The sequence below is a fragment of the Bufo gargarizans genome, chromosome 10, assembly GCF_014858855.1.
Source record: "Bufo gargarizans isolate SCDJY-AF-19 chromosome 10, ASM1485885v1, whole genome shotgun sequence".
Taxonomy (NCBI): domain Eukaryota; kingdom Metazoa; phylum Chordata; class Amphibia; order Anura; family Bufonidae; genus Bufo; species Bufo gargarizans.
Genome location: NC_058089.1, coordinates 88,164,646 through 88,236,734, shown reverse-complemented (window position 1 = coordinate 88,236,734; position 72,089 = coordinate 88,164,646). Strand labels below are relative to the sequence as shown.

The 72,089-nt window shown below is 44.9% G+C and overlaps 1 protein-coding gene across 2 annotated transcripts; it reads left to right on the top strand.

The window, feature by feature from the left end:
* Positions 1-24,680: 24,680 nt before the first annotated feature.
* On the top strand, positions 24,681-60,214 carry AMFR (autocrine motility factor receptor). 2 transcript variants are annotated; one of them, XM_044269965.1, is made up of 14 exons: positions 24,681-25,182; positions 35,633-35,725; positions 37,483-37,647; positions 37,728-37,880; positions 45,840-45,880; positions 49,188-49,320; positions 49,409-49,542; positions 52,900-53,010; positions 55,262-55,452; positions 55,562-55,665; positions 55,866-55,946; positions 56,060-56,131; positions 56,238-56,422; positions 57,850-60,214. In XM_044269965.1, the coding sequence occupies exons 1-14, from the start codon at positions 24,946-24,948 to the stop codon at positions 57,989-57,991; spliced, it is 1,842 nt and encodes a 613-aa protein (XP_044125900.1). In that variant the 5' UTR covers positions 24,681-24,945; the 3' UTR covers positions 57,992-60,214. The 2 variants fall into 2 exon arrangements, with proteins under 2 accessions (XP_044125900.1, XP_044125899.1); XM_044269964.1 differs by having other exon boundaries at positions 24,682-25,182; positions 55,812-55,946.
* The last annotated feature ends 11,875 nt before the right edge of the window (positions 60,215-72,089 follow it).

Here is a 72,089-nt window from a genome sequence, read left to right as displayed (position 1 = left end):
TGTTAGTAACGTTCCTTTAGGCTGAGAATTAAATTTCAAGTTGAACGTGTACCTCTTACAATATCCCTTACTGTGTGTTGATTGGTGACCTGTTTTAATAGTCCTAGGATTATGTAGCTGGCTTCGGATTTCAGATCCAACTTGGCATATTTCACCCGGGCTATATTGTTCACCTGTATCGGAATCAATAAATTGTCATTGACCTTTTCAATCCGTACCATGGATTGAGTATACTTGGCCAGGTCCGCGACTTTGTGACTTCCCCCTTCAAGGGAGATAGTCAATACATCCTCATCCAAGGTTACCTTCTCAATTCTGTCCTTCTGGATGGTAATGATATGAGCTGCACCGTTGACAGCTTCCTCGGGCTTACCATTTTTCAGGATCGTGACACCCGGCGTTTGACTGTTCCTAAAATGAACTTCAACAGAGTTAGGCCTTGTAACAGATCACCTGGCACCCCGACTGAGTACCTCCGTTGCTAGATGCTCCTAGTGCTTTCCGAGGACTCCAAGCACTCCACTTGACACCGTACGCACTGCAGACCCCACGAACCGCCGTAGCTTGGTTGAGGTCTCACCGTTTCCTACCCACCCTGGACCTACGACAAGGCTCCAGTGGGTGAACCTCTCCTAAAACCAAAGAGCAGGAACAGCTCTTACAAGAGCTAGTAGTTATGCCAGGGGAGTATAGCAAATCTTCAGCATATAGCAATCCCCCAGTTTTGATCAGTTATCCAAACACCAGTCTCAAGATGATGAAGGATAAAACAGGAACACTTTATTGAGGGCTACTCGCCCGTATTTATGCAGGTCCCCATCTGGTGGCCACGCCATTAGGGGACCAGAAGGGAGACTGTGACACAGGACAGATATGCAGCAATTCAGGATACACAGACACAACACATCCCCACAATGCATCATGGTTTCCTCCTCTCTGCCCTGGCGACACCCGAGGTCAATCCAATTATGTCTCAGGACAAAGGGAAATCGCCAATACACATGTGGAGACAACAGGACAGGAATCACCACCCAAACATACAATGTCGCACCCCCACAGCAAACACAGACATTTAACATATCCCCAGATAGCTCAAGTCTGAGTGCATATCATTAGGTGAATGGCACTCAGAATACACGAATACAATACTAATCGCTATCTGGGTACCCTCACATAACATACAATTTAACCGAACGCATAATAACATAAAATACAATTCCAAAGACAGATTTAAGCTGTGCGGTCGGTCTGTTTTCTCCTTTAAAGTTAGTATGGGCCATAATCCTGAGGCAAGAGGCTGGCAAACAGCCCCCTCCAAAACACCGTGGCGAGGTTGGGTTCGCCACACATCTCCCAGGGAAGACTAACCAGATACCTGACCTCACAGTCAGTACCTGAGTAAGTCTGGCAGTCCAACCACAACCCAATACTGGACCTGTTGAATCTTGGGGCCTGGCTCTGTTCTGTATGTCCCCAGCTGTTGAGTGGGCATCTGCGACTCCTTGCTTCCTTGTTGCTCTCTAGCTTGGAGCTGTAGGTACTTGGTGGGCAGAGGCCGACTGCGCTCTGCCCTGATGCCAGCTCTTCCGCTGGGGTAGCCTGTGGGAAGTCCGGCTCTGGAGAAGAGGATAGGGGAGGGCAGAGGCTGACTGCGCTCTGCCCAGATGCCAGCACTTCCGCTGGGGTAGCCTGTGGAAAGTCAGCCTGTGGAGAAGAGGATAGAGGAGGGCAGAGGCCGACTGCGCTCTGCCCTGATGCCAGCTCTTCTGCTGGGGTGAGGGGGGTACAAGCCAGTTTGTAACAAGGGGATCGGTGGAGCAGAGGCTAGCGGCTCTCTGCCCTGATGCCAGCTCTTCCGCTGGGAAGGGATCAGTGGGTAGCGCAGGCTCATCCCCTGCCCCCAGAACTCTGTTGGGAAGTAGCTGGGAAGGGGAGGGCTCGCTTACCTCCTCCTCCTGGTATCCCTGCGGAGATGGATGGGGATCTGGACCGACTGTCCAGCATCCCTGTAGGACTGGCACCGAGCCCGCGGTCTCATCTGCGCCCATGCAGAGGGGCTTGTGTTCCCCTTTTCCCTGTATCTCCGGCTGCTGGTGGAAGGTGAGGCCGGTTGCCTCTCCTTCCCAGGACTCTGGTTGCTGTAGGGCAGAGGGACCCCGCATCTCCTCCCCCTGGAACTCAGGTTGCCGCTGGGGAGAGAGACCGGTTGTCTCCTCTCCCTGTGATATGCACTGCCGCTGGAGATCTGGGCAGGCGGCCCAGCATCCTTGTAGGGCCGGTAGAGAGACCTCGGTCCCATCTCCACCTGCCATCTGTGGGTCCTCCCAGGACCAGTCTGTGAGGTCCCTCAACATTTCCGAGTAAGGACCACCTGCGTCCACACCTGGCAACTCCGGCTGCTGCTGAGGCTCTGGGCCAGCTGCCCAGCATCCCGGTGGAGAGCCCTCGGTCCCGTCTCCACCTGCCTGTTGTGGTTCCTCACAGGACCAGTCTATGAGGACCCCTACCTCTGTAGCTGGTACTGAAGCAGGGGATACTTCAGTCGGGTCTTCCCAGCTGTAGGGTTGTAGGTCTGGGACTGCCACCCAGCTCTCTGGCAGTGTATATTGGGACCGAATTGAGCTGAAGAAGTATTGGTAGTCCTGCTCCAGCTCCCACTCCTTTGTCACTAGAGATGCCAGGTCTTGTCTCACCTCTCTCGCTGTAGCCCAATCATGCATAGCCTCTCTGTGGTCATATATATCCCAGAACCGGGACCCTCCAGCATCTCCGAACTCCGGTTCTGCGAAGGCCTCAAACAACAGGCCAGGGCCATCATAATCCTCACCCTCGGGTCTGTCGTGCTCAGCCATCCCGGGGGAGTGCCGAATCACATACCACCAGAGTGCCTGGTAGGCGTCATCTAGCCAAAGCTCCTTCCATACCAGGCTCTCCAGTTCTGTCACCCACTCATTCAGGGGCTTCTCTCCCAGAAGGGGCATTCGCAGGGCCACTCACATCCGCAACTGCTGCTCCTCACTGGGAAGACACTCGCCCCGCCGACGCTGTACATCTTCCAGGGCCTCGTGCCAGACGCCTTTCCGGACTGCATCTCTCCAGTCCGGGTCATCATGCTCCTCGTAGTGGAACGCTGTTCGAAGACTAGCCGATTCCATCCTGCTGTAGCCAGGGGCGCTGTACGGATACTAGCGTTGCCCTCAATATACTCCACGAACGGTGGAGTTTGATTTGGGTTGGCATTGCATCATAGAACAGCTGCTTAAACCCAATATATGCTAACCCATAGGCATTTTTAAGGACAGAGAGGAATTCACGGGGACTTTGATTGGGCCTACATGTAAGCTTATATATCTCACGATTTTTGGCAGTAATGGTTCGGTATGGTCCGAATTCCAGTTTAATTTCATGCAAAACATCTTGCCAATCTTGAATTCCTCTATCCCTAAAGGAAATAAAATAGTGACGGTACCCATCATCAAATGCCCATGGTAGGAATCTGATCCTATCAACATCAGAGTACAACTTTAAACAATCCATAGTGGACTCATACAGTTCTAAGTGGTTGTCACCGCCAGACATCTGAGAAGCTCTGACAGATGTTCTTCAGAACCTCCTGCCTGAGGTTCTTTTGTTTTGCTTTTGTTTTGTCATCTCGTTTCCCTCTCTCAGCTGTCATCTAGTTGCACTGATTGCATCCCTTTAAATCCCCTCCCATACTGCATCACTTTGTGGTTTATACAACTTCCTGGAGTGTGCTGATGCTAGAAGCTGTTACTGCTGCATCCACAAGATAAGTCTGTTTTCTTTATTTCTGTTTGCCTGTGGTCTTGATCCTAGGTGACCCTGACTTCCTCCGTATTAAGTGTAGGGAGCCGGTGGTCGTGTCTCCTCACTATTATAGGGTGTTCAGGTGTCATACAGTCGAGGAACGAGGGTATGCAATTTTCTACCATTGAGATTTTTGCATAGGCTGAGCAGTAAGGGAGCTAGGGCTCTTACAGGGCTTACCCTATTGTTCCTTAGTTTTGGATCAAGTCAGTCCGATCTTCATTTGTGTCTTCTAGTTTTCTGTAACACCATCTGTGACATTATAAACTGCCAAAACCATCTCAAGCATGGATCCGGTTTCACTTTTGACTGAACGCATGCAGGGTCTTTCATTGGAGGTAGCAGATCTCCGTAAAACAGTAGATCAGTTTCAGGTGACCGGTTCAGCTTGCGTTCATGGAGTTTGTCCTGAGCCTAAGATCTCGCTCCCGGATACGTTCTCCGAGGGTAGTGAGAATTTTGTTCGTTTTAGAGAGGCTTGCAAACTCCATTTTCGTCTACTTCCCCATTCCTCTGGTGATGAGGAGCAGAGGGTGGGGATCATCATCTCGCTGCTCAGGGATAAAGCTCAGTCTTGGGCCTTTTTGCTGCCGGTGGGGGCACGGCCCCTCCGTTGAGTGGATGAATTTTTTTTAGCCCTGGGTCAGATATATGATGATCCGGATCGTATTGTTCTGGCTGAGTCTAGACTACGTCTTTTATGCCAGGGTAAACAGTCCACAGAGATATACTGTTCAGAATTTCAGAGATGGGCAGCTGATACTGGTTGGAATGATGCTGCACTCCGAAGTCAATTTTGCCATGCTCTTTCAGAGGGATTGAAAGATCCATTTGCCTTTCATGAGAGACCTATCTCTATGGAGTCTGCCATGTCTCGGGCCGTTCGTATTGACAGACGTCTTAGAGAGAGAGGAGAGATCACTCCTTCCTGTCATACTCAGTCCAAGGACAGTGCGGCGGTCTCATTCAGTGCGCAGGGGTCTCAGTCTCTCTCAATCCCTTCTGAGCAGGAGCCCATGCAGCTGGGTTTGCTTGCCTGTGACAATAGAAGATTCAGCTCTCAGAGGAGGGTTTGTTTTTGTTGTGGAGTTATAAATCATTTGGCAAATGTTTGTCCCTGTAGGAGATTCAGGCAGTTTTTTGAAAGTAATAAAGAAACAAAAAGAAAAAAAATCCTCTAAAAACAATCCATCTGTTACTATTGGCAAGGTTGATGCGGAAATTGAAGGTTTTCCGTTTGCTTGTGGATTCCTGTGTTGTCCGCGGTTCTCTCCAGTACCTCGTTCATTGGGAGGGTTATGGTCCTGAGGAGAGGATGTGGGTCCCAGTGACGGACATTAAGGCCACTCGTCTCATCAGGGCTTTCCATAGGTCCCATCCTGAGAAGGTGGGCTCTGAGTGTCCGGAGTCCACTCATAGAAGGAGACATCTGCCTGAGGTTCTTTTGTTTTGTCATCTCGTTTCCCTCTCTCAGCTGTCATCTAGTTGCACTGATTGCATCCCTTTAAATCCCCTCCCATACTGCATCACTTTGCGGTTTATACAACTTCCTGGAGTGTGCTGATGCTAGAAGCTGTTACTGCGCTGCATCCACAAGATAAGTCTGTTTTCTTTATTTCTGTTTGCCTGTGGTCTTGATCCTAGGTGACCCTGACTTCCTCCGTATTAAGTGTAGGGAGCCGGTGGTCGTGTCCCCTCACTATTATAGGGTGTTCAGGTGTCATACAGTCGAGGAACGAGGGTATGCAATTTTCTACCATTGAGATTTTTGCATAGGCTGAGCAGTAAGGGAGAGAGCTAGAGCTCTTACAGGGCTTACCCTATTGTTCCTTAGTTTTGGATCAAGTCAGTCCGATCTTCATTTGTGTCTTCTAGTTTTCTGTAACACCATCCGTGACAGTGGTTTGCTATTTGAGAAGAACCTTTCTTAGAGAACTTGGGCAAAGTGGCATTCAGAAACTTAATGATGCTTGAGGAACTCTGATCCTTTTCTGAATACTGAGGATTTTTCCTCCTAGAGACCACTTCAGCATATGTTGGTCACCTGGGACCATGATCTTTCTTATGGGCAAACTTCTGCCTGCGTGGTAGGGAATAAGACACACATTTTCCTGTATCACTGTCAGAATCACATGCACTTTGATCACTTCCATAAGACACATATGGCTCAGGGGCTTTAACCCTTACATCTCTCTCCAGGGGAATATGTGGAGAGACACTTCTAAGGGCTTCTGTATTGCTGGCACCAAGTAAGGTGGTTACAGTTTGGAATGCCCGACTTAATTAGGTCAATGCCTCCTGTGGAATCATGCCATCACTTCTGGGTGGCTTATGGTCTGGGATGGAGTCTGCTTTAAGAGCATGTGATGACATGTCTAGATGTTGGGGCGTAAGATTTGGGGGGTCTAGAAATCCCACAGTATTAGACAGATCTTGATCAATATCAATTATAGTATGGCTTGATTTGCCTGTCTGCTGAATTTTGGAATATCGGAGATGTAACTCCTCTAAGTAACTTTTTGCCCTTTGGTATGCATCATGGCTGTGATCAAGGTTGTATTTTAAGTCCTTAATCTTGGCCTCTATGACTCTGAGATCTGCTTCTAGCTGGGCTACATAGATCTCCATTATCACCAATTATCACCAATAATGCATACAAAACAGGTGACAATGTGCATAAAAGGTGTTGGTCCTTTTTGTTTTTATCTTGTAACACATCAGTATATGTCAGGTATCTTTCAACCATGCCACCTAACTGCCATATATCCCCACGTTCTTCCTTGGCTTTTTCCTGCAGCTCATTAATCTATTCATTTATCTTTATCAATTTTACTCCGTGAGTGTACAGGGAGTGCAGAATTATTAGGCAAGTTGTATTTTTGAGGATTAATTTTATTATTGAACAACAACCATGTTCTCAATGAACCCAAAAAACTAATTAATATCAAAGCTGAATATTTTTGGAAGTAGTTTTTAGTTTGTTTTTAGTTTTAGCTATTTTAGGGGGATATCTGTGTGTGCAGGTGACTATTACTGTACATAATTATTAGGCAACTTAACAAAAAACAAATATATACCCATTTCAATTTTTTATTTTTACCAGTGAAACCAATATAACATCTCAACATTCACAAATATACATTCCTGACATTCAAAAACAAAACAAAAACAAATCAGTGACCAATATAGCCACCTTTCTTTGCAAGGACACTCAAAAGCCTGCCATCCATGGATTCTGTCAGTGTTTTGATCTGTTCACCATCAACATTGCGTGCAGCAGCAACCACAGCCTCCCAGACACTGTTCAGAGAGGTGTACTGTTTTCCCTCCTTGTAAATCTCACATTTGATGATGGACCACAGGTTCTTAATGGGGTTCAGATCAGGTGAACAAGGAGGCCATGTCATTAGATTTTCTTCTTTTATACCCTTTCTTGCCAGCCACGTTGTGGAGTACTTGGACGCGTGTGATGGAGCATTGTCCTGCATGAAAATCATGTTTTTCTTACCTTGCAGACTTCTTCCTGTACCACTGCTTGAAGAAGGTGTCTTCCAGAAACTGGCAGTAGGACTGGGAGTTGAGCTTGACTCCATCCTCAACCCAAAAAGGCCCCACAAGCTCATCTTTGATGATACCAGCCCAAACCAGTACTCCACCTCCACCTTGCTGGCGTCTGAGTCGGACTGGAGCTCTCTGCCCTTTACTAATCCAGCCATCTGGCCCATCAAGACTCACTCTCATTTCATCAGTCCATAAAACCTTAGAAAAATCAGTCTTGAGATATTTCTTGGCCCAGTCTTGACGTTTCAGCTTGTGTGTCTTGTTCAGTGGTGGTCGTCTTTCAGCCTTTCTTACCTTGGCCATGTCTCTGAGTATTGCACACCTTGTGCTTTTGGGCACTCCAGTGATGTTGCAGCTCTGAAATATGGCCAAACTGGTGGCAAGTGGCATCTTGGCAGCTGCACGCTTGACTTTTCTCAGTTCATGGGCAGTTATTTTGCGCCTTGGTTTTTCCACACGCTTCTTGCGACCCTGTTGACTATTTTGAATGAAACGCTTGATTGTTCGATGATCACGCTTCAGAAGCTTTGCAATTTTAAGAGTGCTGCATCCCTCTGCAAGATATCTCACTATTTTTTACTTTTCTGAGCCTGTCAAGTCCTTCTTTTGACCCATTTTGCCAAAGGAAAGGAAGTTGCCTAATAATTATGCACACCTGATATAGGGTGTTGATGTCATTAGACCACACCCCTTCTCATTACAGAGATGCACATCACCTAATATGCTTAATTGGTAGTAGGCTTTCGAGCCTATAAAGCTTGGAGTAAGACAACATGCATAAAGAGGATGATGTGGTCAAAATACTCATTTGCCTAATAATTCTGCACGTAGTGTATATATTCAACAACGTTATGGATCAGCTGCATCGGGCTAGATGGAATACCTGCTGTAGCATGGCCACTACCCGGTTCACTGCCTGTTGCACTCATCTTTCTGATCAATAATCAATACGCAGATGTAACACCACACTGGCTAGCCAAGAAGAAATATAGAACCTTTCATCATTTGCACAATCAATTAAAGAATTAACTCGATCTCAGCAGTGCCTTTACTTCGAGGCGTTTATGTCCGCCTGAAGGATCATATAATGGATTGCCACTGTGAATACTGTATTTTTCAGACTATAAGATGCAAGTTTTCCCCCCAAAAGTGGGGGAAAGTGGCAGTACGTCTTATCTTATATTCCATATGCTAATGACCGCTTCCATTGTGGAAGCGGTGATCAGCATGCATGAGGCACAGGGATGTGTTCCACTCATCGCCTCTTCTTCAATTGATCCTATAACTTTTTCGGATCACGCCATGCTACATGTTTCCTTGAAATCCCCTCTTCCGTCTCCCAAATCTTGGCAGTGGCGCCTTAATTAGTCTCTGTTACAGGATTTGGAAGTTTCTCAAGAAATTAACTTAGCTCTTTCTCACTATTTTGAGGAAAATCAAATTAACAATGTCTCGCTCCTTACGGTGTGGGCTGCACACAAATGTGTGATAAGAGGGGAGTTCATCAGACATGGAGCTCGGCGTAAGAAAGAGAGGGCATTGGAAATTTCCCAGATTCTAAAGGAAGTTGCTGAACTGGAGCCGGTTCATAAACGTTCTCATGCGCAATCGGTTCGTTCAGCTCTTTTACTGGCCATTTGTAAGCTTAAAGACAAACTAGATATTCAACGAAACTTATCCTTTCAAGGGGTAGAAGACATTTTTTTCAATATGGCAATTAGTGTGGTAGATTGTTGGCCAGATCATTACGCGAACAAAGAGCTAGAAATGACGTCCCCCGCATTGCGCCTCCATGGGGCCATGTTCTGAATAACCCTGATTCCTATAACAGAGGCTTTCGCTCACTTTTATCAGAACCTTTACAATCTCCCACAGTCTAACCAAACTAGTTTATCCCTAGATTTAGCCATGAGTATATAACTGACCAGATCAGGTCTACCCAAACTTCCGAGAGGGGCCCTTGAGGGTTTGAGTGGCCCGGTTACCACTGAAGAAATAGGAGAGGCACTGAAATCAATGCAGCCTAATAAAGCACCGGGCCCAGATGGCCTTCCAGCCTCATATTACAAGAGATATCTCCCCCTTCTCCAAATCCCTCTCACCAACGCCTTGAATAAAATAGGCACAGGCAACCCCATCCCTAAGGATATGTCACATGCACATATTACGGTAATCCATAAGGAGGGTAAGGACCCAACTGTCTGCGCTAGTTACCGCCCCATATCGTTACTTAATGTTGACATTAAGTTATTTGCAAAGGTATTGGCTACACGTTTAACACCTTTCCTGTCAGATCTTATACATACAGATCAGGTGGGTTTTATTCCTTCAAGGGAGGCGAGAGACAATACCACGAAAGTGTTGAACTTGATTCATCACGCAGAGATACAACGCTCTTCCCTCTGTCTTTTATCCACCAACGCCAAAAAGGCATTTGACAGAGTGGGATGGCCTTGGTTACTTGCAGTACTAAACCATGTGGGCATTGAGGGTCCACTGTTATCATGGATCCGTTCTCTCTATTCCTCACCCTCGGCGTCTACAAAGGTTAATGGTGTGCTCTCGCCCCCCTTTGATATCAGGAATGGTACTTGCCAAGGCTGCCCTTTATCACCCTTAATTTTCATCCTTACCCTAGAACCTCTTTTGAGGACAATTAGGAAAAACCCTGACATCTCGGGTTTGGTAGTGGGCGATCAGGAATTTAAGATAGCAGCCTATGCGGATGATCTGATGTTTATGATTACCAAACCTGGGATCACCTTCCCCAACCTAATTGCTGAATTTAAGACGTTTCATAAATTATCCAATTTGAAAATGAATTTACAAAAATCTGAGGCTCTTAATATATCCATACCAAACTCCCTTGAGACTGAACTAGCAGGTTCCTTACCGTTCAGATGGACGACGGGTGCCATTAGATACTTGGGCACGATGATCCCTAAGGATCTAAGGGAGCTGTTTTCCAGAAACTACACCCCTCTCTTGAGTCGGATTAGGGAGGACCTTAAGAGATGGTATACATGGTTTGGTAGGTGTGCCATCTTTAAAATGAATGTTCTCCCGCATCTGTTATATCTATTCCAAACTCTTCCCATCCACATACCAGCTAGTTTCTTTAATACTGCACACCGTGACCTTTTTAAATTCATCTGGGCAGGAAGGAACCCGAGACTAACTAGATCTCTGCTACATATTCCGAGAGATAGGGGAGGGCTGGGGATACCCACGGAAATATCACGCTGCTTCCATGTTTCAGCGGGTGGTAGACTGGTGCCGACATGCTCCATTCAAACAATGGATCTCCATCGAACAACTCCCATCCCAGACCCCACTGGCTCTACTGCCATGGACTGATAGGAAAATTCCATCTACAATTTCCTCTCACCCTATCATTGGCCCTACTCTACTTCAATTCCACAAATACCAACACATTCCCATGATCCCCTTAACACCATCCCCAATGTTCCCTGTCCTGGGACATCCTGACTTCCCGGCGAGTGGTTGGGAGGCCCTTTCTTTAGAACCTCCGGACGGTGGTTCACATACGCTGAACTCTTGGGACTGTCTGACCCCTGTACTCTCGGACCGTGGAGAGCTAGGCAATTACATCACTTCCTTTCCTCTACTCCATCTTCCCCGGGCTTTGATAGAGCTCTCACGCATTTTGAAAAAACGTGCATAGGCTTAGGAGTATACCGCCATTCTCTCTCAGAACTCTATAGTAGTAACGCCCGAAGCAGATTTTCACCCCCCCCCCCCCACATTGACAAGTGGACTCGAGATTTGCAAGTTGATTTCTCCTCCGACCAATGGTTCAAAATATTCCGATTAGCTCACAAATCCTCCATTGCCAGTAAGTATCAGGAGGCCAGTTATAAAATACTATCAAGATGGTATTATGTCCCGACCCATCTTTAGAGAATGTTCCCGACAACGTCCCCTTTGTACTGGTGTTGCGAAACATCTCAGGGCTCGTTGCTTCATATTTTCTGGCAATGTGACAAAGTCAAGCATTTCTGGGACTCAATTCACAAGACCTTGGCATCTATTTTCTCGTTTCCCATACCAAACACGCCAGGGTTTTTCTTATTATTTCTCTCGGATTTATCCCTGAGCTTACTTCGTCGGTCCTGCCTGCGCCACTTGGTCATTGCGGCTAGGTCCTGCATCCCAGTGAAATGGAAGTCTCCTACTCCACCATCCACTGAGCTGTGAATACAAAAAGTGGAAGAGATCCGGAGAATGGAGGAACTAACGGCGTCCTTAAAGAATAATCATAAAACTTTTGTTACTGCTTGGACCCCTTGGTTTGTCTTCCAAGATTCAATGGAGTACCAATCCTTACTGGCTTGAAAGGGGTCATCTCTATCATTTCCATCTGCTTAACCTTTTTCTTTCGCTTTCTTTTACCTTATGTGACCTACCCTTCCCTACGTGGCTTTGTCCTGTTATCTCCCCAGCTTTGTTCATTCTTATTATCATTATGATTCTTTCCCCCTTTTTCTTTTGGTCTTTGTTTTTCTTTATCAAAATTTCTGATTAAGCTCTAATGTTATGTACCACTCATGGAGTGGTTGTATTGCTTTTTCATAGAAAAAAGGGGGTCAGTCAGCACATCCCAAAGCGCAGGGGCACGTTGCTATGGCTGAGAACAAGACTGTTAGACAAAAAGTGCAATGCAACAGCTCACTGCAAACCAAATAAAGTACAAAATTGCATCATAATTGCAAATGCTATACTAATAAGTTAGAGATGCTTGGCAAATCGTTTTGTACAAAATTATTTGAGCCCGTCTGCCGCACGTCAAGGCGATCTCTAGTTAGACGGGTTCCTAACACAAAATTTTACCTGTTATGTGCCAAGACGGCTATCATATAATTCAGAAAGTGCAGGTTCCACACGCATGCTGGATCCGCCTGAATTTCTGTCATTTTTGGTGCCAAAATGGCCTCCATTATATCCACGGAAAGCAGTTACCAGCATGCATGCCGGGCCCATGTCTTGGCACATAACAGGTAAAATTTTGTGTTAGAAACCCGTCTAACTAGAGATCGCCTTGACGTGCGGCAGACGGCTCAAATAATTTTGTACAAAACGATTTGCCAAGCATCTCTAACTTATTAGTATAGCATTTGCAATTATGATGCAATTTTGTACTTTATTTGGTTTGCAGTGAGCTGTTGCATTGCACTTTTTGTCTAACAGTATTGCTTTTTCATGTTATTCATTCAATATGATGGCTATCATATCCTACATATATTTAGACCTTGTTGTCAGGATATCAACATGTTACCTATGACTTTTTGTCGGCCTGGTGCCAACATTCTCATCCTGTTATATGTGAATCAACATAATGCAACTTTTATCATATTATTGAAAACTCATAAATAAAGAATTTTAAAGAGGCACGGGGATGTGAGGGCAGCACTGCGTTGGCTGTACTCATCCTCCCTGGTCTTCTTCTGGGTCTGTATGTGAACTGTGTCCTGACCGCGTACAACCTCAGGACATAGTGCACGTAGGCGCACACTATAATCTGACGCTGTACAATGTCAGGTCACTGTGCACAGCAGGTCCTGGGAGAAGTGGTGCGGCGAGCTGTGAGTCCTGGATTTGCAGCGCTGTCTGTATCAAGCGAGGTAAATTTTATTTTTTTAGCGTCTGGTCTGATGGAGGTCCAATCTGAGGCTGATGGGGGCTGGGGTGTCCGATCTGAGGCTGATGGGGGCTGGGGTGTCTGATCTGAGGCTGATGAAGGCTGGGGGGGGGTCTGATCTGAGGCTGAGGGGTCTGATGGGAGGCTGATGGAAGTTGGGGGGTCTGATCTGAGAACTGATGAAGAATGGTGGTCTGATGAGGGTCTGATCTGAGGTATGATGAAGAACAGGGGTCTAATTTGGGGGTCTGCTCTGAGGTCTGATGGAAAATATCTTTTTCTTATTATCTTCCTCCAAATCCTAGGTGCATCTTATAGTCCGGTGCGTCTTATTGTTCGAAAAATGTGGTAAGTATTGCAGCCAAAGCCACTACCACTCCCTTCCTCCGCTCTACTCCTTCTGGGCTTGCGGCACATAGAAGTCAGAGCATTTTGCTGTATTACTAAGTGTACGTGTGGCATCATTTTTTTTTTTAAAGCATTGCATTTTTGTCTTTTTTTTTTTTAGAAAACAATACCATGGCCAGATGTTGGCTGATAGCCTATTATAAAATGCCCTATAAACACTGCCTTTTTGCATTTTTTTTTTGAATTTTTTTGCATTTTATGTCCCTTGGCCTGTTTTCATATCAGAATTTGCTGAAGTATGGAGATCTTTACATTCAGACAGCCTCTACGCACGTAATAATGCAGTTCCCTACTATGAGGATGTGACTATGTGTAATTAACATGAGGCATAGGGTTTCACTGTCAGAGAAAAAAGGTCGATAGGTTTCATTCTAGAATCTTGTGTAACAGGTAATCTTATCTGCCGCAGGCCCCATCATTAACATTTCCTATGACCTACACCCAGACACTGCCTTCTTTTATAAGTGTAATTATTTCATTACTTAAATATAGCCAGAGACACTTTCGGACTACGACTGACACAATGCTCTTTCAGTAGTGCAGAAGTAGTTGGCGCACTCAACAATAGAACATTTGTTTAAGGTGAAGCTTCTCCTTTTATTGTCATGGGCTTCACAGTCAGCATTTGTATAATTTAGCAGTGTAAGAAAAAACTGTTCCTGCAGGAAATCATCAGCAAGAAGGTCATCTTGATGATGGATATCACTGTTAATTATCCCTGTACTGTGACATCACTGTGTTTATTATCTCTGTACTGTGACATCACTGTGTTTATTATCTCTGTTCTGTGACATCACTGTGTTTATTATCCTTGTACTGTGACATCACTGTGTTTATTATCCATGTACTGTGACATCACTGTGTTTATTATCTCTGTACTCTGACATCACTGTGTTTATTATCCCTGTACTGTGACATCACTGTGTTTATTATCTCTGTACTGTGACATCACTGTGTTTATTATCCCTGCACTGTGACATCACTGTGTTTATTATCTCTGTACTCTGACATCACTGTGTTTATTATCCCTGTACTGTGACATCACTGTGTTTATTATCCCTGTACTGTGACATCACTGTGTTTATTATCCCTGTACTGTGACATCACTGTGTTTATTATCCCTGTACTGTGACATCACTGTGTTTATCCCTGTGCTGTGACATCACTGTGTTTATTATCTATGTATGTGACATCACTCTGTTTATTATCCATGTACTGTGACATCAGTGTGTTTATTATCCCTGTACTGTGACATCACTCTGTTTATTATCTCTGTACTGTGACATCACTGTGTTTATTATCCCTGTACTGTGACATCACTGTTTATTATCTCTCTACTGTGACATCACTGTGTTTATTATCCTGTACTGTGACATCACTGTGTTTATTATCTCTGTACTGTGACATCACTGTGTCTATTATCTCTGTACTGTGACATCACTGTGTTTATTATCCCTTTACTGTGACATCACTATGTTTCTTATTCCTGTTCTGTGACATCACTGTGTTTATTGTTTCTGTACTGTGACATCACTGTGTTTATTATCCCGGTCCTGTGACATCACTATGTTTCTTATTCCTGTTCTGTGACATCACTTTGTTTATTATCTCTGTACTGTAACTGTGACATCACTGTTTATTGTTTCTGTACTGTGACATCCTTGTGTGTCTTATTCCGGTACTGTGACATCACTGTGTTTCTTATTCCTGTACTGTGACATCACTGTGTTTATTATCTCTGTATGTAACTGTGACATCACTGTGTTTATTATCTCTGTACTGAGACATCACTGTGTTTATTATCCTGTACTGTGACATCACTGTGTTTATTATCCTGTACTGTGACATCACTGTGTTTATTATCTCTGTACTGTGACATCACTGTGTTTATTATCTCTGTACTGTGACATCACTGTGTTTATTATCTCTGTACTGTGACATCAATGTGTTTATTATCCTGTACTGTGACATCACTGTGTTTATTATCTCTGTACTGTGACATCACTGTGTTTATTATCTCTGTATGTAACTGTGACATCACTGTGTTTATTATCTCTGTACTGTGACATCACTGTGTTTATTATCTCTGTACTGTGACATCACTGTGTTTATTATCCTGTACTGTGACATCACTGTGTTTATTATCTCTGTACTGTGACATCACTGCTTTTATTATCCTGTACTGTGACTAGTGATGGACGAACATCGGCCAGTACTATTCGCGAACGCACGTTCACGATCAAATGTTCGCAAACCGCGCGTTTGCGGTGGGCCCCATTTACTTTAATGGCAGGCGAACCTGAAAAACCTTTAGGTCTTATTTGCAGCCAGAAAACACGTATACAAATGTGCAGCACTCCACGTTTTTGTATCCTGCAGAGTCCATAAAAAAAATGCATACGTCAGTGTACATTTTTTTTCTACCATGGAACTGTATGGTGAATGTACACCACTGTACGGCATCAGTCTGAGGCATCTGTTAATGCGTACATTTTTGGTATGCATTAAATGGATGGCAAAAGTAGGATGTGAACCCAGCCCTAGTGTCAGAATGGCGGAGATGGGAGGCCGCCATGTACTGATAGAGCGCTACCTGGTCCTGGTGGTCAGGGACGAGGACTGTGTTTTCCAAGGATCATTTTCTACTGGAAAATACAGGGCACAGTATAATACACTAGAATCTATATAATATAAAGGTTGTTAGCCTAACCCCAAATAATAATACAATTAGGTGGTCATTTATTATATAAAAATACATCTATGTTAGGCGTATGTCTGACACAGATTGTGGCGCAAAGGTCCTTAGCACCGCAATCTGCTTATTTTTCCCGCTCATGCCAGGTCTAGAAAAGGGTGGTGTGGGCAGGGAAAGGGATACAGTAATGGCCATCCAATTATTGGATACCACCACCATACATTGACCGGATAACACCTCTGTACAGTGACCGGATAACACCGCCATACCGTGACCGGATGAAAGGGTATAAGAGGGCACAGTACAGGGAATGACTAGGGGTACTGCACAGGGTGTGGTAAGAGGGCACAATGCAGGGTATAAGGGGGGCACAGTCGCATGACCCTGTGACATTAGAAGGTCCTAATGGTGAATGCGGTTCATACGCCACCATAATGAGAGACAGAGGAGTGAGACAAGGGTGTGATTATGTGGCGAGAGATTAAAAATTTAACTGTCGGCCAGTACAGGCCCCAAAAAGTAGCCAATAGGCATTCACCTGACAGCAAAGAACTTTGGATTCTGTGGCTGGAGGTACATTAGACAGGTCACAGGATAAATATGTAACTGTCGGCCAGTACAGGCCCCAAAAATTAGGCATTCACCTGACATAAAAGGCCTTTTATGCCGCTGTATATACATAAGGCAAGGACCATTCTTTGTTCTGGGTGGTGGCGGATATGTGTGGGCTGGCATGAGGAAATTCAATTACACGTGGTCATCACAGGTGTTGAATTCCTCCGAGATCCATGCCTGATTCATTTTGAAAAATGTGAGGTAGTCCACACATTAACCCGATGTAGTCGGACGCCTGTCAGTCTAGGCGTTTCCTGAGGCTGGATCCGGAGGGCGGCTGTCAATGGGTTGGCTGCAAGAATGATCTCATATCCGAAGTGACCAACACATCTTCAAACCACCCTCTTTTTGCAGGCGCGGTAGGATTAGTACCCGCACCTGTTTCGCTGTGGGTGGAAATTCCTCTGCCAGTGCCCGCAACAGCAGAATGCAGCATCTCTCGCAGCAAGGCCTGGAAATGCTGCATTCTGACAGCCCTCTGTGATGCTGGTAACATGTCCGCCATTTTGTGTTTGTACCGGGGGTCTAAGTATGCTGCCACCCAGTACTGGTCCTTGACCTTTATGCTTTTTATACGGGGGTCCCTCTTCAAACACTGGAGCATGAAGGCCTCCATTTGCACTAAATTGGAAGTGGTGGAGCAGCCTGGCTCCTGCTCATCGCCCAGGAGAATGTCATCCTCGGTCTCCTCCCCCCAGCCACGGACAATAACAGGGATCCCCGAAAAGTTTAAAGCCTGCTCTTCTTGCTCCTCCTCCTCCCCCCAGCCACCATCCTCCTCCTCTTCAGATTCCTGCTGACTTGTCTCAGATGGAGTAGCCCCCCGGGAATTCATTCAGCATTGGGACTTCCTCATCTTCCAGCTGCTGCTCCTCGACAGCTTGATCAATGACACGACGCAATGCACGCTCCAGAAAGAAGGCGTAAAGTACGATGTCACTGATGGCGCCCTGGCTGCGACTGACCAGTTTGGTGATCTCATCAAATGGCCGCAGAAGTCTGCATGTGTCGCGCCTGAGCAGCCACCCGCGCGGTGAAAAAAAAAACAAGCTTCCCAGAACCTGTCCGGCCTCAGAGTTCGTACAGGTAGTCGTTAACGGCACCTTTCTGCTGGAGCAGCCTATCAAGCATTCACAAGGTGGAGTTCTAGCTCGTCGGGCAGTCACACATCAGACGTCTGACGGGCAAGTGGTGTCGCCGCTGAACGTCAGCAAGGCGAGCCATGGCCGTGTAAGATCTTCTAAAATGGCCAGAGATTTTCCTGGCCTGCTGCAAGACGTCCAGGACCCTGGGGTATTTGGCAACGAATCGCAAAGAATCACTAAGTTCAGGAAGTGTGCCATGCACGGCACGTGTGTCATTTTGCCCTGTTTCAGCGCGTTCAGCAGATTGGCACCATTGTCGCACACCACTTTACCAACTGTCAAATTGAGCGGGGTTAGCCACTGATCGGCCTGTGACCGCAGAGCTGAAAGCAGCGCAGGACCGGTGTGGCTCTTGGCTTCCAGGCACAACAGCCGCAGCACAGCATGGCAACGTCTCACCTGGCACGCCGAATAGGTTCTGGGGAGCTTGGGGAGTGCAGCGGAACAAAGCGGTAGCAGTGGAAAAGGAGGAGTCAGCCAAAGAGGAGACGGAGGATGGAGTAGGAGGAGGAGAAGAGGCAGGCCTGCATGCAATCTGTGGCGGTAACACCAAATCCACACGGGTGCCACGGATTACATGCTCGACGGCCATCAGAAGGTTCACCCAGTGGGCAGTAAAAGTTATGTACCTTCCTTGCCCATGTTTGCTAGACCACATGTCTGTGGTCAGATGTATCTTGGCACGGACACTGTGTGCCAGAGATATATTAACTTGCCGCTGAACGTGGCCATATAGTTCAGAGATGCCCTTCTGGGAGAAATATTTCCTTCCGGGGACCTTCCAATGCAGTGTGCCAATGGCCACAAATTTTCTAAAGGCCTCCGAGTCCACCACGTGGAGTGTCGGGAGTGCGGCTTTGTGGGTTCTGACGGCATTTCTCCCACTGGGCTCAGTGATGGGAGGCCAGGTGCCTTCTTAAGGCGGTCGTCCCTAGGTGTGTGTTGGGCTTACCGTGACTTATGCGTTGACAGCACAGGCTGCAGATGGCAACCTTATTATCAACAGCTGACCCGTTAAAAAAAGCCCACACTGCGGAGCCATATGCCGGCGTCCTGGTAGTGCAAGATGTGACCGTGCATGGTGGATGGCTTGCTCCAGATACATTTGCAGTCTGCTTTTTACCTCCTGTGCACTGCAAGTTCTGCCTGCTTATCCTCCCTATCTGCTGCTCCGTCTCTCCCTCTGAACTCCCCTCATCTTCCTCTCTTGTGGCCACCCACGTGACATCCATCAACACGTCATTATCGTCACCTTCTCCACCACTGACATTAGAGATCTCGGAGTAGGCAGCAACAGCGGGGACCACCCTCCTTGGGCTGATCTGGGTACTGTCGTCAGACTGCTGGGTGGCAGCCGTTGCTACCTCTTCTTCCTCATCCGATGCTAAGAATGGCTGCGCACAGGTAAGGTCTGGAAATGGATGGGAAAATAATTCCTCTTACTTGAGTGAGGGGCTATAGTGGTGGTGGTGTCTTTGGGGGTGCACACAGCAGAGAGTGAGGAGGGTATAAATACAGAGGATGAGGAGGGTGCAGAAGCGGAAGGCTGAGTGAGCCACTCAACCAACTCTGGTGCGCTCTTTGAAGTTATTGCACGCGCCTTCTCTAACTTCCAATTTAGGCTCTGGCCTGGTGCACCTGCCCGACCCCTACCAGCCCTGCGGAACGGTCTGCCTCTTCCTCTGCCTGTCATTTTCTAAATGACCCTCTGCCTAAGTCCGTAGAGAAGAGCAGTATTTGTGGAAGACGGTATATCGCAGCCCTCAATCAGTATTTGGTGGAAGAAGTTATATAGCACCCCTCAATCAGTATTTTGTGAAAGAAGGTATATGGCACCCCTCAATCAGTATTTTGTGAAAGAAGGTATATGGCACCCCTCAATCAGTATTTTGTGAAAGAAGGTATATGGCACCCCTCAATCAGTATTTGGCGGAAACAGGTATATCACACCCGTTGCAATTAGTTACCCCAATAGCGTTTGTCCCTCTGTCTAGCTGCAGTATCGCAGCAGAACCGCACACAACTGCTGCGCAATACAAATGCACTATAATATAATTTCTATGTTAGAAAGTATATTATAAGTATGTCACACTTATAAGTATGTCACACTCCTCTATATCACACCTATCGATAGCACACCTATACCAGTCTTTAAAAAAACTTTTGTGGCCCTATTAGCTAGCGTTTGGTGTCCCTAACAGTCTGTCCCTGCTCCAAAATGCAACCTCTCCCTACACTGGCAAAACACATAATGTAAAATGGCGGCCAGATCGGGTTTATTTATAGGGTAGGGGGTGTGTCCATATGCTAAAACGTCTCAATTGGCTGTCCTATCCCACCTGATGGATGTGTCATGGGTCAAAGTTCGGCGCTATGTTAAACAAATATGGCGCGTGCGAATATCACCATATGTTCGCATGTTCGGCGAATCGTGAACAAGCAAAGTTTGCTGCGAAACAACAGCCAGGCGAACTGTAAGGCCATCTCTATCTGTGACATCACTGTGTTTATTATTTATGTACTGTGACATCACTGTTTATTATTCATGTACTGTGACATCATTGTGTTTATTATCTCTGTACTGTGACATCACTGTGTTTATTATTCATGTACTGTGACATCACTGTGTTTATTATCTCTGTACTGTGACATCACTGTGTTTATTATTCATGTACTGTGACATCACTGTGTTTATTATTCATGTACTGTGTGGTTTGCACTATTAGGGGGTAATGTGGATGGTTTGCACTATTAGGGGGTAATGTGGATGGTTTGCACTATTGGGGGTAATGTGGATGGATTGCACTATTAGGGGGTAATGTGGCTGGATTGTACTATTAGGGGGTAATGTGGTTTGCACTTTTAGGGGGTGATGTGGATGGATTGCACTATTAGGGGGTAATGTGGATGGTTTGCACTATTAGGGGGTAATTTGGATGGTTTACACTATTAGGGGGTGATGTGGATGGATTGCACTATTAGGGGGTAATGTGGATGGTTTGCACTATTAGGGGGTAATGTGGATGGTTTGCAGTATTAGGGGGTGATGTGGATGGATTGCACTATTAGGGGGTAATGTGTTTTGTACTATTAGGGGGTAATGTGGTTTGCACTATTAGGGGGTAATGTGGATGGATTGCACTATTAGGGGGTAATGTGGTTTGCACTATTAGGGGGTGATGTGGATGGATTGTACTATTAGGGGGTAATGTGGTTTGCACTATTAGGGGGTATTGTGGTTTGCACTTTTAGGGGGTAATGTGGTTTGCACTTTTAGGGGGTGATGTGGATGGTTTGCACTATTAGGGGTAATGTGGTTTGCACTATTAGGGGGTGATGTGGATGGTTTGCACTATTAGGGGGTAATGTGGATGGTCTGCACTATTAGGGGGTGATGTGGATGGATTGCACTATTAGGGGGTGATGTGGAAGGATTGCACTATTAGGGGGTAATGTGGATGGTTTGCACTATTAGGGGGTGATGTGGAAGGATTGCACTATTAGGGGGTAATGTGGATGGTTTGCACTATTAGGGGGTGATGTGGATGGATTGCACTATTAGGGGGTAATGTGGTTTGCACTATTAGGGAGTGATGTGGTCTGCACTATTAGGGGGTGATGTGGCTGGTTTGCACTATTAGGGGGTGATGTGGTTTGCACTATTAGGGGGTGATGTGGTTTGCACTATTAGGGGGTGATGTGGCTGGTTTTCACTATTAGGGCTAATGTGGTCTGCACTATTAGGGGGTGATGTGGCTGGTTTGCACTATTAGGGGGTAATGTGGATGGTTTGCACTATTAGGAGGTAATGTGGATGGATTGCACTATTAGGGGGTGATGTGGTTTGCACTATTAGGGGGTGATGTGGATGGTTTGCACTATTAGGGGGTGATGTGGCTGGTTTGCACTATTAGGGCTAATGTGGTCTGCACTATTAGGGGGTGATGTGGCTGGTTTGCACTATTAGGGGGTAATGTGGATGGATTGCACTATTAGGGGGTGATGTGGTCTGCATTATTAGGGGGTGATGTGGATGGTTTGCACTATTAGGGGGTGATGTGGTCTGCACTATTAGGGGGTAATGTGGATGTTTGCACTATTAGGGGGTGATTGGCTGGTTTGCACTATTAGGGGGTAATATGGATGGATTGCACTATTAGGGGGTGATGTGGTCTGCATTATTAGGGGGTGATGTGGATGGTTTGCACTATTAGGGGGTGATGTGGATGGTTTGCACTATTAGGGGGTAATGTGGATGGTTTGCACTATTAGGGGGTGATGTGGATGGTTTGCACTATTAGGGGGTGATGTGGTCTGCACTATTAGGGGGTAATGTGGCTGGATTGCACTATTAGGGGGTAATGTGGTTTGCACTATTTGGGGTGATGTGGATGGATTGCACTATTAGGGGGTGATGTGGTCTGCATTATTAGGGGGTGATGTGGATGGTTTGCACTATTAGGGGGTGATGTGGTTTGCACTATTAGGGGGTGATGTGGTTTGCACTATTAGGGGGTAATGTGGATGGTCTGCACTATTAGGGGGTGATGTGGATGGATTGCACTATTAGGGGGTGATGTGGATGGTTTGCACTATTAGGGGTAATGTGGTTTGCACTATTAGGGGGTGATGTGGATGGTTTGCACTATTAGGGGGTAATGTGGTTTGCACTATTAGGGGGTGATGTGGTTTGCACTATTAGGGGGTAATGTGGATGGTCTGCACTATTAGGGGGTGATGTGGATGGATTGCACTATTAGGGGGTGATGTGGAAGGATTGCACTATTAGGGGGTAATGTGGATGGTTTGCACTATTAGGGGGTGATGTGGATGGTTTGCACTATTAGGGGGTGATGTGGTTTGCACTATTAGGGGGTAATGTGGATGGTCTGCACTATTAGGGGGTGATGTGGATGGATTGCACTATTAGGGGGTGATGTGGTTTGCACTTTTAGGGGGTGATGTGGATGGTTTGCACTATTAGGGGTAATGTGGTTTGCACTATTAGGGGGTGATGTGGATGGTTTGCACTATTAGGGGGTAATGTGGTTTGCACTATTAGGGGGTGATGTGGTTTGCACTATTAGGGGGTAATGTGGCTGGTTTGCACTATTAGGGCTAATGTGGTCTGCACTATTAGGGGGTGATGTGGATGGTTTGCACTATTAGGGGGTAATGTGGATGGATTGCACTATTAGGGGGTGATGTGGTTTGCACTATTAGGGGGTGATGTGGATGGTTTGCACTATTAGGGGGTGATGTGGCTGGTTTGCACTATTAGGGCTAATGTGGTCTGCACTATTAGGGGGTGATGTGGCTGGTTTGCACTATTAGGGGGTAATGTGGATGGATTGCACTATTAGGGGGTGATGTGGTCTGCATTATTAGGGGGTGATGTGGATGGCTTGCACTATTAGGGGGTGATGTGGATGGTTTGCACTATTAGGGGGTAATGTGGATGGTTTGCACTATTAGGGGGTGATGTGGCTGGTTTGCACTATTAGGGGGTAATGTGGATGGATTGCACTATTAGGGGGTGATGTGGTCTGCATTATTAGGGGGTAATGTGGATGGTTTGCACTATTAGGGGGTGATGTGGATGGTTTGCACTATTAGGGGGTGATGTGGTCTGCACTATTAGGGGGTAATGTGGCTGGATTGCACTATTAGGGGGTAATGTGGTTTGCACTATTTGGGGTGATGTGGATGGATTGCACTATTAGGGGGTGATGTGGATGGATTGCACTATTAGGGGGTGATGTGGATGGTTTGCACTATTAGGGGGTGATGTGGTCTGCACTATTAGGGGGTGATGTGGTCTGCACTATTAGGGGGTAATGTGGCTGGATTGCACTATTAGGGGGTGATCTGGATGGTTTGCACTATTTGGGGTGATGTGGTTTGCACTATTAGGGGGTGATGTGGCTGGTTTGCACTATTAGGGGTTGATGTGGATGGTTTGCACTATTAGGGGGTGATGTGGTTTGCACTATTAGGGGGTGATGTGGTTTGCACTATTAGGGGGTGATGTGGTTTGCACTATTAGGGGGTAGTAAGGTCAGCACTATTAGGGGTGATGTGGTTTGCACTATTAGGGGGTGATGTGGTTTGCACTATTTGGGGTGATGTGGATGGATTGCACTATTAGGGGGTGATGTGGATGGTTTGCACTATTAGGGGGTGATGTGGATGGTTTGCACTATTAGGGGGTGATGTGGATGGTTTGCACTATTAGGGGGTGATGTGGTCTGCACTATTAGGGGGTGATGTGGTCTGCACTATTAGGGGGTAATGTGGCTGGATTGCACTATTAGGGGGTGATGTGGATGGTTTGCACTATTTGGGGTGATGTGGTTTGCACTATTAGGGGGTGATGTGGCTGGTTTGCACTATTAGGGGTTGATGTGGATGGTTTGCACTATTAGGGGGTGATGTGGTTTGCACTATTAGGGGGTGATGTGGTTTGCACTATTAGGGGGTGATGTGGTTTGCACTATTAGGGGGTAGTAAGGTCAGCACTATTAGGGGTGATGTGGATGGTTTGCACTATTAGGGGGTGATGTGGTTTGCACTATTAGGGGGTGATGTGGTTTGCACTATTAGGGGGTAGTAAGGTCAGCACTATTAGGGGTGATGTGGTTTGCACTATTAGGGGGTGATGTGGCTGGGTCACCTAGTTTGGCAGTAACTTCATGTGCCGGAGCATCCTGCCATTTGCGGATTATCGGACGTCAGTGAAGCAGTTCCCACTGCAGACGGACACTAGTGGAGGCAGGCGGAGGGGATCCTGCATTATGTCTGCCCTGGAAGTTTCCGGGTGAGAGCCCCGCCTCCAGCAGGGGGCGCTGTCACACCGAGCAACATAACGAAGACACGGCCGAGGATAAGTCTGTGAGACCGGAGAACAGGCCGCCCAGGAGTCAGAGCGCCCCGGCTCACCGTGTCCCTTACCGGGCGTGATATACTGCGACCGAGCCGCTGCTCCCCGCTCCGTGCGCTGTAACCGGCCCGCGGGGGCCTCGGGCTCTCCTAAAATGCCTCTGCTCTTCCTGGAGCGCTTCCCGTGGCCCAGCCTGCGGACATACACCGGCCTGAGTGGCCTACTGCTGGGCCTCAGCCTGCTGAGCGCCTACCGGAGCCTGAGCCGGGAGCTGGACGAGGAGGAAGGCCGCGGGGAGGCGGAGGAACGCGGCGGGCAGCTGTCAGGAGACGCACGGGAGGTGGCGGTGGAGCTAGGCCGGTACCTGGTGTCTGACAGCCTGGGAGTATGGGTGAGTGCCCGGTGTGTGCGCCACACGTGTCCCCTGCCTGTAACGTGTATACATATAACACTGCTGTGTATACATGTCACCTGCCTGTAACCTGTATACCTATAACACTGCTGTGTATACGTGTGTCACCTGCCTGTAACCTGTATACCTATAACACCGCTGTGTATACATGTCACCTGCCTGTAACATGTATACATATAACACCGCTGTGTGTACGTGTGTCCCCTGCCTGTAACGTGTATACATATAACACCGCTGTGTATACATGTCACCTGCCTGTAACGTGTATACATATAACACTGCTGTGTATACGTGTGTCACCTGCCTGTAACGTGTATACCTATAACACCGCTGTGTGTACGTGTGTCACCTGCCTGTAACGTGTATACATATAACACTGCTGTGTGTACGTGTGTCACCTGCCTGTAACGTGTATACATATAACACCGCTGTGTGTACGTGTGTCACCTGCCTGTAACGTGTATACATATAACACTGCTGTGTGTACGTGTGTCACCTGCCTGTAACGTGTATACATATAACACTGCTGTGTGTACGTGTGTCACCTGCCTGTAACATGTATACATATAACACCGCTGTGTATACATGTCACCTGCCTGTAACGTGTATACATATAACACCGCTGTGTGTACGTGTGTCACCTGCCTGTAACGTGTATACATATAACACCGCTGTGTGTACGTGTGTCACCTGCCTGTAACGTGTATACATATAACACCGCTGTGTGTACGTGTGTCACCTGCCTGTAACATGTATACATATAACACCGCTGTGTATACATGTCACCTGCCTGTAACGTGTATACATATAACACTGCTGTGTGTACGTGTGTCACCTGCCTGTAACGTGTATACATATAACACCGCTGTGTGTACGTGTGTCACCTGCCTGTAACGTGTATACATATAACACCGCTGTGTGTACGTGTGTCACCTGCCTGTAACGTGTATACATATAACACTGCTGTGTGTACTGTGTCACCTGCCTGTACGTGTATACATATAACACCGCTGTGTGTACGTGTGTCACCTGCCTGTAACGTGTATACATATACACCGCTGTGTGTACGTGTGTCACCTGCCTGTAACGTGTATACATATAACACTGCTGTGTGTACGTGTGTCACCTGCCTGTAACTTGTATACATATAACACCGCTGTGTGTACGTGTGTCCCCTGCCTGTAACGTGTATACATATAACACCGCTGTGTGTACGTGTGTCACCTGCCTGTAACGTGTATACATATAACACCGCTGTGTGTACGTGTGTCACCTGCCTGTAACGTGTATACATATAACACCGCTGTGTGTACGTGTGTCACCTGCCTGTAACGTGTATACATATAACACCGCTGTGTATACGTGTGTCACCTGCCTGTAACGTGTATACATATAACACTGCTGTGTATACATGTCACCTGCCTGTAACGTGTATACATATAACACTGCTGTGTGTACGTGTGTCACCTGCCTGTAACGTGTATACATATAACACCGCTGTGTGTACGTGTGTCACCTGCCTGTAACGTGTATACATATAACACCGCTGTGTGTACGTGTGTCCCCTGCCTGTAACGTGTATACATATAACACCGCTGTGTGTACGTGTGTCACCTGCCTGTAACATGTATACATATAACACCGCTGTGTATACATGTCACCTGCCTGTAACGTGTATACATATAACACCGCTGTGTGTACGTGTGTCACCTGCCTGTAACGTGTATACATATAACACCGCTGTGTGTACGTGTGTCACCTGCCTGTAACGTGTATACATATAACACCGCTGTGTGTACGTGTGTCACCTGCCTGTAACGTGTATACATATAACACCGCTGTGTGTACGTGTGTCCCCTGCCTGTAACGTGTATACATATAACACCGCTGTGTGTACGTGTGTCCCCTGCCTGTAACGTGTATACATATAACACCGCTGTGTGTACGTGTGTCCCCTGCCTGTAACGTGTATACATATAACACCGCTGTGTGTACGTGTGTCCCCTGCCTGTAACGTGTATACATATAACACCGCTGTGTGTACGTGTGTCCCCTGCCTGTAACGTGTATACATATAACACTGCTGTGTATACATGTCACCTGCCTGTAACGTGTATACATATAACACTGCTGTGTATACGTGTGTCACCTGCCTGTAACCTGTATACATATAACACTGCTGTGTATACGTGTGTCACCTGCCTGTAACATGTATACATATAACACCGCTGTGTATACGTGTGTACGTGTGTCACCTGCCTGTAACTTGTATACATATAACACCGCTGTGTGTACGTGTGTCCCCTGCCTGTAACGTGTATACATATAACACCGCTGTGTGTACGTGTGTCCCCTGCCTGTAACGTGTATACATATAACACCGCTGTGTGTACGTGTGTCCCCTGCCTGTAACGTGTATACATATAACACTGCTGTGTGTACGTGTGTCACCTGCCTGTAACGTGTATACATATAACACTGCTGTGTATACGTGTGTCACCTGCCTGTAACCTGTATACATATAACACTGCTGTGTATACGTGTGTCACCTGCCTGTAACATGTATACATATAACACCGCTGTGTATACGTGTGTCACCTGCCTGTAACATGTATACATATAACACCGCTGTGTATACGTGTGTACGTGTGTCACCTGCCTGTAACTTGTACATGTCATGGTATTTTCAGACTCGGTGATACCTATTATGTTTATTTTTTTATTGTTTATATATGTGAAATTGGTAAAGAGGGTGATATGAATTTTAAATATTTGTTTTTTCTTTTACTTTTTTAAACTTATATGTGTGTGTACTTTTTAGTCCCCTTGTGGGACTTGTAACAATCTCCTCACCGCTTGTACCATAGACTGCATTAGTATACCATTGAAGTGTATGGGATTTATCATAGGCCTCCTGTCAGGCTGAGCTACAGATTTGGCTTCACAGGCAGCCCACTGTGACAGCACTAGGAGACTTAAAGGGGTTGTCCTCCTTTTTTATTTTTTTATTTATTGATGCCCTATCCTCAGGATAGGACACCATTATCAGATTGGCGGGGGTCTGACAGCCGGCACCCCCTGCCGATCAGCTGGTGTAATTACAACTCCACCCTCCCATTTACCGTATTTTTCGCCCTGTAAGACGCACCTAAGTTTTAGAGGAGGACAATAAGAAAAAAAATATTTTTCATTAGACCTAAGGTCAGACCAGCAATCAGACCTCAAATCAGATCTCAGCTCAGACCCCAAAGTGAATGACCCCCAATCAGACCTCAGATAAGAGCCCCAAAATAAATGAGACCCCCATGCCTCTTATCAGAACCCCAGCCTCTCATCGGCCCCCCAGCCTGGTAACACAGGAGCAGGCAGTGTGGCAGGAAAGCCTGCTCTGCCCCCCATCTGCCTGCTCCCGCGGTCCCACCGTTCTCACTGCAAATCTTTGCCCTGTATTCACCCCATAAGACGCACTAGCGGGGGTGCGTCTTATGGGGCAAAAAATATGGTACTTCTATGGGACGGCTCTGTAGTATTCACTTGAACAGCAAGGAGCTGGGCGGCTGAGATGTAATGACACCGCTGCGATGGTGAGCAAGTAAACAATGAAGGTAAGCGCCGCGGTCTCTTCAGACAGCTGATCAGTAGGGGTGTCAGATCCCCGCGGATCTGATATTGATTACCTATCCTGCGCATAGGACATCAATATAAAAAAAAGCAGACAAACCCTTCAGCAAGGCCCCAGGCTCTCATAGTATCTGATCGGAGCGACACAATTTCACCTTGGGGGCTCCGATCAGAGGACAGCGGGAGCCCCCTCCCTCTAACTGCTCAGATGCCGTGGTCGCTATTGACAGCAGCATCTGAGGGGCTAAATGACTGGGATTATCTGGCACTCGCTGCATGTGGAGCAGGTGCAGCATGTATGCTCACGCCATACACTTACACTGCACCAACATACCGTTACGTCATGGTGCTAAGATTTTTACTGCGGCTTTTGGAAGCGTTTATGTGCTGCAGCCGTTTGTGCGGTTTTAGTGCTTTGTGCTGGATGTCGCAACTCCTGTGAAAAACGCATGACATTGTGCAGTTGTCGTGAGGACGCTTCTGAGGCCTCTTTCCCTTCTCCGTGTCTGCGCTGTCGTCAGTGCAAAAACAAGAATGTGTGAAAGTCAGTGGATATGTGTGCTGTCCATGCAGAACACGGATTGCACACATTGTCTGAGACATGGGGTAATGATCGGGATCAAATGTTCCCACTTACTAGTCCTTGCCCAGTGTAAACTGGAACGTGTGTGTGTGTATAAAGGGGAGAGAGGAGAAAGCTACTACTGGGCAGTGGACACCTTCCCGAGGGAATATAAAAATCAGCCAATTAAAACTCTATAGTCGAGGGCCCCCCATACGCAATAGGTTGTTGGCAGGTTCCGCCAACAATAGCCTCCACTGTTTTACGGGTTTTGTTCCCACAGTGTTTAGTTTACGGCAAAACTGACCCATGCCCTTCATTCTCTGGGTCAGTACGATTACAACGATAACCCATATGTGTCGTTTTTTTTTTTAAATGTCTAAATAGTGTAAAAATAAATTTAAACTTTGAAAAAAGAAAATCACCAAATTCTGACTTCCATTACTTATGTCTACTGAGCTGTTTAGGGGCTCATTTTTTGCGGAACAATCTGTAGTTTTTATTGATACCATTTTGGAGTGTGCGTAACTTTTTGATCACTTTTTATTAAATTTTTTTGGGTTAGAGAAGCAATGAAAAAATGGCAACTTGCCCATTTTGACCCTTTTCTTTCCCGTTATGCCATTCGCCATATTGGAATTGTTTAAAAGTATGGGTGTTTTCAGTCACGATGACACCCATGATGTTTATATTTGTTATTGAGGTATTTATTTTTTTATTTATATGGAAAGGGGGGTGATTTAAACTTTTATATTTTTTAACATTTTTATTTTTTTGTGATTTTGAAGCTCATACATGACCCTATAAATAATGTTTTTGAATTTTTGATTTTGTTCTATCGGGGATTTTTGAAATGACATTTAAACTAGAAGTTGCTAATTTCCTATCCTGGCCTGGAACTAAGGGGCCCAGGCCAAACCCTGAAAAACACCCCCATAGTTTTATCCCTCGTCCACCTAAAGCTACAGTCAGGCAGGTAACGTTCTACTGGCATTCGCCAAACCCAGACTGGTCCATCAGACTGCCAGGTATAGAAGTGTGATTCATCTCTCCACAGAAAACGTTTCCTGTGGCGTCGTGCCTTACACCACTCCATGCGGACACTTGGCATTGTGCTTGATGATGTAAGGCTTGCATGCTGCTGCTCAGCCATGGAAACTCGCGTCATCAAGCTCCCGGTGCTGATGTTAATGACAGATGAGGTTTGGAGCTCTGCAGTGACGCTGACTTGTGGCAGGGGTGGAAACCTACTACAGGACCATGTCGGAATTCATTGAGCTCTGCAGAACGAGCCATTCTTTCACAGATTTTGGTAAAGGCAGAAAGCATATATGCTTTTATTGTCCTGATGAAGAGGGCTGTGAGCCCTTGAAACGCGTTGACAAAAGAATAAATAGTTATTATTTTTTTCTTTAAAAAAAAATACTACATGAGAACTTGGTTCCTGCTTTCAGCGCCGTCAAAAAGGTTCAGAAAAACCATTCTTTTTTTATCTTCTATATTGCTATTGAGTACCATATACTCCTCTTTTTGGAATTCTTTCAGTCTGTTACCCCACCATTTCTTAGTATGGCTGGTCCAATGGTTAGGCTAATATCAGCATGTAGGGCCCAGGAACAATGTCCTCTGATAGTCACAGGAGGCCTCGTCATCGCTCACAAGATATGTGTGATGGCTTATTGTTTCGGGGAAAGCTGGTTGGCCCCCGCCATTAGTACCATTACCCCTCTCACAGGTGCTCTAAGAAACTAAGGCTACGTTCACATCTTCATTCGGAGATCCGACACAAAGCAGCCTGCCGGATCTGACAGGATCCCTATTGACTGCAGTGAGGTCCAGGGGTGATCCGTACGATTTCCGTTATGAATACTGGGTTTTGAATGGAAAAAAAACCTTTGCGTGCTACAATGTTTTTGTCCAGCCGATCGCCGGCATTTGTGCCTGATCTCCAAAACGGAGATGTGAACGCAGCCTACATTTTTACATGAGCAACCAGTTGTGGGGTTCCCAGCAGCCAATCACCGTCCCTGTGGAATCACCGATAACGAAGGAAAAGCTGGGTGTGACCTCATGCACACACGTGTGGTACAGATCTGTAGTGCCACGCTCCTAATCTACATAGGTCACTCTGTACTGGAGATTCATGTCTTTCCAATTTTTAAGTGCAATTGATTTTAAGAGGTTTTATTTTTCACAGATTTAGGCCTCTTTCACAAGACTGTATGGCTTTTTCAGTCTTTTGCGGGCCTTTTTAACCGGATCCGTTTTTCCGTATGGCATATACAGTAAATACATAGAAGAAATTGGACTGGGCATAACATTTTTCAATAGATGGTTCCGCAAAAACGGAACGGATGCGGAAGACATATGGATGCATTTCCGTATGTGTTCATATTTTTTTTTTGTTTTGCGGACCCATTGACTTGAATGGAGCCACGAAACGTGATTTGCGGGCAATAATAGGACATGTTCTGTCTTTTAACAGGACTGAAAAACAGAAACAGAATGCATACAGAGCATTTTTTTTTTTTTTTTTTTTGCGGAACCATTGAAATGAATGGTACCGTATACAGAACGCAAAAAACGGCCCGTATATTGAAAAAAAACGGTCGTGTGAAAGAGGCCTTATGTGGAATCTATAAAAAAAAATTATAATTTATATGTAGGAGGGAGCCGGGCGGCCGCTAGCTAGCATCCACCTTTAATTATGTGATACTTTTTTTTCATGGCTCCCTGGTACTGTGGTGGCACCAGGGCTAGGAGATGTCTTCACTTCGGATGTGTCACTGTGCATGGACGTGCTGGTTTCTTCTGCAGTTTGCACAGCTCCCTGTCCCCGGGGTTGGGTCACTCCAGGAGCTTTTTAGATTAGTCCTACACTATGATTGGAGGCTCCGCGGTCTGTCTATAATGTCAGGCCACATGATATCTGGGGAACTGGAGCAAAGATCACACCAGTTTCCCTTATTCATTGCTCCTTTTATGCTCTTGCAGAGTAAAAATCTGAAAATGTTTCTAGACATAGAACTTCATGGAGAACCACATTCAGGAGCTGTGTCACTTACCGGTGGAAGTACTTTCAGACTAGTTTCCCTGTGGTTGTCTATGGAGAAGAGGTATTCTGAAATTATGGAGACATTAGTTGCAGTAATCACACTGGTGGCTTCTAGAAATAAAAAGTCAGGGCTGCGTGCAGGTATTTGGCCATTGTCAGCTTCCGGATAGTGACCCTCTCACTGGAGACTCAATTTAAAGGGGTAATCCCATCTCAGACTTTTAGAGCAAGTTGGCATGATTTGCCATAATAAAGTCCTCCGGGACCAACATCTATCTATGCAGTGTATGGAGAGGTGGGCGCACATGCACAGCTCCCTCCATTCACCTCTATGGTAGTCCCAAGGGCAGAGAAGAAACTGGGAGCTGTAGAGATCCATCTCCCCCTAGTGGTGGCTGTCAAAACACCAAGCCAACCAACCTGAATTAAAAAGGACCTCTCACCGCTCCTTACATACCTGTTTTAATAGCTTCATGCATCCCCCATGTAATCCCATTTCCAGAGCATCTATTCTTATGTCTGTATGTTGTGCCGTTCCTTTATTATTTCTACTAGAAGTTATGAATGAATTGCTGTTATCCTTCAGTAAGGGTACAGAGGGGGGTAACCAGTTGGGGGGTGTACCTGCACAGTCTGAAAATGTCAGCACTGATTGGATAGAGTCAGAATGTGCTGCCGCATGCATCCTTCACTGTATTTGCAGCTGCCACTTCTGCAGGAAGGCTATTCCATGCATCCACTACTCTCTCAGTAAAGTAATACTTCCTGATATCACTTTTAAACCTTTGCCCCTCTAATTTAAAACTTTGTCCTCTTGTAGCAGTTTTTCTTCTTTTAAATATTCTCTCCTCTTTTACCTTGTTAATTCCCTTTATGTATTTAGCAGTTTCTATCATATCCCCTCTGTCTCGCCTTTCTTCCAAGCTATACATGTTAAGGTCCTTTAATCTTTCCTGGTAAGTTTTATCCTGCAATCCATGTACCAGTTTAGTAGCTCTTCTCTAAGTTCTCTCCAAAGTATCTATATCCTTCTGGAGATATGGTCTCCAGTACTGAGCACAATACTCCAAGTGAGGTCTCACCAGTGCTCTGTAGAGCGGCATGAGCACCTCCCTCTTTCTACTGGTAATGCCTCTCCCTATACACCCAAGCATTCTGCTAGCATTTCCTGCTGCTCTGTGACATTGTCTGTCTACCTTTAAGTCTTCTGAAATAATGACCCCTAAATCCCTTTCCTCAGATACTGAGGTTAGGACTGTATCACTGATGTTATATCCTGCTCTTGGGTTTTTACGCCCCAGGTGCATTATCTTGCACTTATCAACACACAATTTTTGTTGCCAGATTTTTGACCATTCCTCTAGTTTTCCTAAATCCTTTTCCATTTGGTGTATCCCTCGAGGAACATCAACCCTGTTACATATCTTTGTGTCATCAGCAAAAAAGACACACCTTACCATTGAGGCCTGATAAAGATATATTAAACAATATGAGTCCCAGAACAGATCCCTGAGGTACCCCACTGGTAACAAGACCTTGGTCTGAATATACTCCATTGACTACAACCCTCTGTTGTCTGTCCCTCAGCCACTGCCTAATCCATTCAACAACATGGCAGTACAGCCTTATTCTACATAATTAAAAAATATTTCATGATAGAATAACTTTTGGATGATATATTTTCCTCAAAAAGCATTTTATATAAAAAAAAATATCTATATTATTATTATTATTGTTAATAAATAAATATATATATATATATATAATTTTATTTTTTTTATCATAGATTTTTATCCACCCTGTCTGTTTCCCATAAAAATGAATGCCTGAGACTGGAATTACTGCATTGATGTCATCTCTTGCCATACAGACGAGCTGCTCTGACTGTGTAAACAATGAACGGGACACGCTGCAGCCCCTTCATTGTGCTGATCAGCGGGGGTCCCACAGCTCAGGCGCTCACTGATTATTAGTAGCCTATCCAAAAGAGACGTTCTGGAGGACCCCTTTAAATTCAGAATTACCTGAGTGGGTATTCGAAAATGGTCTTTAAAAATCAGCCAACCCCTCTAATAGATAAGGGGAGTGCCCCCTTTCACCACCCTTTAGAGATTCTGGGTTTTAAGCAGGTATCCCAGTTGTGTGATTTCAGAAAGCAGAGATTTGATCATGTAACACAGCGGAGTAGCCATAGGAACTATTTTAGGATGCTGCCTTAAAAATAGCCCAAGAGCTTGTGTGCTGTGTGCAAGACATGACCCATACAGCACCCATACTGCTGGCCGTAGGCTTCATCAAGACGTATGGGGGATGAAAATGAGTTATACCGCCCCCAAGTGTTATGTAACCAGAGCCTCCTCTGCTAGAATAGTGCAGATGCTGGACCAAAAGTCATGTTGTTATGCCCCTAAATGTCTCCAAGATGACAGGCACACCCTTACAGACGAGCATAAAGGGGTACGGATCAGTACGTGACTGTGATCGGCCATTCATGGCTTCCCCTGGTGACAGTCAGCAGGCCACCCCGCCAGCTTCTGTTCTGAGACCTTTCACATTGGGGTCAGGTAAAGAGGTGATTGATAAGGGAACCCCATAGGTGAGTCAGTTACTGGTAATCTACTAGTATTTCCAAGAGTAACCGCTCACTACTTGATGATAGGACAGATATACATAGTGGCGCCATTTTACTACAGATCGTCACGGTTTCAGTCTGCAGCCACATAATTGATTTTCATGTTCCTTTACTAGAAAAAAAGGTAGTTACTGCTCAGAAATCCCAGAATGTAGTGATGAGAGAAGATTGCCTGGATCAGCGGTTTTTGTATTGTGCGATACATAGTCGGGGTGAAGCCCCAGGCTTTTTTTATTTTTGCATTTAAAAAAAATAAAAATTTTTATTGCACTTTGGCACAAAGCAGTTACCTATCCATCTGTCTGTACATGAATGGGGGGCGTTCACACGCTGCAGATGGCTCCACCACTGTCCCATTTATCTGGGCTTGCAGAAGACCCCATGCTTGCTGCAGAAACAACCCTATTCGGTTGACTGGAACCAATTTTAATCACAGAGGTTTCTACCAAAAATCAGCCATTTGTGAATTCACCCTCTGCAAAAGTTCACAGGTCTGTTGTAAAGTTGATGTTGGCGGTATTTCCCATGGTCTGACGTCTCTTTTTTTCCCCCCGTGTAGGTCCTGGTGAATACTGTGTGCTGCTTGCTGATGCTTGTGGCTAAATTGATTCAACATGTGGTGTTTGGGCCGTTGCGAGTCAGCGAGAGGCAGGTGAGTGTAAACCGCATATTGTCTGAGAATTAAAGGGGGTGAAGGTACCAATATTAGATTGGTTTTGGTCGGACTATGGGCACCCCGTTGTTTTGAAGAAGCCCTTGCTGGGTATTGCATTGCAGTCCCACTCACTCAAACAGGAGAAGACTGCGACGTGTAGTGATATAATACATACAGTACTACTACACTATAATACTCACTGCTCTATGTACTGCGAGTACCAAACATTATGTATGTCTAGTGAAGGGGCCACAGCACTGACATTTAGAGTTGGACCTCCACTGATCTGATATATTAAGGATACCATAGGTCATCAATATTAACAACCCTTCCTCTACATCTTTAAAGGGCTTATCACGTGAACCCTGTTACACCACCAATCCCAGTCATTAACGGGGTACACCTGTGTAATACTACACGTGTAGCACTGTGCCAGAGCAGGGAAGATAATAACTATGCGTGTCCACCACTGCATGCCGTAGAAGGTGGACACCGCTATCAGAACCCAGCAGAAAATCTCTGACACCAGTAAAAAAAAAAAAAAATTATTTTTGTGCAGTGATAATGTTATCTTATTTTTACATCTTCTTTTCAGTTAAACATAATATTTTGTGGGGATAACCCTTTAGGAAATTTATCGCAATCTCCTAATATACTTGTATTAGCAAAAACAAAGGCTTAGTCTACAGGCCCTAAATGTATTAAGAGGCACAGGCCAACTAATAAAATCTCAAGCATTTTCTGCTTGTCTGTGTGCAGGAAAATCAAATCTCTTCCAGTTATCGGCTTAGGTAGTCAGAAGAGCAGGCAGACATACACTCATCTTCTACTGTAACACTTGCGCTGTTATTTCCAGTATTGACATCCGGCAGAGGATCTCGATACCGGAATTAAACGGATCCGTTTTGCACATCAGGATGCATCCGTTCCGTTAGGATGCGGTTGTGTGAAATCAAAACGGAAAAAAATTATCAGTCACTAAACACGCTGAAAGTCAATGGGTGACGGATCAGTCACCATTGACTTGCATTGTTTTCAGTGACCTGTTTTCTTTCCGTGTTCATGACCGGACACAAAACCGCAGCTTGTAGCGGAATGCTGGCGGAACGGAAGACGTCCTGAACGGATCTTTTTCCATTCAGAATGCATGAGGACTAAACTGAAAAGTGTTTCCAGTGTTGAGATTCTCTGCCACATCTGTGGCTCATGCACATGACCATTTGGATGTTTTGCAGTCCGCAAATTGCGGATCCGCAAAACACGGATAACGGCCATGTGCATTCTGTATTTTGTGGAACAGCCGGTTATGCAGACAATAATAGGACATGTTCTATTTTTTTGCGGAACGGCTATGTGGACATATGGAAACGGAATGCGCACAGAGTCATTTCCATTTTTATTATGACCCCATTGAACTGAATGGTTCCATATACGGACCACAAAAAATAAAAACTACACGGACAAAAAATAAATTCTTGGGCATGAGCTCTTATGACACCAGCTATGGCAGGCTCTGAGAATGTTCTCCTGCTTTCCTCTGTAACCAAACTGTTCCCCCTCATAATGGGGTGTGAGATATGGTCAATAGGAGAACATTAGGGAATTGCTGAATATGCAATTCTATAAAAAAAAACAAATAAAGCTTTGGTCACTAATAGTCCCTTCATTCTGTCGCTTCCATTCTGTCGTCATCTGCTTGTAGCAGTGTTGGTGGATTTCCTCCATGCCTCCCTACCTCTTCTTTGTGCCTACAGCATCTGAAGGACAAGTTTTGGAATTTTATCTTTTACAAGTTCATCTTCATCTTTGGCGTCTTGAACGTGCAGACTGTGGAAGAGGTTGTCCTGTGGTTCTTGTGGTTTGCAGGCTTGGTCTTCCTCCATCTCATGGTCCAGCTGTGCCGAGACAGATTTGAATATGTATGTACAGCAAACGTAAAGGCTCGCTGCGTCGGCAGTGCCTGTCGCTGAATTAACTTTTTTCTTTTTGTCCCCTGCAGCTGTCATTCTCGCCCACCACCCCAATGAGCTGCCACGTCCGTGTGTTAGTTCTTCTCTCTGCCATGCTTGGGGTGTGCTGCTGCTTGGGTGTGCTGTGTGTGTTTGCTGGATATGTACACGGGATTCACACGCTGGCATTCATGGCTGCCGAGGCAAGTATAGCCCTATATATGTCAGTTACGGATCAATCTGTGTTCTTGCTTTCAGTCTTCCATTTTACAGGGCATTATGACTTCTGTATCCTTATGACTTCTTGCATCATGCCATAGGTTCTTATTTAACACGACTCGCACTTACAATTTTTGGTGCAATTTTTTTGAGCCAGGAGTGGATAAAAAAGGTAAGAAAAGTATAAAGAGAAGACTGTTACTTCTTCTCTTTTATATCCACCCCTGTGTATGGCTCAATAACTGCTGCAAAAACTTCATGTGTGATTCCAACTTCAACTCCTTAAGGACAGCCTTATTTCACCTTAACCCCTTCACGCAATATCACGTACATGTACGTGGGGGAATGTGGTGCCTCACCGCATCCCCACGTGCATGTACGTGATCGGCTTTCACTGTCAGCGCAGGGACCGAAGCGCTGAAGATTCAGTGAAGCCGGCGTGCTGGGGTTGCTAGGCAACCAGAGAAGCCGGAAGGAGATGTATTGGCCCCCTGACCCGCCCACGATCGCTGTGATTGGTCCAATACTGCAGAGGGACCAATCGCAGCGCATCGGGGCAGGTAAGGGGGGTTAGGGAGGGACTGTGTGCCTCTCCTTCTCTGATCGTCCCCATTCCTGTCAGGGAAGCTATCAGAGAAGGAGAGAGTGACATTCTGCTGTACCTGACATATGTATACTAGTCATGGAGCACTGCTACTTAGCGCTCCATGACTAGTATACTCCTCATCGCATTTAACTGTCACCATGTCTGCAGACATGGTGACAGCGCTGAGTGCCAGCTGTTACACACAGCCAGGCACTCAGGCTCAATGCCGAGGGGGGTCCTGTGACCCCCGTATCGGCGATCGGGTAGTTAGGCACCCCCCCCTATGGGCGATCGCTTTATGTAGTTTCTGATCCCTGCGGTCCCTGACCGCAGGGATCAGAAACCTAAAAATTGCCCCAAACCGATTTTTTTTAACCCCCCCCTGCACCCCTGAATTCATTTATGCGGCGGGGTGCAGGGGGGCGGTATGTGGGCGGTGCGGGCGGTGCGGGGCGGTGCAGCAGTTGCGGGAGGCGGGCGGTGCGGCAGGCGGGATCGCGATCCCCCGCCCGCCTCCCGTTATAATCATCGTTGGCGTCTAGTGGGTTATACCAGGGTGCCAGCACATTGCTGGCACCCTGGTATAAACGGCTGACATCGGTGATGCGATGTCAGCCGTTTAACCCTTTCCATACCGCGGTCCGTACGGACCGCGGTATGGAAAAGGTTAACAGCTCAGGGAGCTCCCTCCCTCTCCCATCGGAGGGCTGCTGTACCTTTGCAGCCCCCCGATGGAGAGGGAGAGAGCCCCCAGACAGCCCCCCCAGAGCCCCGTCCTTACCCTTCCCCGTCTGCGCAGTTCTGAACATAACTGAGCAGACGGGGAAGGTTCCCATGGCAACAGGACGCCTCTCAGGCATCCTGCTGTCCATGGTGCTGAACAGATCTATGCTGAAAGCATAGATCTGTTCAGTGTAAGTATAATATAGCACAGTGTAATATATATTGTACTGTACTGTATTATACAGACATCAGACCCACTGGATCTTCAAGAACCAAGTGGGTCTGGGTCAAAAAAAAAAGTGAAAAAAGGAAAAATAAAGTTAAAATCAAAAAACACATTTATCACTGATTAAACATGAGAAAAATAAAATTCCCTACACATGTTTGGTATCGCCGCGTCCGTAACGACCTGATCTATAAAACGGTCATGTTACTTTTCCCGAACGGTGAACGCCATAAAAATAAAAAATAAAAAACTATGATGAAATTGAAATTTTGCCCACCTTACTTCCCCAAAAAAGATAACAAAAGTGATCAAAAAAGTCGCATGTACTCCAAAATTGTAACAATCAAACAGTCATCTCATCCCGCAAAAAATGAGACCCTACTTAAGATAATCGCCCAAAAACTGAAAAAACTATGGCTCTTAGACTATGGAAACACTAAAACATCATTTTTTTTGTTTCAAAAATGAAATCATTGTGTAAAACTTATATAAATAAAAAAAAAGTATACATATTAGGTATTGCCGCGTCCGTATCGACCGGCTCTATAAAAATATCACATGACCTAACCCCTCAGGTGACCACCGTAAAAAAATAAAAATAAAATCTGAGTAGAAAAAGCAATTTTTTGTCATCTTACGTCACAAAAAGTGTAATAGCAAGCGATCAAAAAGTCATATGCACCCCAAAATAGTGCCAATAAGACAGCCATCTCATCCCGCAAAAAATGAGACCCTACTTAAGATAATCGCCCAAAAACTGAAAAAACTATGGCTCTTAGACTATGGAAACACTAAAACATCATTTTTTTTGTTTCAAAAATGAAATCATTGTGTAAAACTTATATAAATAAAAAAAAGTATACATATTAGGTATTGCCGCGTCCGTATCGACCGGCTCTATAAAAATATCACATGACCTAACCCCTCAGGTGACCACCGTAAAAAAATAAAAATAAAAACGGAGTAGAAAAAGCAATTTTTTGTCATCTTACGTCACAAAAAGTGTAATAGCAAGCGATCAAAAAGTCATATGCACCCCAAAATAGTGCCAATCAAACTGTCATCTCATCCAGCAAAAAATGAGACCCTACTTAAGATAATCGCCCCAAAACTGTAAAAACTATGGCTCTTAGACTATGGAGAAACTAAAAAAAATTTGTTTTAAAAATGAAATCATTGTGTAAAACCTACATAAATAAAAAAAAATGTATACATTTTAGGTATCGCCGTGTCCGTGACAACCTGCTCTATAAAATTACCACATGATCTAACCTGTCAGATGAATGTTGTAAATAACAATAAAAAAAAACGATGCCAAAACAGCTATTTCTTGTTACCTTGCCGCACAAAAAGTGTAATATAGAGCAACCAAAAATCATATGTACCCTAAACTAGTACCAACAAAACTGCCACCTTATCCCGTAGTTTCCAAAATGGGGTCACTTTTTTGGAGTTTCTACTCTAGGGGTGCATCAGGGGGGCTTCAAATGGGACATAGTGTCAAAAAACTGTCCAGCAAAATCTGGCTTCCAAAAACCATACGGCGCACCTTTCACTCTACGCCCCGCTGTGTGGCCGTACAGTAGTTTACGGCCACATATGGGGCGTTTCTGTAAACAGCAGAGTCAGGGCAATAAAGATACAGTCTTGTTTGGCTGTTAACCCTTGCTTTGTTAGTGGAAAACATGGGTTAAAATGGAAAATTAGGCAAAAAAATGAAATTCTCAAATTTTATCCCCATTTGCCAATAACTCTTGTGCAACACCTGAAGGGTTAACGAAGTTTGTAAAATCAGTTTTGAATACCTTGAGGGGTGTAGTTTCTTAGATGGGGTCACTTTTATGGAGTTTCTACTCTAGGGGTGCATCAGGGGGCTTCAAATGGGACATGGTGTCAAAAAAACTGTCCAGCAAAATCTGCCTTCCAAAAACCATACGGCGCACCTTTCACTCTACGCCCCGCTGTGTGGCCGTACAGTAGTTTACGGCCACATATGGGGCGTTTCTGTAAACAGCAGAGTAAGGGCGATAAAGATACAGTCTTGTTTGGCTGTTAACCCTTGCTTTAGTTAGTGGAAAAAATGGGTTAAAATGGAAAATTAGGCAAAAAAATGAAATTCTCAAATTTCATCCCCATTTGCCAATAACTCTTGTGCAACACCTGAAGGGTTAACGAAGTTTGTAAAATCAGTTTTGAATACCTTGAGGGGTGTAGTTTATAGAATAGGGTCATTTTTGGGTGGTTTCTATTATGTAAGCCTCGCAAAGTGACTTCAGACCTGTAGTGGTCCCTAAAAATTGGATTTCTGAAAAATTTCAAGATTTGCTTCTAAACTTCTAAGCCTTGTAACATCCCCAAAAAATAAAATATCATTCCCAAAATAATTGAAACATGAAGTACACATATGGGGAATGTAAAGTCATCACAATTTTTGGGGGTATTACTATGTATTACAGAAGTAAAGAAACTGAAACTTTGACATTTGTAAATTTTTCCAAATTTGGGGTAAATTTGGTATTTTTTTATGCAAAAAAAATTAATTTTGGGACTTAATTTTTCCAGTGTCATGAAGTACAATATGTGACGAAAAAACAATCTCAGAACGGCCTCGATAAGTCAAAGCGTTTTAAAGTTATCAGCACTTAAAGTGACACTGGTCAGATTTGCAAAAAATGACCTGGTCCTTAAGGTGAAATAAGGCTGTGTCTTGAAGGGGTTAAGGACCAGGCAATTTTTTGCAAATCTGACCAGTGTCACTTTAAGTGGTGATAACTTTAAAACTCTTTTTACTTATCCAGGCCATTCTGAAATTGTTTTTTCGTCACATATTGTACTTCATGACACTGGTAAAATGGACAAAGAAAAAAAATCATTTTTATTTATAAAAAAAAATAAAAATTCCCAATTTTTTTAAAAAATTTGCAAATTTCCAAGTTTCAATTTCTCTACCTCTATAATACATAGTAATACCTACAAAAATAGGTATTACTTTACATTCCCCATATGTCTACTTCATGTTAGGGTCATTTTGGGAATGACATTTTATTCATGGGTGACGTTACAAGGCTTAAAAGTTTAGAAGTAAATCTTGAAATTTCTCAGAAATTTTCAAAAACCAACTTTTTAAGGACCAGTTCAGGTCTGAAGTCACTTTGCGAGGCTTACATAATAGAAACCACCAAAAAATGACCCCATTCTAGAAACTACACCCCTCAAGGTATTCAAAACTGATTTTACAAATGTCGTTAACCCTTTAGGTGTTCCACAAGAATGAATGGAAAATAGAGATACAATTTCAAAATTTCACTTTTTTGGCAGATTTTCCATTTTAATCAATTTTTCCCAGTAACAAAGCAAGGGTTAAGAGCCAAACAAAACTCAATATTTATGGCCCTGATTCTGTAGTTTACAGAAACACCCCATATGTGGTCGTAAACTGCTGTACGGGCACACGGCAGGGTGCAGACGGAAAGGAATGCAATACGGTTTTTGGAAGGCAGATTTTGCTGGACTTTTTTTTTTACACCATGTCCCATTTGAAGCCCCCCTGATGCACCCCTAGAGTAGAAACTCCAAAAAAGTGACCCCATTTTAGAAACTACGGGATAGGGTGGAAGTTTTGTTGGTACTAGTTTAGGGTACATATGATTTTTGGTTGCTCTATAGTACACTTTTTGTGAGGCAAGGTAACAAGAAATAGCTGTTTTGGCACCGTTTTTTTTAAAGTTTTTTTTTTTTTTTGTTTTGTTATTTACAACATTTATTCATATTTGAGACATACCCTGGGTAAGGTTTATCAAATAGTTTTAAAGATGCCTATAATGGAGTTGAACCTATCTAAACCAGGTGAAAATTTAATACTTCACTTTTATTATTATTTGGATTAAAATACGTGCTTTATACCTTTTTATTTAATTTTACTTGATGAACCAAATAATAGAAAAAGATAAAAAATACAGTAAACACTCCACTGCGTGGTCAAATGATGTTCAGTGAGTCAGGAGGGAGAATACGTGCACTATCTCTCACCCCTGTCAGTGTTTTTTTTTTCCCACTTTGGGACTTCAACTTTTGGGGGTCTAATCCCTTTTACAATGCATTCCAATACTTCTGTATTGGAATGCATTGGCTGTATGAGTAATACTGTGTGTATTACTCATACAGCTTCTGGCCTGTGAGATCCAGGTGGCTGGATCTCACAGGCTTGTCACCAGAAGGCAGCACCTCGCATTTAGCCAAGGTGCCTGATCAATGATTTGAGCAGGCACTGGGTTCTGATCACTGCCCGCTGTTGATCGGAAATACACAGGGCGTCCTTAAGTACCAGAACATCAGGGCGTACCTGTACACCCTGTGTCCGTAACAGGTTAAAGGCTATGTACACACTTGAGGGCATTTTTTTAAAATTTATTTTAGGGCATTTTAAAAATAATTTTCTCAATTGGTATTTGTTAAAAATATTACGCCGTTCTGCCACAGAAGAATGTTTTTCTAGCTGTGTGAATGGTACTTTCACTTTGTGCCGGTCATTTAATAAACCTTACCTCTAAATTACTAAAAGGTCATAAAAACTTATTTAAGCCACATTCTTATCAGTAAGATAAGAACTGAGCTATAATGGAAGAGAATGAAAATGTAAAGCCTACTATTAGAGAAACTCAAGGCTGAGACGGGTTCAACATTTTTAATAAAGACCAATTGAAAAAAATGATTTTTAGTTCAAAATGAGTACAATGCAATAGTAACAAATTGCCCTCAAAGATGTTAATAGCCTTGAAATAAATATTATGGTGAAAGACCTACCGTATATTTCGTCCTATAAGACGCACTTGCCCATAAGACGCACCTAGGTTTTAGAGGAGGACAATAAGAAAAAAATATCAGATCACCAATCGGAACCCAAATATTAACCTAGACCTCAGCTCACAGCCCCAATCAAATCCCCACTCTTAATAAATCTTAATAAGACCTCAGTTTAGAGCCCAATATAAAAAAGACCCCCAATCAGACCTCAGATCGGTCCTCCATGCCTCATATCGGTCCTCCAGCCATATGTAATCAGCCTCAGATCACAAAATAAATAAACCACTTACCTCTCCTTCTCCTGGACACTGCCGATCCTCTTCCTCCTGCTGTCGGCTGTGATGTGAACTGGCGCACACAGCGTAAGATCACAGTGCGTCATCACGCTGTGCGCAGCCACTGCACAGCCGAGGACCAGGAAACGGTGAGTACAGAGCCTTTACCGCTTCCTGGTCCTTGGGTACTAATGAGCGCTTCCATAATGTAAGTGCTCATTAGTATTCGCCCCATAAGACACAGGGGCATTCCCCCCCCCCCCCTATCCAAATTGGGGGGGAAAAAGTGCGTCTTATGGGGCGAAAAATACGGTATATGGTGTGACCTGTGACGGTGGTCTCCAGCTGTTTTGAAACTACTTATCCCAATGTAAGGTGACAGCCTGGTGCTGACAGAGCATACTGGGAGTTGTAGTTTTACAACTGTTGGAGACCGCTGTCATAGAATATGCCCCTGGTGTTTTATCAGTGGTAACCTCACCGATGTGGAACGTCTGTGAGAGTCTACAGTACCTGCCCACTACACTCATTATAACAGTCTGTGGAGATTTAGGGTTTGCAGTGTAAATTGAACAGTGGTGCAAATTTTAAAAATCTTTTGCATGTCAGTTTATGCTGAATTTCCAATATCAAAATCTGCTGCAGAAAATACCCTTAACAGTATCAGCCAAGCAGTTGCTTCAAGTCATCAGAACACGACTCCTATTTCCGTGACTGGTGGGGGAAGTTGTCATCGTGTTTTGGCAGATCCCCTCCTTTTATCAGATATGCATTGTTTGTATAAATGCGTTTCTGGTTTATGCATTTACTAAGCTGCACAGAGAAAACTTTTCATGGTAGTACGTTTTCTTTTCTATCCTCATCTTTATGTACTGTGGATACTATCCATCCTCTACCATTGCCCTTCTTGTAATGAGCAGCGACATCTGCTGCCAGCCTGTATGGACCTCATGCCCATGATATCGCTCGTATTGCAGTGCTAGGTTGATGAATGATCACATTTATTATGTCTTTATTACTACACAGACCCTGCTGTGTGTGCATAATAGCATTATAAAATAATTACGCTGATAACCAGTATACGTTTCCCTTATGCTGGTTTATTAGTCATGTCAATTACATTTCTCAAGGTTTTTATTTACAGTAATTATTTTATTATGTTAACATTTCTGCCAAATCAAGCAGGGCTCCCATTATGCATTTATGGTTTCTTACTACGTTATATTCGTTTAAATCCGTGTACAGTAGGCAGACAGATGCAGCAGGGTGAGCCTCCCAGGCTCCTGTGTCCTCCCGTACTTCTAACACCTACCTGTTTTTTTTCTTGTAGTGTTTGCTGGTGACCACAAGAACAGCCCATGTTGTGTTACGGTGAGTAGGGTGAGATCATCCTCCTATACCCTGGGATCAGCAGCCTTCGGCACTCCAGTTGTTCAGAAACTACAACTCCCAGAATCTCCCTTTCACTTCTTTAGGAGTGACAAGAGCAGCCAAGTAATGTGAATGCTGGGAGCTGTAGTTTCAAAGCGGCTGGAGTGTTGAAGGTTGCTTGACCATAATTATGGTTTGTACTGTTCTTCCAATCGCATTAGTTTATTAATATTGCTGCACATGATGATGAGCATTTAAAATGGGTTATCTCATTATAAGTGTAAGAAATTAAAGCAGACATCATATCGTACATGACAATCTAACAAAGCTATAACCAGCCCTGTACCTCACATGGATCCAGAGATCTCCACATGTATTGTTCCAATTGCTCTGCTACATTTATTTCAAGCAGTTAGCTCACTCGGGGCGGGTGTCCTTTTGTCGGGGCGGGTGTCCTTTTGTCGGGGCGGGTGTCCTTTTGTCGGGGCGGGTGTCCTTTTGTCGGGGCGGGTGTCCTTTTGTCGGGGCGGGTGTCCTTTTGTCGGGGCGGGTGTCCTTTTGTCGGGGCGGGTGTCCTTTTGTCGGGGCGGGTGTCCTTTTGTCGGGGCGGGTGTCCTTTTGTCGGGGCGGGTGTCCTTTTGTCGGGGCGGGTGTCCTTTTTCCTGCAGCTGGTGGCAGTTGGAGAATGGAACTGAGCATGTGCATCCTCCTCAGCGAAGTGGACAGAGAAATTTCAGAATGAGCAAACAGCAGGTGGCGCTATACAGATAGCCTGGACATTTCTCCTCAGGCAGTGACTGCTGCAGAGGAAATGTGGCTTTGCATGGTAAACATGCACACCTCCAAGCTCTATGTAGAGGAGGACTAGCTCCTGTCAGACACCGTTGGCAGCAGTTATCTCTTGGGGAAATAAAGGGTTATACATGTTGAAATATGATTCTTGTTTTTCCCCAGCAGCAGATGTCAGGGAACAACTAAGCCGCCCCCCCATACACATTAAATTGTCATCCGAGCCAACAAGAAACTTCCAACTTTTTCATATATTTATATATTTTTATAAGTGTATCTTATGCACACCTTGGGGGAGATTTAGGGTACTTTCACACTTGCGTTGTTTGATTCCGGCAGGCAGTTCCGTTGCCTGAACTGACTGCCTGATCAGGCAAACTGTATGCAAACGGATGTCATTATTTCTGACTGATCAGGCATTTTTCTGACTGATCAGGATCCTGATCAGTCAGAAAAATGCCTGATCAGTCAGAAAAATGCATTGCAATACCGGATCCGTTTTTCCGGTGTCATCAGGCAAAACGGATCCGTTTTTTTCATTTTTTTCATTTTTAAAGGTCTGCGCATGCGCAGACCGGAATGACGGATCCGGCATTCCGGTATTTTGAATGCCGGATCCGGCACTAATACATTCCTATGGAAAAAAATGCCGGATCCGGCATTCAGGCAAGTCTTCAGTTTTTTTCGCCGGAGATAAAACCGTAGCATGCTACGGTTTTCTCTTTTGCCTGATCAGTCAAAACGACTGAACTGAAGACATCCTGATGCAAACTGAACGGATTACTCTCCATTCAGAATGCATGGGGATATGCCTGATCAGTTCTTTTCCGGTATAGAGCCCCTGTGACGGAACTCTATGCCGGAAAAGAAAAACGCAAGTGTGAAAGTACCCTTACTAATCAAAACTCAGCAGATTTTTGGTGTAATTTGCTCCCCATGACTACCGTACTTGATTTCCAGCACTTTTTTTTTTTTAAGTGTTTGAGATGCTCTTTTTTTTCTGCTTGTGTAGAAAGGTTTGTTGCCTGTTGGAAAGGGGCTTCGCTTAAAGCGGTTGTTCATCCATTAATATTGATGACCTATCGCCAGGAGAGGTCATCAGTATCTAATCAACGGGGTCTGACACCCGGGACCCCCAGTGATGAGCTGTTTGAAGAGGAGGCAGTGCTCCAGTACTACTCCCTCTTCATTACACAACACTTCATCTCAGTGCAGTGTATTGATGAGTAATCGTTCCAATCAAGTGAATGGAGAAAGTACTTGTAATTAAACTATGCCGCCACACCACAGGAGATGAGGTGTAGTCTAAAGACCAGAAAGCAGCTCTCACATGGACCTCCTCCTTGTCAAACAGCTGATCAGTGGGGGTCCCGGGTGTCAGACCACCACCGATCAGATACTGATGACCTATCCTGACGATAGGTCATCAATATTACTAGATGAACGACTGCTTTAAGCGAAGCCCCTTTCCAACAGGCAAAAAAATAAGCATGGGTGGGTCGCCGACCCCTGGCAACACTGCCAGTCAGCTGTCTGAAGAGGCTGTGGCATTTGTGCCACGTCCTCTTCACTGTTTTAACTGCACGTGGTCTAACTTGTAGCGGCAGTGCAGTGTAATTGGAACTGCTTGTCACTTTCGCGTGAATTGGACAGGTCATCAGTATACTAGCACTGCACAAGCCCTTTAAAGGGAGTCTGTCACCTACCTGACCGGTTTTAAACCGATCACATAGTTCAGTGGGACACAAAGACATGACACAGGTGTTACCTTTGTTTAGTTTTTCAGATCATCCAAATCGCCCAAAAATTTGTTTTTATTATTAGCTAATGAGCCGTCGCAAGTGTCCAGGGGCGGAGAGTTTGCTGAAAATGCCCAAGTTCCCCCGCCTCACTCGCACCTAACTCCGCCCCTCAGTAAGCTCAGGCCAGCCCTGTGACATCATATTATCCTATAGGCCGTTCGTGCATCGCAGAGGCACAGAGATATGTAGTGCGCATGCGCCGATTTTACGCAGTAACTGGTGCATGCGCGCACTGTCCATCTCTGTGCCTCTTCCCACTGTGGGCAGAACACTGCGCATGCCCGGGCCAGGCAGCGATGTGCAAACGGCCCATAGGGCTGGCCTGAGCTTACTGAGGGGCGGAGTGAGGCGCGAGTGAGGAGGGGGAACTTGGGCACTTACAGCAAACTCTCCGCCCCTGGGCACTTGCGGCGGCTCATTAGCATATCATGAAATCTACTTTTTGGGCGATTTGGATGACCTGAAAAACGAAACAAAGCTAACATTTGTGTCCCACTGAACTATGTGTTTGGTTTAAAACCGGTCAGGTTGGTGACGGACTCCCTTTTAAAGACACACCAGATTTATCATCCAGCATCAGCCATTGATATCTCTGGCACATCTTTAGACATTGTCAGTTAATCTTCTCCAGAGAACTCGCATCCTTCCATCACATGTCATTGACTTCTGCTGTGAATATCTACATTTCCTACAATAAAATACCATATTTCTCGCAGCTATGTGATTCACCTGTGGGACCTTAATCATGAGGGAACGTGGGAAGGCAAAGGGACTTATGTATATTATACAGATTTTGTGATGGAGCTCAGTCACCTTTCCATGGACCTGATGCATCATATTCACATGTTGGTGAGTGACTTATTTTCTTCTGACCTAATCGGTAAAGAAATAAGAGTGGTTCTTGTTTATGTCTTTTTTGTTTTTTTTTCTCCTTAAGCTATTTGGCAACATTTGGCTTTCCATGGCAAGCCTGGTTATCTTCATGCAATTGCGTCACCTTTTCCATGAACTGCAGCGCAGACTCCGCCGTCACAAAAATTATTTGCGGGTTGTTGGGAACATGGAGGCTCAGTAAGTGTATTTTTTTTCCATCTAATCTCTGGCTATTAATATGAAACTTCATGTGGAGATGTCCCTAAGGATGTTCCATCAAACTCCAGTATATTGGAGCTAAAAAGCTTCCAGGAGGCGGCACAGTGGGAAGGGTGAGAGGATAAGCATTTTATGACACCTAGGGGACTTTGACAGTAGCTTCTAGAATGACTACTTTACCTTTGCAGGTAAGTTTTTTTTTTTTTTTTTTTTTTGTTTTTTTTTTTGAGCAAGGATTTTTCCATCTAAAAAAACTGAATAAAAAAAAGTCATCTGTATCTATCCCAAAATGGTGCCAATAAAAACTACAGCTTGACCTGCAAAAAGAAAGCCATCAAATAGCTTTGTAGTTCTGGGTGTCAGAATATGGAGCAAGCATTTGAAAAACTCTTATAAATTTGATATTGCAGTAATCGTGCTGAGATGCGCCTTAAAGGTATTGTCCTTTTTAATTGCACAGTGAATGCCGTAAAAACAAAACCCAATGATAGAAAACAGCCGACTGTAGAGCTGGCCTTACACAATAAACTTTTGTCAGATGAACCTGCCGAAAACAGGGAGTTCGGCCGACACTAATATGTATCAAGAGCTCTACCCCAACAGAAGATGTCGGAGGACACAAGGATCGGACGGAATTAGTATTTTTACTCGATTCTTTTGTTATCTGGGAAGATAGGCCTCCACCGGAACGGACAAGCAGAGGCTTTCTCTGCTCTATCCATAGCATATGCAAACGTGTTTCGCTGAGCCTAACTTGTATGGGGAAGCCGGGGGGGCAGGAGGCTATTGATTGAGTAAAGGCAGCTTGCAGGTAAAAAAAGCTATGGCTGTTGGAAGGTGACGGATTAAAAAAACACACAAATTGTCTCAGTCCTCAAAGAAGACCTGTAATCCTTCCTGACATGTTTTAGTAACTACTTGCATCCCCCATGTATTAAACATTCTGGGGCATCTGTTCTTATTAGTCCATGTTGTACCATTCCTTTATTATTCTTGCTAGAAGTTATGAATTAATTACTAGCAGTTTGCAGTAAAGGTCCAGCTGGGTGTTACCAGTTGGGGGGGGGGGGGGTGTCCCTACACAGCCTGACACTGATTGGATAATGTCAGACTGTGCAGGGACCCCCCCTTCCCCTCCCATCTGTTAACACCCAGCTTATATGTACCTACATTGCAAACTGCTAGTCATTCATGCATAACTTCTAGCAGGAATAATAAAGGTACAGTATGGTACAACATGGAGCCATAAGAACAGATGCTCCAGAATCTTTATTACATGGGGAATGCAAGAAGTTACTAAAACAGACATGGTGGGGGAGGTGACAGGGTCTCTTTTAGGGGTTACTTATTGTTAAAAGCAAAATTCTCTTGTCCCTCAGTCAGCAGCTGATTTATATTGGACATATTGTGTGGCCTGACAATCTCTTGGGTTTTTCACTTTTCCTCTGTGATGCCCTCCCTGATGTGCAGTACGAGTGGTGCTGAATGCATTGATCCAATCAGACTTATTTACCTGCAGCGACCCCCCCCCCCCCCCCCCCCTTCTTCTCCCTGATGATGTTTGACTGTAACATTAAAAGAGAATCTGCAGCTGCATCCCCCCCCTCCTCCTCTGGACAGACTTCTGGGGGACAGGGCTGCTTTGTGGCCACATATAGAGAGCCTGCAGGCCGAGAAGGTGGCTTACAGGTTGCTGGAGGGTCATGAAGATGCCGCTGCCCCCTAATAAGATATATAAATGGTTTCTTGTACTACTACAATCGTTTACAGTTTTAAAGGGAAACCTAACTTATTGTATACAAAGGTTTATTTTCTTGGGCTTGAAGGGGCTTTCCAGGAGATTTTTACTGATGACCTGGCCTTTGGATAGGTCATCCGTATCTGATAGACACTCGGGGCCTCTGCCGATCAGCTATTTGAAAAGGCATCAGCATTAGTGGCACAGCGGTCTTCTCCAGGTTTTCCTAGGCTGTGTGACATCACATTCATTGGTCACATGGCCTAGGTACAGCTCACCCCATAGAAGTGAATGGGGCTCAGTGTGATACCAAGCAGAGGCACTATACAATGAGAAAACAGCTGGTCAGTGGGGGTCCTGGGTGTCAGACCCCCACGATTAGATACTGATGACCTACTCTGAGGATGGGTCATCAGTATTAAAGTCTAAAAAAAAAAAAACTAACACATTCATTTCAACATTTTTCACAGTTTCTGACATTTACTCCTAGTTCACATTCCATCTGTAAGGTCACTTGGGGTCACACTAGATAACGCCACAGCCAATATTTTATTTCGGCTTGTATTTCTTTAATCACATTCCCAGTGGCTCAGAAGTTACATATGTAACTGCACAAAGGGCTTACTAAGATAGAACTGTTTTGCCTTAATGTCCATCTTCATGTATGGGGTAAAAGGGGAGGCTTTTAAAGGAAATGTGTCACCAAAAATGTTATCTGCCAGATAGTAGCACATCTCCTTTTTTTATTTTCTGATTTATAGATTTTTTTTAATTCAATTTTCTGAACATGATTATGGGGGTGGCCATCTTTCCTGAACATGATTATGGGGGTGGCCATCTTTCCTGAGCATAACTATGGGGGTGGCCATTTTTACTGAGCGTGATTATGGGGGTGGCCATCTTTCCTGAGCATGATTATGGGGGGTGGCCATCTTTTCTGAGCATGATTATGGGGGGGTGGCCATCTTTTCTGAGCATGATTATGGGGGTGGCCATCTTTCCTGAGCATGATTATGGGGGGGTGGCCATCTTTCCTGAGCATGATTATGGGGGGGTGGCCATCTTTCCTGAGCATGATTATGGGGGGGTGGCCATCTTTCCTGAGCATGATTATGGGGGGGTGGCCATCTTTCCTGAGCATGATTATGGGGGGGTGGCCATCTTTCCTGAGCTCTTCTAATGAGCAAGGAGTCCTGCAGACCTGAGCGAGTTACACCACTTCTGTCAGGAGAAATGGGCCAGCAACTTGAGCAGCTACCCAAGACGCTTGACCCAATTAGATCATTTAAAGGCAATGTCACCAAATACTAAGCTTGTGACTGTAAACCTCCTGAGACACTGGGAATGAAATAATGAAAGAAATAAAAGCGGAAATAAATCATGATCTCCGGTATTATTCTGACATCTTACGTTCTGGAAACATACCAGGGTTAATTGTCAGGAATTGTGGAAAAACTGGCACTTAATGACTATGGCCAAGGTGCATGTGAAGGTCTGCTCTCACCTGTAAATAATAGCTCCTGAGCTCAGCTCAGCGCAGATCGCAGCAGCGCTCCTATTACAGACCCGGTGCTTAATGCTATTTTCACTTCCAATAGCTTTGCAGTAGCCACTGCTGAGGAGCTGGAGGCCAATAACGATGACTGCGCCATCTGCTGGGATTCAATGCAAGCTGCGCGCAAGCTACCCTGTGGGCATCTGTTTCACAAGTAGGTGGTATACTCTCTATTACTTTTCCTATTACATTGAAAAATCTGAATTGATAAAGAGTTGGTGTTAGATTTCTGTCCTCAGAAACATGCTTAGTACACTGGCTGACGTTAGACATGTGCTAATGTCAGCTGAATGTTAGGGCTGTATTACACCAGCTGATTATCTGACAGATTTCCTGACCACAATGATTACACACACAGATCTTTTTTTATACACACCAACTATTGGTCTAATTGGACACATAATCTGTTGGTGTAATACAGCCCTTAGTTTCTTTGTTTCTAGGTGCCTCTGAATCACTAAAAATAACTTATTTTATGCAAATTAGCCTCTTAGAGCAATGGGGGTGTTGCCCCTACTCATAGATGTTCCGTTCTCCCTCCTCATCTTGATTGACAGGGCCAAGCAGTGTTCACATCATCCTGCCTGGCCGTGAGTTCAGTGCAAATCTCACACCTGCTCCGTTCCATTCAGTGGTGCTCTCCAGCCGCTGCGCTTCCTCACTGCACCCCTCAGTCTTCTGGGTGTACTGTGACGTATGCGGCGTCGTAAGGAGGTCCGCGACCGGCAAGCATCATTCCTTTACTATGCCTGTGCTGCACACTGAAGGGCACAGTGCAGCTGCGTGATTTTCACTGTACTCACGGCCTGGCAGGATGATGTGAACACCGCCTGGCCCTGTCAATCGAGATGTGCAGGGTGCAGCAGGAGGAGGGAGAACAGAGCCTCTAGACCAGGGGTAGGCAACCTCCGGCACTCCAGCTGTTGTGAAACTACAACTCCCAGCATGCATACTCCAGCTGTGGTAAAACTACGACTCCCAAGATGTTCATTTGCTTGGCTGTTCTCAGAACTCCCATATAAATGAATGGAGCATGCTGGGAATTGTAGTTTCACAACAGCTGGAGTGCCGAAGGTTGCTGATCTCTGCTCTAGACGTAGGGCGCAACCTTATTGCCATCATTGCTCCTAGAGGCTCATTTGCATAAAATAAGTTAATTTTTTTCTCTAAAATGGAGGAACCTAGAAAAAAAGAGGCTAAGGCTTCATGCACACGACTGTTGTTCGGGTCCGCATCCGAGCTGCAGTTTTTGCGGCTCGGGTGCGGATCCATTCACTTCAATAGGGCAGCAAATGATGCGGATAGCACTCAGTGTGCTGTCCGTATCCGTTGCTCCGTTCCGTCGCCCCGCTAAAAAAATAAACCATTTATATTAAAGGCTGTCCGTGCCATTCCGCAAATTGCGGAACGCGCATGGACGCCATCCGTGTTTTGCGGACCGCAAAACACACCGCGGTCTACTGCATGAGGCCTAACACTGTTAGCGTATGTCTTATGATGAGAGAAACCTTTAAAGGGCATCTGCCTGCAGATCTGTCCCTATGACACTGGCTGACCTGTTACATGTGCACTTGGCAGCTGAAGGCATCTGTGTTGGTCCCATGTCCATATGTGCCCTGCATTACTGAGAAAAATGATGTTTTAATAAATGCTAATTAACCTCTAGGAGCAATGGGGGCGTTGTCGTTACACCTAGAGGCTCTGCAACTGCCGCACCCGCTACACTTCGATAGGGAGCGGTAGTTGCAGAGATAGCAGAGCCTCTAGGTGTGACGGCATGCACAACACTTGGTCATGGTATTGTAGGTTAGCCATGTTCACTACATATTTTTTTCCCTTTTAAAGAGTAACTGCCTTTTCATTTTTTGTTTTGCTAATGTGTAGGGACAGACAGGGAACATTTTTGTAGTATACTTTTATTTAGGGAAAACGTTTATTTGTGGTTGAAAACTGGGGCTGAAATGTCCCTTAGCAGCACTCTTTTAAATGAGTGTTTCTAAGGGACATTCGTCTTCTATCAGCACAGGAGAGACGGACTGTGCGGGAGCCTCACAGCCTCGTGGGGACAGGGGCCTCATGTGTTTAAAGTAAATATACATTTCCCCTTTTTATAAAATATGAACTTGTACACTATGTATATGCTGACAGACCAGCATGGCTTGCGCTGTCAGTGAGCTGCTTTCCCCCTGCACTCCCAGCGTGCTGACTAATGAACCAGCTGCTGGGATCAAGGCCTTTATATACTGTATAGCAGCTTCCCCCTGCCTGTAGTGACCACTTACCGCTCGGTCAGGCATTGATCCCTGCATCTGTACCGTTCACTGTCCCTACACATTAGCAAATAAATGAAACGGCAGTTACGCTTTAAGTTCTGAGATGACAAAACTCTGCTGTTGTCTCCACAGCTCATGCCTCCGCTCTTGGCTGGAACAGGACACTTCATGTCCGACTTGTAGAATGTCTCTCAATATGGCTGATGGCACCAGACCTCGTGGAGCGCAGCCGAGAGACAACATAGATCCAAATATGATCCCCCTAACCGTGACAGAGGTGCGACCCCGCCTCAATCAGCACAATCACTTCTTCCATTTTGATGGTAAGAATAGTGTTAGTGGCTTTCTGCTCTGGTTAATTAGACTGGAGTCCAAAGATGTTATCTAGATGTGAAGATGAGACTTGTCAAATTCTTTCTCTGAAAAATACAGGTTCAAGGTTTGCAAGTTGGCTGCCAAGTTTCTCAGTTGAAGTGATGCACACAACAAATATCATCGGAATTGCTCAAGCAAGTAACTCTCAGCTAAATGCCATGGTATGTACAGTATGGAGGGCAATGAACTCGTTTGCCATACTTTTCTGGTGCAATAACACTTAGCTGTGACGTTTTAGAAATTCACTATGTGAGTGATGACCTGTCGTGTGGTGGTAGATACAAAATCTGTGCTCCTATCTCCACAGGCCCAGCAGGTTTTAGACATGTTTCCTCAAGTACCTTATCACCTGGTCTTGCAGGATCTGCAGATTACTCGCTCCGTGGAGATCACTACGGACAATATTTTAGAGGGACGCATTCTAGTGCCTTTTCCCACACAGGTGAGTGTTTTTAATAACAGTTGAATCAAAATGAAATATATAGAATACTTTCAGAAGGTTATGGCAAAGCTATGGAAGAAAATAAGCCACATTTGTTATATATTGTCTTGCAGAGGTCTGATGAGCCCAGATCGGACGGGTCTTCTGAAGCTAATGAGCAACAAGAAACTAATGGAGATGTCCAGGTAATGACGAAGCCTGACATCTAGTTTTTCTACATTGAGGAGCTGCACATACATTTGACAGCAGGCATGTTTTTGGTACCCTGTGTATACTTTTGTCTTTTCTCAGACCGAGCGAGTTCCATTGAACTTGACCCCAAGTATGGAGGAATACGGAGACTTCAGTGAAGCAGAGGTACAGCCCACTGATGCAGAAGACTTTGAGGCCAGAGGCAGCCGGTTCTCCAAATCTGCAGAAGAGAGGCAACGAATGCTAAGCCAAAGAAAGGAGGACGTGGTGCAGCTGGCAAGAAGGTAAATAGGAGCACATATTAGATCATACTCATTAACGCTTAAAAGTTGGAAGTCTAACTTCTGATGCAGATTTTTTGATTTACTCTTCCTGTTTACAAGGAGAGAAGCGTTTGTTATTATGAGGCTATTCCATTTTAAATTCAGGCCTTTATAAGTTGTGAAAGGGTGAATGGAATAGTGTGGTGCAGAGTGCTATTTTATGTGTAATCGGCTACAAGTTACTCTATACACTTTCCAGTAATTGATCTGTCCCATTTTGTGCGCTTCAAACTTAAAGGAGTTGTTTGACATCCAGTGTAAAAAGAGTGGCCGCTGGAAAGTGTTTGAAACACAGAAAATGTACTCACCTTTTGGAAGTACTGCTGTTTCAGCTCCAGGTCTCCCATCGCCACCATCTGCTGGGGACAAAAAGTGTCCACAACAGTCATGTGTGCGCAAGCGGCACGTGACCACTGAGCCTCTGCAGTCATGTGCCATGAGGGCACACATCACCAGTGAGGCCATTATTATTATTATTTATTCAAACACTTTCCAGCCAGTCATGCATTTTTTTTTACGTTGGACAACCCCGTTTCATTAGGTTGTGTTCACATATCTGGAATGCAAAATGGCTACTGGGCCTCAAGGAGGACCATTGAGAACCAGTCTAACATGACGCAAAAAAGTAGCAGCACTTAAGAATCTATAGCAAAAAGTCTCTATGGTGGTGGTGCCCGCAGTGTTGGATACCAGTCTGTAGCACCCCCAAATCATCCAGAATAAATCAAAAATAAAACTGCAGCACTCGCCGGTCTTTAATTCATGCTGGTTTATTCACAAAAAAATAGCAATTTTGGGTGAATAAACCAGCATGAATTGAAGACCGGCGAGTGCTGCAGTTTTATTTTTGATTTATTCAGTCTAAGGCTACTTTCACAATAGCGTTTTGGCTTTCCGTTTGTGAGATCCTTTCAGAGCTCTCACAAGCGCTCCAAAACTGATCAGTTTTGCCCTAATGCATTCTGAATGGAAAAGGATCTGCTCAGAATGCATCAGTTTGCCTCCGATCAGTCTCTATTCCGCTCTGGAGGCGGACACCAAAACGCTGCCTGCATGTGGTGCGGAGCAAGACGGATCCTTCCTGGCACACAATGTAAGTCAATGGGGACGGATCCGTTTTCTCTGACACAATAGAAAACAGATCAGTCCCCCATTGACTTTTAATGTTGTTCATGATGGATCCGTCATGGCTATAGAAGACATAATATAACCGGATCCATTCATGGCGGATGCATGCGGTTGTATTATGGTAATGGAAGCGTTTTTGCAGATAAATGACTGATTCACATTAGCGGAGGTAGCCTTACATTATAGCCATTTCTGCTACATACAGTGTACACATTCATAGATTTCTTTTTTTTTCTCTCTTTTTGGTGGTGTTCTACCAGGCGCTATCTCAACAGAACTTCAGACGATGGTCCTTCTACGTCCTCAGAAAACGAGGTTTCGGACTCGGTTGCCCTCCGCCGGCGTATGATGGCAGCCGCTGCCGAGCGCAGGATTCAGCTGCAGCAGCCGCCTCAGGAATGACCCGAGCACATGCATCACCTGGCCTTGATCTTTGTGCACACGATGCACACACAGACTTGTTCTGACCCAGCACCTTTCTCTAGAGCTGCTCCAGCTTGACGGACAGAGATAATCTTTTGTAAAATGTATTGTTTTTCTTTCTCGCAGGCCTTGTTTTTAGAACAAGAGGGGGCTGATAATAGGCTCAGATGAATTAGATGTTTTTTTTTGACCAACAACATGTATGACTGATCCTCGAGGGAGAAACATGACAGTATTTTAGACAGAGGAAAAAGCCTCTGCAACCTCTAGATCTTAAAGTAACACGAGAAAAAAAAAAACCCGTCCTCTTCTTATGAATTTCCTCAGCAGCAGCTTACGTTTTGGCGATGTTTTTAGATGAGGACCATGCCAATTTTACTCATGGCTACCCCATAACCATGCATTTGTTTACAATGTTTGCAGATTAAATATGTGTATTAAATATTCATGTCCCGCTTTGATGAGAGTAGAGAACCCTGCACGTCCGTTAGAACCTGACAGAAGTACCACTTTATAAGACTTGATGGATGATTATCGGACACTCGGTTGTGTTCACAAGCATTTGAGGAGGTTCTGTTGCTTTCCCGGACGAGATCTAGTGCAGGGTTCTGTGGGATTGGTTAGGGGCAAGAAATGCAAGCGATAGCAAAGGTGTTTCAGATTAAAGGTAAGTAGCTAATAAGGAGTTGGTTTCTGTGCAGTGAGGCTTCATAGAGACTTGGTCCTGACAAATGTGGTTCTGCTCCTGCGGGGTCACTTTCTTCTGCCATGGCTTATGTTTCCGGTATAAGTGGAAATCTCCAAAGTCGTATGAACAGAATTACTGTTTTTTATTATTTTCTGTTAAAGGGAGCCTGTCAACAGTTTTGTAGATGGGAAACTGCTGACGGACACAGCGGCAGTGGACAGCAGGTAATACACACCCCGTCCCTGCTTTTGATCAATGAAGTGCTGTGAAAATGATCATTGAATGCCAAAGGTGCCGCTCCCACAAGTGCATTGGGGGCAGTCTTCAGGCTCAGTATGAGGGGCACCACAACCAGGAGACGCCTACAGCTGTCATATACTGAGCCTGAAGCATTGTAGCCTGCGGGCCGGCCCCCAGTGCACTTGTGGGAAAAGGCACCCACGTCATTCAAAATTAATTTTTACAGCACTTCATTGATTAAAAGCAGAGGCAGGTTTGTATGAATTCCTGCCCATACCTGTGTCTGTCAGCAGTTCTTAATCAACAAAGTGGCCGACAGACTCCCTTTAACTCCATTTGTCTGTATTCTGTACTCTCTCCAAAACCATGTGTTTTATATATAGTTTACCCGGGTGACATTGTACATTGTTGTATCTGTTACAGGAGACGCAAGACGTACATTTTGTCCTTAAATAAACTCACTTGACAGACTAGTGCGGGACCCAAGTGGGCAGACATGACACAAGGATGGAAAGAGAATCCCTGTGCCGTACACCACCCCCTTAGGCCCTGCACTAGATAAAATGCAGGATATTCGTTTATTCTAGTGTTATTAAGGCTTCATGCACACAACTGTATTTTTCATCCATGTGGTGTCCGCATTTTTTACGGATGGCATGCCGACCCATTTATACGGGGACATGCACACATCAGTGTTTCTTGGGGATCCATTTTTCAGTTCTGGAATATGTCCTATTCTATAAGGAAAGCAGACAGACAGATGCCCGTATTTTGCAGACCGAAATATGGACACGGCCATGTACCCATGTGTTGGGTATCTGACTTTATTTAGTTCAGCCTGGCCCATTACTGACCCAGTATTGGAAAAGCAGTTCATGGGAACCTATAGGGGAAGGTGGGCATTTATTTCTGACCTGTTTGTGAATGGAAAACAGGAAAATATAATTTTGATAATTAAAAAGAAAAACAGATGCCGAAGGATGAGATCAGATTTGCTACAGAAAAATTATTAGTTTTCTTCTCTGCCAAAATCGCTCAGTAAAGTCGTAAAATTGTCATCCCCCAAAAAAAGTGTGCACTTGGCCTAAGCTAGCAGCAGAGAGCACTCATTTACAGCACATGAATGTGCATTGGAGACTGAGCCTGGCTGCTAGAAACATGTTTTTATTTTATTTTTTTTCAGATGCCTTTGCCATCACAGGATGCCTTGTGATTTGGCTACTGCAATGTCTGGATTTTATTCTTATAAAAAATAAACTTTTAATCAGTGTTGATTCTTTGCTTGCAGTGACATTTATGTTAGTCATGAGGGGTGTTCACAGCTCAATTATTGTGTGAAATTTGTATGCAATCCTCCATTGCTTTAAGGTATCTGCTTGCTGACAGTGAATTGGGAGTATTGTTTACATGCAGAGGCTAAAAGCACTCGTGGACCTAATATTGCTAAGAGGCTTATAAACCCTGGGCAATCCTGTGTGATCCAGATATATCAGCATATCGGTCTCCTGCCCTGATATTACCTTCTCTAAAACACTGTAGCAAACGATCAGCCTGGAATCCAACTTGGGCTACTTTCACACTGGCGTTTTAAATTCCGTTTGTGAGATCCGTTTCAGGGATCTCACAAACGTTCAGAACGGATCAGTTCAGCCCCAATGCATTCTGAATAGATAAAGATCCGTTCAGAATGCATCAATTTAGCTCCGTTCCACCTCCATTCCGCTCTGGATGCGGACACCAAAACGCTGCTTGGCGATGCGGAGCCAAAACGGATCTGTCCTGATTTACAATGTAAGTCAATGGGGACGGATCCGTTTTCACTGACACAATATGGTGCAGTTGAAAATAGATCCGCCCCCCATTGACTTTCAATGTAAGTCAGGACGTATCCGTTTTGACTTAGTTTTAAAAAAAAAAAAAGAATAATGCAAACGGATCCCTTCTGAACGGATACGAGCGTTTGCATTATAGGTGCGCATCCGTCTGTGTAGATACCAGACGGATCCGCACCGAACGCAGGTGTGAAAGTAGCCTAACTCGCAGAGCTTTGGATACAAGCGTAAAAATTTCCTTTTGTGAGACGGACTAGATCTGTACCAGGTTTTAATTAGTAAATGACTTGTTGGGGAAGGGGGTCAAATTTCTTTTGAAAAGGTTCTCCAAAACTTGGTAGGCAAGGGCACTGTAGATGACGCAGCAGTGACATGTCATTCATGTGACTGCTGAGGCCGTGATTGAGTCTCTGTCATGTGACCAATGAACACCACTCTTCAGTACAGGCATGGGACCAGCAGGGCGTTTTAAAGGGGAGATTTTATAAAATCTTGTAGAACCCCTTTAGATACTAGGAGAAGCTGTCACTTTGAACATTTGAATCGATCTGCAGGCAGCATGTTATAGAGCAGAAGGAGCTGAGCAGATTGATATTAGCTGTAATTTATCCATTTATATTGCTGCTCATTCTGGGCTTTGAAGTCCAGGAGACGGTCCTATCGGTGATTGTCAGCCTTCCCTCTGACTGTCTATATAGAGATCGCTGTCAATCACGGATAGCTCTGACTCCCGGACTTCAAAGCCCAGAATGAGCAGGAATATAAATGGATAAATTACAGCTAATATCAATCTGCTCAGCTCCTCCTGCTCTGTAACATACTGCCTGCAGATCAACGTGTGAGGTTCTTTAATTGTTCTGGTGTCTAGGAGAATCTCTATAGTGAAGTTCCAGATCTAATAAAACATTATGGGAACAGTTAGGCCCCTTTCACACGAGCATGATGGATTTGTTCCGGATGCGTTCAGTGAAACTCGCACCATTTCTGTCTGCGATTGCGTTTCAGTTTTCTTCTGCGTGGGTATGATGCGTTTTGATGCATTTTTCACGCTCATGATAAAAAACTGAAGGTTTACAAACAACATCTTTTTAGCAACCATCAGTGAAAAACGCATCGCACCCGCACTTGTTTCCGGATGCAATGCGTTTTTCACTAAAGTCCCAATTCCTTCTATGGGGCCAGGGCTGCGTGAAAAACGCAGAATATAGAACATGCAGCGTTTTTCATGCAACGCAGAACTGATGCGTGAAAAAAAAAGGGTCAGGATTCAGTGCGGGTGCTATGCGTTCACATCACTCATTCACATGAGCGAGTTTTCTGCGCGGGTGCAAAGGGGCCTTACTCATGCTTTTAATAGAAATCCATCGCCAACATATAGGTCACTGTCTATGGCAGCCTGCCATAAAACACCCCACAAATGTTGTATTGCAGTTATGTAATGTATTTCAAAGGCAGTGCCTAATAGGATGCCAGACAGCTTTAGGCCCTGTTCACACTTCAGTTATTTCCATCAGTTATTGTGAGCCAAACCAGGTGCAGGTCAGAAACACAAAAGAGGTGCAGATCTTTCCATTATACCTTCTCTGTGGAGGCTTCACTACTGGTTTTGGCTCACATTAAGGGCTCATGCACATGAACGTATTTTCTTTCCGTGTCCGTTCCTTTTAGTTTGCGGACCGTATGCAAAACCATTCACTTCAGTGGGTCCGCAAAAAAAAAAAAAAAAAACGGAAGTTACTCCGTGTGCATTCCATTTCGGTATTTCCATTCCGCAAAAAAAATAGAACAAGTCCTATTATTGTCCGCATTACTGACAAGGATAGTACTGTTCTATGAAGGGCCAGCTGTTCCATTCTGCAAAATACGGAATGAACACGGATGTCATCCATATTTCTTGCAGATCTGTTTTTTTGCGTACCGCAAAATACATATGGTCGTGTGCATGAGCCCTAATTGATGGAAATAACTGAAGTGTGAACTAGGCCTTACTCTGACAGACCTATAGCCAAAAAAACAGGTAGCATTTTACTCAGCATGATCAACCCTACCAGACATTGCCCCTGCTTTAATAGGGTTGATCATGTTGACAGATGCATGGCTACTCTCCTGTAAAGGCAGCACCACCCTTGTCAATTGTATGTGTCTGTGCTGAACTGCAATACCTGACGCAACCAATGGATATCCTTAGGCTGGTTTCACACGGGCGTTGCGGAAAAATGTGCGGGTGCGTTGCGGAAACACCCGCGATTTTTCCGCGCGAGTGCAAAACATTGTAATGCGTTTTGCACTCGCGTGAGAAAAATCGCGCATGTTTGGTACCCAAACCCGAACTTCTTCACAGAAGTTCGGGCTTGGGATTGATGTTCTGAAGATTCTATTATTTTCCCTTATAACATGGTTATAAGGGAAAATAATAGCATTCTGAATACAGAATGCTTAGTATAATAGCGCTGGAAGGGTTAAAAAAAAATAAAAACGTTAACTCACCTTATCCCCATGATCGTGTAGTTCCCGGTCGGTCTCTTCTTTAGCTGTGGGCTTGGGCTGAATGACCTTTGGTGATGTCAGATCACATGCTCCAATCACATGGTCCATCACCATGGTGATGGAGCATGTGATCTGACATCACCACAGGTCCTTTAGTCACAGCTAAAGAAGAGACCGACCGGGAACTAGGCGATCATGGGGATAAGGTGAGTTAACTTTTTTTTTTTTTTTAACCCTCCCAGCACTATTATACTAAGCATTCTGTAGTCAGAATGCTATTATTTTCCCTTATAACCATGTTATAAGGGAAAATAATACAGTGAATAGACTGTCACCTAGAACCCATGCGTGAAAATCGCACCGCATCCGCACTTGCTTGCGGATGCTTGCGATTTTCACGCAACCCCATTCATTTCTATGGGACCTGCGTTACGTGAAAAACGCAGAATATAGAACATGCTGCGATTTTCACGCAACGCATAAGTGTTGCGTGAAAATCACCGCTCATGTGAACAGCCCCATAGAAATGAATGGGTCAGGATTCAGTCCGGGTGCAATGCGTTCAACTCACGCATCGCACCCGCACGGAAATCTCGCCCGTGTGAAAGGGGCCTTAGTCATAATTTATCCTCTGATCGTCAGGGGGTCCGACACCCAGGACCCCCGCCGATCAGCTGTTTAAGAGGGCAGGAGCACTGCGGCCTTGTCTCCCGCAGGCCCAGTGATGTAACGACTAGTATCACTGGCCTGGACGCTGCTAAGCCCCATGGAAGTGAACGGGGTTTAGCCGCGCCCGGGCCAGTGATACTAGTTGTGACGTCACTGGGCCTACGGGAAAAGCCTCATGCACACAACATTTTTTTTTTTGCGGTCCGCAAAAAGGGGTTCCGTTTTTGTTTCCGTGTGTCTTCCTTTATTTTTGGAGGATCTCCAGACATGAAGGAAAGTAAAAAAAAAAAATAAATATGTCAAGTTTGCCATGCAAATGATAGGAAAAAAACTGACACGGACGACAATCTTGTGTGCCTCTGTGTTTTTTCACGGACCCATTGACTTGAATGGGTCCGCGAACCGTTGTCCGTGAAAAAAATAGGACAGGTCATAAAAAAAAAAAAAACACCCAAAAGCGTTTTTATAGGCAAATACTGTGTTTAAGCACATGCATCACAAGTGAGGGGCCTTATCTCTAACTTTCATATGCCCTATTATACTGACAAGGGTTGTCTCTAAGTCTAAGACATAGGTGTGATTCCATGGAGTGGAAATGAGTGGCCCTGGCTGTAATTTGTCTGCAAACAGTGAAATCATGCAAATTTGTGCGGTTTTCTAAACAATTTATAAAAATGAATCAATTTGAAAACCATGCCAGACCTGCATACTTTGCTTCCGCTCCATTGTGCTGAACCATTAGCCTAGCCTAGTCTGATTAATCAAATTAGGGAATTGGCCTCTTAGAGTAAATAAGGGGAAGTTACTTTTCTATATGGGTGTTGGATAAAGTTTCTTAAAGAAGTCTGTCACCTACTTTTAGGCTCCATTCACACGTCCGCAGAATGTGTCTGCATCTGTTCTGCAATTTTGCGGAACGGGTGCGGACCCATTCATTCTCTATGGGGACGGAATGGATGCGGATAGCACACAGTGTACTGTCTGCATCCGCAATTGCAGAGCACGGCCCCGATCTTTGGGTCCGCAGCTCCGCAAAAGATAGAACATGTCCTATTCTTGTCCGCAGCTTGCGGACAAGAATAGGCATTTCTATGGGGGTGCCGGGCTGGTGTGTTGCGGACGTGTGAATGGAGCCTTAGCGTTCTAGACTGCTCATATTGCATCATTGCGCAGTTCCCCCTCATTTAAACAGTACCTTTATTGTATATGTCCCACGTAGAGAAGCTGAAAAAATTAGTTTATACTGATATGCTAATTAGGCTTCACTAGTGCCCAGGAGTGGCGTTACGGCTACAAGTGCCCACACCCCTCGCCGATGTGCCTACCTAACACTCCCCTTGCATTCTTCTGGCCTGCCCTCCTATTTCGGTGGTGGACAGCGCAGGTGCAAGATCTCAGAGCCAGAGGAGGATGATGAGAGGGCAGAACGTGCCAGAGGACTGCAGAGGCAATGGTTAGGTGGACACATCAGCGAGGGGCCTGGCACTTGCGGCCATAACTGGGCACTTGTGATACCTAATTAGCATATCATGATAAACTTATTTTTTTCAGTTTCTCTACCTGGGACATACACAATAAAGGTACTGTTTAAATGAGGGGGAACTGCACAAAGATGTGATATGAGCGGTCTAGAACGCTAAAAGGTGACAGACTCCCTTTCAGTTAATGTCAGACTTTAATACTTCTGAAACCAGTCTTTCATATTGCTGTATCTGAGTCTGAATGCACAAGTAAAAACTATCCCCTCTCTCTGTGCACCCACTGATGACTATTTTTTTCCTAGGAGAAAACTGAGGAGTCAGCTGCCAGTCATCAGTGGTAAGAGCTCATAAATAACCTGCACTCTTCTCTGGCAGCATGTGAGCCAAGGGTGGACTGAGAACTTAAAGTGGTCATGGAAAAAAAACTAAAAGTGGCAATGTGTTGTCGGCTGGTCCAAATTGACAGAAGATGGGCCAATTAGGCTGGGACAACCGAAGTAGGCGGGGTCTGCAGTACCATGCTGCTACACAAAATACCGCCCTTGCAGAACCAAACACCGCAGTGCAGAACAAAATACTGCTGTGTTCAACTGTATCACTGTCTTCCTGGGGATGGTGATACAGTTGAATTCAGGATGGCTCCTACAGCCGTTAGGTCCCTTAGTGCCTGATGTTCCCAGCATTAATTAATGCTAAGAGATCATTATGTATCTAGCTGGTAGCCATGAGGATTTCCCTGTAGGGTCTATGACCAGTCCACCTGTGTCTATGGTATACGCTACAATGAACAAGGGTTTCTAAGTTCTCACGGCAGCTTTGGTTTAGCAGATAAGTGATAGACCACTGATTTCAGTGCTTCTGGTAAGCTGCATAAAGGAAATGACAGGTTCCCTTTAAGAATCCAGTTCATGCCGTCTGAGTACTCTGTAGCTCCTTTTATCTTGAGACTAGTCTTCTTTATTCCTTCATAAGAGAACAGCTTAGGCTGGATGCACACACAGCATTTTTTTTTTTTTTAGGGTTTTAAGGTTGCTAAAAATGCATTTCCTGGTAATCAAAAGGGGAATAAGTTTCATGGAGAAACATTCAAAAACGCTGCAAATTTCTTTTACACAAGAAAATGACACGTTAAAATTAGTGAGTTTTGAAATTTGTAGATGCTCACGCTACTTTTTAAAGAGGATGTGGTTTAGTGGAAGGGATAGAGTTTGTGGCCTGACACATTTACCATAATGAACTCCAGAAAACACAGCTGAAATTATTGCCAGCTGAGTGACTTGAATTTGTGGTGAATGGACAGTGTGTTCCTGTTTATGGTGTTTTTAGTTTTTTACATAAACTGCCCCTAAAATGTAATGTTGTGTAAAAAGGAGAAGTAGGCTTTGAACTTTTTTATATTTTTTTTTTAATGGAAATAGGTCAAAATTTTTTAATGGAAATGGGTCCAAATTCTAAGTGAAATCATTTAATATATAATTGTGTTTTGAAGCTTTGGTTTTCTGATTCTGAGCTCCAAATCTACATAGACATAGATTTAACACACAACTTCTGATTTCCTGTAACTACCACTAGGGGGAGCTAACTGCTTCTGAGTTTATTTATTGAACTCAATAATAAAACCGTATACAGTAAGCTCTCTTTAACCACTTAAGGACCACAGGTTTATACCCCCCTAGTGACCAGGCCCTTTTTTACAAATCGGCACTCCACAACTTTAGCGGTTTATTGCTCGGTCATGCAACTTACCATACAAATGAATTTTACCTCCTTTTCTTCTCACTAATAGAGCTTTCATTTGTGGTATTTCATTGCCGCTGACATTTTTACTTTTTTTGTTATTAATCAAAATTTAACGATTTTTTTGCAAAAAAATGACATTTTTCACTTTCAGCTGTAAAATTTTGCAAAAAAAACGACATCCATATATACATTTTTCGCCAAATTTATTGTTCTACATGTCTTTGATAAAAAAAAAATGTTTGGGCAAAAAAAAAATGGTTTGGGTAAAAGTTATAGCATTTGCAAACTATGGTACAAAAATGTGAATTTCCGCTTTTTGAAACAGCTCTGACTTTCTGAGCACCTGTCATGTTTCCTGAGGTTCTACAATGCCCAAACAGTAGAAAACCCCCACAAATGACCCCATTTCGGAAAGTAGACACCCTAAGGTATTCGCTGATGGGCATAGTGAGTTCATAGAACTTTTTATTTTTTGTCACAAGTTAGCGGAAAATGATGATGATTTTATTTTTTTTATTTTTTCTTACAAAGTCTCATATTCCACTAACTTGCGACAAAAAATAAAAAATTCTAAAAACTTGCCATGCCCCTCACGGAATACCTTGGGGTGTCTTCTTTCCAAAATGGGGTCACTTGTGGGGTAGTTATACTGCCCTGGCAATTTAGGGGCCCAAATGTGTGAGAAGTACTTTGCAATCAAAATCTGTAAAAAATGACCGGTGAAATCCAAAAGGTGCACTTTGGAATATGTGCCCCTTTGCCCACCTTGGCAGCAAAAAAGTGTGACACATCTGGTATCGCCGTACTCAGGAGAAGTTGGGGAATGTGTTTTGGGGTGTCATTTTACATATACCCATGCTGGGTGAGAAAAATATCTTGGTCAAATGCCAACTTTGTATAAAAAAATGGGAAAAGTTGTCTTTTGCCAAGATATTTCTCTCACCCAGCATGGGTATATGTAAAATGACACCCCAAAACACATTGCCCAACTTCTCCTGAGTACGGCGATACCAGATGTGTCACACTTTTTTGCTGCCAAGGTGGGCAAAGGGGCGCATATTCCAAAGTGCACCTTTCGGATTTTGCAGGCCATTTTTTACACATTTTGATTGCAAGGTACTTCTCACACATTTGGGCCCCTAAATTGCCAGGGCAGTATAACTACGCCACAAGTGACCCCATTTTGGAAAGAAGACACCCCAAGGTATTCCGTGAGGGGCATGGCAAGTTTTTAGAATTTTTTATTTTTTGTCGCAAGTTAGTGGAATATGAGACTTTGTAAGGAAAAAAGATAAAAAAAAAAAAAAAATCATCATTTTCCGCTAACTTGTGACAAAAAATAAAAAATTCTAGGAACTCGCCATGCCCCTCACGGAATACCTTGGGGTGTCTTCTTTCCAAAATGGGGTCACTTGTGGCGTAGTTATACTGCCCTGGCAATTTAGGGGCCCAAATGTGTGAGAAGTACTTTGCAATCAAAATCTGTAAAAAATGACCGGTGAAATCCAAAAGGTGCACTTTGGAATATGTGCCCCTTTGCCCACCTTGGCAGCAAAAAAGTGTGACACATCTGGTATCGCCGTACTCAGGAGAAGTTGGGCAATGTGTTTTGGGGTGTCATTTTACATATACCCATGCTGGGTGAGAGAAATATCTTGGCAAAAGACAACTTTTCCCATTTTTTTATACAAAGTTGGCATTTGACCAAGATATTTTTCTCACCCAGCATGGGTATATGTAAAATGACACCCCAAAACACATTCCCCAACTTCTCCTGAGTACGGCGATACCAGATGTGTGACACTTTTTTGCAGCCTAGATGCGCAAAGGGGCCCAAATTCCTTTTAGGAGGGCATTTTTAGACATTTGGATCCCAGACTTCTTCTCACACTTTCGGGCCCCTAAAAAGCCAGGGCAGTATAAATACCCCACATGTGACCCCACTTTGGAAAGAAGACACCCCAAGGTATTCAATGAGGGGCATGGCGAGTTCCTAGAATTTTTATTTTTTTTGCATAAGTTAGCGGATATTGATTTTTTTTTTTGGTTTTTTTCTCACAAAGTCTCACTTTCCGCTAACTTAGGACAAAAATTTCAATCTTTCATGGACTCAATATGCCCCTCACGGAATACCTTGGGGTGTCTTCTTTCCGAAATGGGGTCACATGTGGGGTATTTATACTGCCCTGGCTTTTTAGGGGCCCTAAAGCGTGAGAAGAAGTCTGGAATATAAATGTCTAAAAATGTTTACGCATTTGGATTCCGTGAGGGGTATGGTGCGTCCATGTGAGATTTTATTTTTTGACACAAGTTAGTGGAATATGAGACTTAGTAAGAAAAAACAAAAACAAACAAAAAATTTCCGCTAACTTGTGCCAAAAAAAATGTCTGAATGGAGCCTTACCGGGGGGGGGGTGATCAATGACAGGGGGGTGATCACCCATATAGACTCCCTGATCACCCCCCTGTCATTGATCACCCCCCCTGTAAGTCTCCATTCAGACATCCGCATGATTTTTTACGGATCCATGGATACATGTATCGGATCCACAGAACGCATGCGGACGTCTGAATGGAGCCTTACAGGGGGGTTATCAATGACAGGGGGTAATCAGGGTGATCACCCCCCTGTCACTGATCACCCCCCCTGTAAGGCTCCATTCAGACATCCGCATGATTTTTTACGGATCCATGGATACATGTATCGGATCCACAGAACGCATGCGGACGTCTGAATGGAGCCTTACAGGGGGGGTGATCAGTGACAGGGGGTGATCAGGGTAATCAGGGTGATCACCCCCCTGTCACTGATCACCCCCCCTGTCACTGATCACCCCCCCTGTAAGGCTCCATTCAGACATCCGCATGATTTTTTACGGATCCATGGATACATGGATCGGATCCACAAAACGCATGCGGACGTCTGAATGGAGCCTTACAGGGGGGTTATCAATGACAGGGGGTGATCAGGGTAATCACCCCCCTGTCACTGATCACCCCCCCTGTAAGGCTCCATTCAGACATCCGCATGATTTTTTACGGATCCATGGATACATGTATCGGATCCACAAAACGCATGCGGACGTCTGAATGGAGCCTTACAGGGGGGTTATCAATGACAGGGGGTGATCAGGGTAATCAGGGTGATCACCCCCCTGTCACTGATCACCCCCCCTGTAAGGCTTCATTGAGACATCCGCATGATTTTTTACGGATCCATGGATACATGTATCGGATCCACAAAACGCATGCGGACGTCTGAATGGAGCCTTACAGGGGGGTTATCAATGACAGGGGGTGATCAGGGTAATCAGGGTGATCACCCCCCTGTCACTGATCACCCCCCCTGTAAGGCTTCATTGAGACATCCGCATGATTTTTTACGGATCCATGGATACATGGATCGGATCCACAAAACGCATGCGGACGTCTGAATGGAGCCTTACAGGGGGGTTATCAATGACAGGGGGTGATCAGGGTAATCAGGGTGATCACCCCCCTGTCACTGATCACCCCCCCTGTAAGGCTCCATTCAGAAATCCGCATGATTTTTTACGGATCCATGGATACATGGATCGGATCCACAAAACGCATGCGGACGTCTGAATGGAGCCTTACAGGGGGGTTATCAATGACAGGGGGTGATCAGGGTGATCACCCCCCTGTCACTGATCACCCCCCCCTGTAAGGCTCCATTCAGACATCCGCATGATTTTTTACGGATCCATGGATACATGGATCGGATCCACAAAACGCATGCGGACGTCTGAATGGAGCCTTACAGGGGGGTTATCAATGACAGGGGGTGATCAGGGTAATCAGGGTGATCACCCCCCTGTCACTGATCACCCCCCCTGTAAGGCTCCATTCAGACATCCGCATGATTTTTTACGGATCCATGGATACATGGATCGGATCCACAAAACGCATGCGGACGTCTGAATGGAGCCTTACAGGGGGGTTATCAATGACAGGGGGTGATCAGGGTAATCAGGGTGATCACCCCCCTGTCACTGATCACCCCCCCTGTAAGGCTCCATTCAGACATGCGCATGATTTTTTACGGATCCATGGATAGGATCCACAAAACGCATGCGGACGTCTGAATGGAGCCTTGCAGGGGGGTTATCAATGACAGGGGGGTGATCAGGGAGTGTATATGGGTGATCACCCGCCTGTCATTGATCACCCCCTGTAAGGCTCCATTCAGACGTCCGCATGTGTTTTGCGGATCCGATCCATGTATCCGTAAAAATCATGCGGACGTCTGAATGGAGCCTTACAGGGGAGTGATCAATGACAGGGGGTGATCAGGGAGTGTATATGGGTGATCACCCGCCTGTCATTGATCACCCCCCTGTAAGGCTCCATTCAGACGTCCGTATGCTTTTTGCGGATCCGATCCATGTATCCGTGGATCCGTAAAAATCATACGGACGTCTGAACGGAGCCTGACAGGGGGGTGATCAATGACAGGGCGGTGATCAATGACAGGGGGGTGATCAGGGAGTTTATATGGGGTGATCATGGGTTTATAAGGGGTTAATAAGTGACGGGGGGGGGGGTGTAGTGTAGTGTAGTGTGGTGTTTGGTGCGACTGTACTGACCTACCTGAGTCCTCTGGTGGTCGATCCTAACAAAAGGGACCACCAGAGGACCAGGTAGGAGGTATATTAGACGCTGTTATGAAAACAGCGTCTAATATACCTGTTAGGGGTTAAAAAATTCGGATCTCCAGCCTGCCAGCGAGCGATCGCCGCTGGCAGGCTGGAGATCCACTCGCTTACCTTCCGTTCCTGTGAGCGCGCGCGCCTGTGTGCGCGCGTTCACAGGAAATCTCGCGTCTCGCGAGATGACGCCTATTGGCGTTAGTGTGACCTGGGAGCGCCGCAGCATTGACGCCTTTCGGCGTTAGTGTGACGGGAGGAGGTTAATGGTGG

What these genes read in the sequence shown, in the direction of transcription:
- AMFR (XM_044269964.1), top strand. Translation starts at nt 24,946, where the DNA reads ATGCCTCTGCTCTTCCTGGAGCGCTTCCCGTGGCCCAGCCTGCGGACA. An exon ending in TCACTTCTTCCATTTTGATG is followed by an intron (nt 55,453 to 55,561) that starts GTAAGAATAGTG and finishes TGAAAAATACAG; the next exon opens with GTTCAAGGTTTGCAAGTTGG. An exon ending in GTGGTGCAGCTGGCAAGAAG is followed by an intron (nt 56,423 to 57,849) that starts GTAAATAGGAGC and finishes GTGTTCTACCAG; the next exon opens with GCGCTATCTCAACAGAACTT.